General features: G+C 34.0%; 1 pseudogene; it reads right to left on the bottom strand.

The window, feature by feature from the left end:
- Positions 1 to 31753: 31753 nt before the first annotated feature.
- On the bottom strand, positions 31754 to 66620 carry LOC132305067 (uncharacterized; annotated as a pseudogene).
- Positions 66621 to 72089: the final 5469 nt, after the last annotated feature.

Below are 72089 nucleotides of genomic sequence, written 5' to 3'. Positions count from 1 at the left end.
AATTAAATTTTCATAAAAGAAAATAATTAAAAAAAAAAATTCTCAATACTTATTCAAATGTCCTCAAATTAATATATGTTAATAAACATGTCAAGGCATAACTTAATAGCATGCCATAATTTGATTCCATCACATATACAACCATGTGAATTAATTTTACACAAACAAAATAATTAAATTAAATTCTATATCATGAACAAAAGCATGCATACAAGTTGTATAAGCAACAATAGCATGCAAGACAATAAAAATATAAACCTATACATCCCCTACCTCCATTTGAGATAAAAAATCTCAAATCCCTACCGAAATGACACCGTTCCGAATCCTATGAACTTCGGGGTTTTGTTGGGGACAACACGGTGAACATTAAACCCCAAGGAGGTCACACCAAAATCCAAACTTGGCTTCAAACCCAAACTCGAAAAATGGCCAAGACGGGATTCTAATCGGTTGGAATCGAAGGCTTTGTCAAGGCGGACATTAAACACTAAGGCACGATAGGATTTTACTAAAGGTAAGTGACCGAAAAAAAAGAGAGAAGGGTGGCAGCCCTTGGCTACCATGGCTGCAGGCCAAAAGAGGGGAAAGAGATGAAAATATCTGATTTTTCATCTTAAGTCACCCTATTTATAGAAAAACCCTAAAAGTGCCCCGAACAGGTCCGGAAAAGTGAAATTTGAACAGAAGCGTTTAAACGGCAAAACACCGTGAACAAAAAAGAACCAAAATGAGATAAAATGAATAACGAAAGAAACGACATTAAAAACTGGGTCTGGAGCAGAAAGATATGCCCTGAACAAGTTCGGCGGCAACCGGAGTCAGAAACCTGAAAACTGGAAAGATAGACCACAAGACAATTATAAGAGCACGTGACTCAACGAAAAGTGAAATGAATCCTATACGAGGATCCAGACTCAAAATGAGGTATTTTGCAATAACTTTCATTAATTGCACAATAGCCCCTACAAAAAGTGATAACTGCAAAACTGGCCCAAAATGAAAATATCTTCTAAAAGATATTTTCTTAAAAACCCCTAATATAAATATCTTCAAAAGATATTTATGAAAAACACCCCCAGAGACATCAATGTTTCTAAAGAAACTATGCATCCATGCCCCTATGGACACGGGAAGCAACCTGAGTACCTTTTTACAAAAGCAAAGATACGTATTTCATAGAAACCACTTAGAATGAAGGTACGTCAAGTTGGAAACCAACTTCAAGCACAAAAAGTGAGGTTGTTCCAAAAAAGTGACAAACGTGGAAAAGACGAAAAATAAATAGTGTCAAAAAAGTGAAAATGTGGAAATGACTCAGTTCTTAAAGGAAGTCGTCAATCCAAAAGAAAGAGTCTCAGAAACTATTTCTAAGCACTCAAGACGACACTAAGTGACGAGAAACCAAACTCAGAAAAGAAAAGACAACGGAAAAAGAAAAAAATGTATATTCGTAAAAATCTGAGAAAAATGAAAGGAAGGAAAATGACCGGGTCATTACACATATGTAATTATTTTACTTAATTCAACCAAAGTGAAAATGAACTTTTAAAATAGATCATTTTGTTATTTAAAGCTACTAACTCTATTTAAGTGTAATTTTCCTAATAATATACACATGGATAAGACTTGCCTATTCACCACTGAACAGGTTATCGTACCCTAATGTGTATTCTATCTTACTGCAAAAATAATAATGTGGTCAAATCATAATTGCATAAATAATTTGTAATTACAAAATCTGAAAAGTAATAAATAAAGACAATAATTTTTTTGAAATAAATTTAGTCACCCTCTCTGATTTTCTTATTTATCAATGGACCACATTAGGGGTAAGTAGGGGTGACATACTCACAAATCTTGTCCTATATACACTATATACATGAGTAAATCGAGCAATTGTATAACCATAAAGTAAAATATATATATAAGAATAATTTTAACATTGATAGAATTTTTAGGAGCTTGTATGACTAGAAAGAAAAAAAAATATAAAGAATAAAAAATATAAATAAGAATAATTTTATGAATTGATAGAATTCTCAGGTATAAGTGATAGAATTTAGGATTCTATTAGTAGTTAATATAGAATTTTTAGAAGTATAGAATTGTTTTTACATATTTATTGAAATAAATAATTTTACAAAAATTTTAAAAATATATTATAAAATTAAATATAAGAATAATTGTATATAAAATTCTTAGGGGTAATGGAGCTTATGGCTTTATTAGTAGATGATATGGAATTTTTTTTAAGTCTATTAGTAAGATAATTGTTTTTATATACTTATTAAAATAAATATTGTTAAAAAATTAAATAATAATAAATAACATTTGCTACAATAATAATTAAGAAACAGAATATAATAGAAAACATTAATTTTTATGATTAAAAATTTATTATAATTAAAAAATGGGTAAATTACCCTGTCTTCCCTTGAGGTTTGGTTTTATTACTCATAGATTAAACTAGTGAAAAATATATTCATCAACCTTCCCTCAAGTTTTGTTGACTTTAACTCTTTTTTTTTTTTTGGCAATAAAAAACAACCATACGACATCTACAAAGCATAACCAAAGAAAACAACCCTACGCAAAGGCATAAGACAAACACCAAACAAAACAAAACACCACCAAGTATAGAAAGCAGCAGAAAATCTATGCACCAAATGATTTCCAGCCTCACAGATCTTTTCGGTGACAACCAACCACGACCCACAGTCAATGGTGATCAGAGGAGAGGCAGCGCTGATCAAAGTAAGAGAAAGGAGCAGCAAACCTGCTGCAAGAACTCATCTAACGCGCAACGACCCTAAACATGGGGCTTGTGGACGTGAGAGAAACATAGGCACGTAACACTAAGAAAATGAAGCACCACAAGAAATGAAAAATCTGATGTGTCAGTTTATTACTACTCGTAATAGCACGAATCTTTGTAGGATAATACTATATAGAGGATGTCGATCCGACAGGGAGATGAGTGTTCTTTGCTTTATTCTTAACTAATCTAATTTATTTCTTAGTTTACAGGTAATTGGTTGAATTGATTGATTGATTGGTTGTCACAAACATAAAATAAAATTAAACTGAATTTAAACTAAAGAGATCAGAGAGAAAAAAGTTTTAGGGCTTTGACTTCACCACAACCTTCAGACTATGGTTAACTGTTCAACTCTAAGGATTTAACAATTTATATTTCAAATGAATTGAACTCAATAACATTCGTTTAATTTGGTTTTAAAGAAAGATGTTTTATAAGTTTCAGTTACCTATAACCTATCTGCGGTTAGCATGGACTATCTACCAACCTACTTTAACTACTTTAACTAATTTTGCAAACAATCCATCTTTCCTAAGCATAGACTATGAAAACATTCATTTATAAAAATATTAGAACACCATTACATGATCTCCATTCTTATGTCCGACGGGGCTCCGCCAAATACCGTCCAATAAGAATGGGTTGCGAATAGTCTAAGAGCAGTTATGTCTAAGACAAGGTAATAACTTTTCAGAAACTATTTAAAACTTTGAAATCCAATTGAGTTGTCTCAATTGCTCATAGTCATGTAATCAAAAATATATATATTAAAAATATAACAGAGTTAAAATAATCAAACCATAGTATTTAGATCAGGTTACATCAGTGCCCTGAGAGAGGAATTAGCTACTCATAACGATGCAGAATATCATCTATGTTGTTGTCGTCTTCATCGTCACGGATGGCACATCTCTTCTCAGGATCTTCACCTTCTAAGGTTCTGAAAACCCTAAAAGCCGTCACCACAATACCAAACTTCTAAATAATATGAGAAAAATGAACATCTTCTACTAAGGCCTGTGCCTTCTTTTATAGAAGAAATAAGGGTTTGGTGGGCTTTTAGGTCTTCTGGGATGATTTAAGACGTTAAAAAGAATAATCCCCGTAACTTATAAATTCAATCTATCATGGAAGGCACGAGCTTAAGGAGTAGAGCTCGAGCTATTTGGCTCAGGCTCGAGCTTTGGGAACAAAACTCGAGCTTTCTTGAAATATGGCTCGAGCTTCAAAAGATGGTGCTCGATCTTTACTTTTATACTCAGTCAAATTTCTTCAACTATTTTCCGAAGCGTCTTTTCCATCAACACTTGGAATATTTTGGGGTCTTCTTCTTTTAACATTGCTTGATCCTAGCTTCATAGGGCTCGAGCTTTAGGTACAAAGCTCGAGCTTTTAAGGCTCAGGGCTCGAGCTCTAAATGACAATGTTCGATCCTTGAGGTCTGGCATGAGGCCCTGAGAGCTTGGCTTTCGTGAAATCAACTCCTCAAATTCCGACGCCTTATGCTTAAGCTTATAGGCAAAGACTCGAGCATCCTTGGGTAAGGCTCGAGCACCACTGTGTAAGGCTCGAGCTCTAGAGGTATAAGGCTCGAGCTTTAATGCCTTGTTGACTTTTCTTCTTTTTCTTACAGAGCTCGAGCCTCGGAACTTGGGTTTGAGCCTTGGTACTTAGATTCTTCTAAACTTCACTATTTAAGCTCTCAACTTGCTTTAAATGACCGACAACGACTCTGTAAGCTTCGATATCAGTCTTTTCATTATAAAGTCTCGGTTTTAACCGTTTCTCTGGGAAAATACCTATAAACACACAATAAACATAAATTAGTCTAACAATTGGTAGAAGTATTACTTTAGGTCTTAACATACGTATATTTAGGGGCTCAAATATGCAATATTCAGTGCTCATCAAAATCCACTCCCAAATAGCATACCCGTCGATAGATAAACACTTGCAACAACTAACCATAACCCAGAAGCCATGGCCACAGACGAAAACTCAGCGCTTACAAGTGATTGGCCAAAAAAAGTTAAAACTGAGATAGAAACCAATAGAACCAACCCAATACTTGGATCAAATGGGAAAAATAGTGGAGATTGTCCAATAAGCCATCCACCATTCAATACGCTCGAACCAGTAACCCATAGGACACAAAATTCCATCTAATCCAACCGTCCACATGAACGTTTTCCTGAATTGAGTAGGGAATCCTTCATATAGAAACACACCAACTTGGAGAAACTCAAACTTTGATGAACAGAGCACCTCTACTAAGAGAGGAACGCCGAACTCCGATGAACAGATAGAGGCGTCAATAGTGTCACTAGAGAGAGAAGAGAGATAAAAAAGATCTATATACCAAGTTCCATTTTTTTTGCTTAAGTCTTACCACCCCTACTATTAGTGACTGTTAGTCCAATTAAATTAGTTATAATAATAAAATGAAAAAAAAGCCCTCATGCCCAACAAATTAAATAATCCTAATGTTTTTGCTAAACCAAAATCCAATTATTGAAATTAACACACAAATTCATTCTCTTGTATATTAATATATATAGTATATACACACAAAATACGATTTATGCCACACTAACCCCTACCGTCACCACCTACACCGTCGGTTAGCCCTCCGTCGTTGCCACCTTTACCATAATACCACTACCTAGTGCCTACCGCCACTAGATTTAGAATTATTTGTCACAGAGAAGAAGAAGTTTTATGTGACCTTGTGCATCTTTCTATAGAAGCAACTGACTTCTATCAATAATTGGATAGGCTTTAGGTCTTCTGGGGTTATCTAGGACTTAACAGGACTTAATTAGAATTAATCCTGCAATTAAAAAGTCTGATTGAAGAGAAAAGGCTCCAATAGAAAACATTGTGCTCAAGTTTTTTAGGAAAGGCTCGAGCAGGAATTCCATATTTAGCCAAAATTCTTCAATTAATTTCCAAAACATCTTTTTCATCAACACTTATAATATTTTTGGATATTTTCTTTACGGTGCTCGATTACCCTTGCTGGAGTGCTCAAGCAGAGAAGCTTCTGCTCGAGCTTTTTGGATTATGCCCGAGCTTTTTGGATTCTACTTGAGCTTTGGCAACTGGAATTTTTGAAGTGTCTTTTCATCTTCCCAAGGGAGTTTAAGCTTAAGCCCTTTGGAAAAAGCTCGAGCACCTTAGACTTTTGCTCGAGCTTTTCTGCCTTAGTTGCTTTTCTTACTTCATTCCACTTTGTGCTCGAGCTTTTGCACTTAAACTTCTCCAGAATCACCTTTTAGACTCCAAACTTGCTTCAAATGGTTTGGGACAACTCCGTTAGACTCGATAACAGTCTTTAAGTCTCTAGAATCACAATTTTATCATTTTCTTTGGGAAAGTACCTACAAAAGAAAATAAACTAAAATCAATCTAAATTGGATAAAAGTATCACTTAGGGTCTTAACATATGCACGTTTAGGGGCTTGGATATGCAATATTCAACGCTCATCAAGTGAGCCCCCTACAAACTTACAGTAGCAAAGCCTCAATACCAAGACCATTTACCTTCTGAAAACTAATTGACTAAAAGAAAGATAAACAAATTAAAGATATTGTTCCATCTATCCAATTTCAGAGATATCATTCTATCTATTGGTCTTGCTGATTAATTGCCTCCCATTAGGGCTAATAGAGAGGACAAGGCCAAATGGATGCTTTTTATTACATCGCACTTCAGTCTTAAACACACTTATAATGCCCTTCTTCCCCATTCTCCTCTTTTTGGTTGGTATCAAATGATCTTACTCAAAAATCACATTCCTAGGCATACATTCATCTCATGGCTTGTTCAACAGTAGAGGCTCCAAACAACCGATATATACTTCCCTTCTAATGCTAATAATCATACCTTATTCCCTTTTTGTTCAATGGACATTGGGACTTATGCACATTTGTTTTTCAAATGCCTTTTTTCATCTAGAATTTGGGATCATGTCTAACATAAGTGCGGAATTTATTATGGGGATCAGATTTTAAGCTTCACTGGTAATTGGGTACTTACAATCTGGAATTCCAATCTATGTGACTGCCATAAAAGTTAAGCTTCGTTTTATATAGAAAGAAAGGAATGCTAATATCTACACAAGGAAACAATCCACCTTTGATATGGTTTGGAAGATTATTGAAGACATTGTTCGTCTTCGACTTATGTCATTCAAGATGAAGAACTCTAAGAGCTCTCGACTTATTGCTGTTGAATGGAGACTCACCAGCACCGTAGTTATGGATTTGTCGGGTTGACTGTCTGTGATGTGTTGCCTCTAAAGCTATTGTTGCTATTATAACAGTTGCAATTGCTATTAAAACAACAGATGGCTGTTATGAGGGCTTGTATTTGGGATGCCTTTGTGGCTTATAGGCCTTGTGCTTTAGCTTTGTTCCCTTGTTTTTTGCTTGTACAGTTTTCATTTCTTAATATATTTGATTTACAGGGAAAAAAATAAATTAAAGCCTTGAAGTCTTTCTTTCAAGTAAAATCATCTCCCTTCTTTGTGGACCTAAAAGTTTTTGAAGCAGAAAGTCATGAATCCATTTCTGTTAGAATAAATTAGTAAAATTACTACAAACATACAAGAGTTAAAGGAGTTCTAATTGCATTTTCATAGAACCCCTAATGGTCATATCATAAATTGGACATCTGGGCTTCGTTTGTTTAAGTAAAACATTTTTCAGAAAATGTTTTCACTATTTTTTGGTGTTTGGTTGCCCTAAAAACAAGAAAATTATTTTCTTTGTAAAATATTTTATTAAATACTAAGAAAAATAACTTACATACAAAATTTCAGAAAATTATTTTCCAATTAGAAAAATTACACGGACCTGCCCTATGGTTTGGGAAATTACTCGGACCTCTCCTAAAAATGAAACTAACCTACACGGACCTCGCTACCTCGTGACGGACTGTCAAATAAATTAACGTACTTATCTAAATCACTAAAATACCCTTAAATTATTGACCTCAATATATATATATATATATATATATATATATATGTATATATATATATATATATATGTATGAATATTTAAAGTTATCTTTACTCTCTTTCATCTCTTGCTCTTTTTAACTTATGTCTGCAAACCCAAAGCTCAACTTCATGTGTTACAGTTCATCACGGCAATGAACACACATATATTTTCGGTGAGCTTTAATGATCATATGAGTTCAAAGTCAGAAGCTTTTCAGTTTGAGTATGTCTAAGAAACTTGTTAGAGCTTTTGGATCTCTATAGCTTGTCGAGCAGGTATATAACCAATGGAAGCAAAGATGGCGCGTCTGGGTCTATCACTAGTCGAAAATAGGGATGAAGTTTTTGGTCTTGAATAGAGCTCACCGTTTGGTGTTCAATGCAACTCCGACTAAGATAGGTTTTCAATGGAGTTATTTTCTCATTTTCGGTTTGGTCTATGATGCTCTAAATTCTAAGAATTGGTGCATCAACCAAAAGATTAAAATCTGACTCGATATCGAGTCCGAAATGCAGAAGCTAAGGTAAAAAAACGGACAAAATATGAAGTTAGGGGCAAAATGGTTATTTACCCAATGGTGAGGAAATTTAACTCTCAACAAGTCAAACAAAGTGTACTTAATCCAATCTAATCAATTCATAACAACCCAAGATGTTCTAATACCTTTAGTCATGGTTTCCCACAAATACCCCCTCCCGGTCAAGTGATATCCCAATACTGTCCCACTAAAACATGTATATCTCTCGGTAGGTTTAGAATCTGAAAATGGTATTAATAGCATTTGAAAGCTGACACAAAATCCTTGAATTTAGACTTAAGAATGACCTACTTGAGATCTAAAATGCTGGAGTTATGATAGTTGCAAGATCATGTGAAAAATCTGTCCAGAGCATGAACAATAGCAGTGGTTGGATGCACATTTTGCTCAACAAATGAAAATAGACTTCCAAAAATGTTTCCCAAGGTCCCATTCAAATATTCAGTGTCCAAATACACCCAAATGACCCCGAAAATTCCTGGAATGGTCAGTTTGGTTATAAAAAAAAAAAATGGATGAGTAGTTACAATGACCAAAATTGCAAAAAAGAAAACCCAATTTTTTATACACTGCTCCCCTATGCCCAAAAATGATCCCTAAGGCCTCTAAGGTCAATCCCAAGTGAAATTAAGCATGGAATGGTATAAAAACACATCAAGGTGCATGAAAGTATCACAAATAAACATTTAAGATACAAATAGGTTCTTTAAACATATATTGAAATGAAATGGCCTTTGGCCTTATTACATGTCATTATAAGTATTCAAAAGAAGGTACTCGGGTGGAAATGACTCGAGGACTTATAAAAGAGATCAACAAGTTCTTGGTCCATTTACTCCTTTCAAAGGAAAATAAACAAAGCCCCATTTACAACATGTTACGAGGTTACATGAAGTCTACCAATATGTTATATATAAGTTATCCTAAAAGAAGTTCAAAAGAATACATAAGACATTCTCTAAAAAAAAGGTATATCTAAGTAGAGCACATCTTTACTTCAAAAATATTTGATGGCTTCTAAACTATCAATGAATATAGATGTGTAAAATGTGACAATTGAGAAACACTAACTTTTAAATTTATAAGCCACTACATAACTATATGTGAGTATAACGAGTAGGGATGAAACACAGGGACTATAAGCTTGGATTAAACTTAGTATTAATGAACGTGAGATTGAAAAGATGATGATTGGTTTAATTAAACTATTGTTGAAATGTAATTACGTAAAGATTTCAAATGATATTGTATGAAAAGTAAATTAGAGTAATGAAATGGTGAGAGGGCCTTAGGGTATGGATTTCACCACTAAACTAATGTAATTGCATCAAATGCCTTCAATCAATAGGGAAAACAAGTTGTAATAGAAGTGTGGCTACAAGCACACATCAATGATCAAGTAGATACTACAATTGCAGTGAATAAGCATGAATGATCAAATTCAAGTGTAAATTGTCTACCTAACTACAACTATTCTGAGATGTAAAATAACTCATCAAGATTAAGCATAATCCATCAAATTAAGAGAAATTGTATCTAATAAGAACAATGCATGGCCATCATTGAGCACAATTATAAAAAGCACTCAATTTAGAGATCAATCAACAATCAACCATATATAAGATAACATATAATCAATTGAAAGATTAATTGAAAGAATTATCAATATAAATCTTGGAACAACCAAGTTTGAATCGACAAGACCAAACAAAAATATATACAACTTATAATTCCCCAAAATTGAAAGACAAGAGATATAATTACACAAGCTTAGGGCTCATCCAAGCCTTAAGTGAAGATCTAGCAGGACATAGAGGTGGTGGATGTAATCTTCATGGCCTCAATTCCCATCTCTAAGCTTGGCTTCATCTTCTTCTTCAACCTTAAAAGCAAACCCTAGAGAGAGAAAGTGTAAAGAGAATACCCAAATTATAGATCTAGAAAATTTCCCAATTCAATCCTAAGAAGCCCTCTAAAAAATGGGCTTCATTTTCTATTTATAGGTGATTGTAAGGCTCTCATTATGGTCAGACCCCATACACAAGGATACCTGATGGATTGCACCTCGAGCTCCCTTGAATCAAGGCTTAAAATTTGAATTTCACAACTACCAGGACCACTCGATGGATCGAGGAAAAACTCGATCCATCGAGCTCGATCGTTTGAGCTTAAGGGCAGATCACTTTTATAGCCTCTTTCCCTTTTTGCCCCTTATCTCTTGCTGAGACTTCATACAAGCTGTAATATCTTGGAATAAGCTTTAGTTAACCCTAATCACCTGAAATTAGTCATAAAACAAATTATCACTAAGACGAAAAAATAAAGATAAATCAGTGTTCTATTATACCCAAGGTTAAGGGCTGGAATATGCATATTTCAACACTTATCAACATTTATCAACGGGAGTGAGTAATTTTCATTACTCTGTAGGAAAATGCATTATAAGGATAACCTAAGGTTTCATTGGCCTCACAAGAATAATATAAGATAAACAAGTGTGATATATGACTCATATGTGTCTAAGTCATGGTTGGATCTAAGGAAGTATCCTAAGACTAGCAATTGATATATAAATGGCAATCTCAACAAAATGTATCCAAATACAAGATATTGCAATGAAACTAAAATATACCAAGCTACTTCTACTTCATAGATTGTTAACTTGGAAGCAAAATACAAACACATGATAGGGATGACTTGGACTCTTGTACCCGATCACACATATTACGTGCAATGAAAAATTAGCTATTGCCGGGGGACCGTGGGAATTACCCAAGTGACCACTTTAAGATTGGGGAAAACTTATATCTCCCTCACTAGAGCTGTACTCTAGCATTCTTAATGTCTTTTGTCCCAAGTGTCTCCCAAAATCAACAATTATTCTACAAAGCAATTTATATATATTCAATGCATACATTCACCTTGCAAGTGCACATAAGTGATGGAAAAACACACAAGTCATGCCCTATAGTCCTTTCTACTACAATCATGACATGAACATAAGATTGAATTGATTTTAATATTAATGAGCGTGAGATTGAAAAGATGATGATTGGTTTGTTTAAACTAATTATGTAATTAAACTAATTAGAAATGCAAATGAGATTATATGAAAGCTAAAGTGGATTAAAGTAAGAATGAGAAGGATATGGGCTGGAATGGAATGGCCATTCCACTTTCTGATTCCATTTCTCTTATTTGGTGTGTTACATTAAAAGTGAAATGGCCATTCCAAGGCATTCCCAGGGAATGCCCATTCCATAAAAAAAGGTGGAGGGGCTATTCTTCTTCTTGAGATGTAGAATGACCATTCCATTCCCACTAATAATAATAATAATAATAATTCAAAGACAAAAAATACCCTTTGGCTTCATTTTAGGCAGATCTACCACCAAGGTGTTTCTCTCTCTATGGTACAAAAACCCTTTTGGATTTGTTTCAGACAAATCTACCAACAGGGTCGCTCTCTCTCTAGGACACCTCCGCTCTCTCTCTTTCTCGGTGATGGTACATTCTCTCTTTCCCTCTCTTTTCAGCACTAACCTGGATCTCTTTCTCTTTATACATATAATGAATAATATATAAATATATATAATATGTATGTAAATAGATAGTTCTCTCTCTCTAGGTCTTTTATATGATGTGTTTCTCTGGTTTATGCTCTATCTCTGTCCAGATTACAACGACCCATGTGTGTGTGTGTGTGTGGGGGGGGGGGGGGGGGGGGACAACAAGTGTATAATATGGATATTATATAACCTTAGTCATACTACTAAAATTGTTGAATGCTACACCCTAAATTTGATATCTCATAAATCTATTAACATTTTGGATAATAAAATGATTATAATACGAATATAGTAAAATGCAATATATGAAATAACAAACATGTTTTTGAATCATTTTTTTCAAGATATTAACTTGTTACACTGCTAAAAAATGAAAATCACATCCACATCTTTTAATTTACAGACAAAAGTAAAGATTTTGTTATTCTTTTTTTATTATTTTTCAGTTGGCACCATTTACTTGCATTCATATGCTATATATCATACACCGTTAGAGCCATTAACTTCAAAGTAGTATAATTTCATAATTATAGTGAATACTACCATGATACTTTAATCCTTTTATGCATTCAAATTTTGTTAGATATTATCTTGAAATAATTATAATTTAACTGTTATCTAAAAAGTTTACAAGTTATACAACTTATTTTAATGCAGCAATGACATGACTCAATTCGGCAACAAATAAGCTCACAAGAAACAAGAAAGTACGTTATGGCACTAGTAAAAATATGGTCAAACATAAAGTATTGCTTAATGGCATTTTATATCCAAAAGCGTTCTCTACGTAGGAGATACATAATGGATTTTTACTTAAAAAGAAAATATATTTTTCAACTAGTTTACGAGAGTGATAGAAATTGCATAGAGTAACTTAAAATGGGTAGGCATACCTTTACCAATTTGTGCTCCTTGCTTCAAAATTTAGGTGGGTTAAAGAAAACACAAAATATGATGATAGATGAATAAGTTGCAATGTTTCTACATATTCTTGCACATTATGTCAAGTATCGAGTCATAAAGTTTCATTTTGGGCGTTCAATGGAAACTATTAGTAGACATTTCAATAGTGTATTAAATGCCATCATTCGTCTGCATGGAGTTTTGTTGAAAAAACCGAAGCCAATTCCTTTAAATTCAACAGATGAAAGGTGGAAATGGTTTAAGGTAATGGTCTTTTAGATTCTCGACAAAGACATCTCCTAATTATTATGAACTTGAATGACATATTTTTGTTTTTTGTAATATTCTAGAATTGTCTTTGAGCTTAGATGGGCATATATAAAGGTGAAAATGCTTACTCAAGATAAGTCTAGGTATAGAACACGAAAAGGTAAAATTACAACAAATATGTTAGGAGTGTGTTCAAAAGACATGCTATTTATATATGTGCTACCTAGTTAGGAAGGGTCAGCTGCAGATTCTAGAGTGCTTCGAGAGACAATGAATAAAAGATATGGATTCAATGTCCCTCAAGGTAAGGAACTTGTTTATACAACAATATTTTACACTTTAGTTTATGCTTAAGTACAGAAAATTATCACGAAAACTTATGTTATTATAAAGGTTACTACTATTTTGTTGATGCTGGATATGCAAATTGTCAAGGATTTCTTACACCATATAGAGGACAACAGTATCACTTAAATGATTAGAGGGAGGGATACCAACCTACTAACCCTCTTGAATTTTTCAACATGAAGCATTCAACAGCTAGAAATGTGATAGACAGATGTTTTGGACTTCTCAAGTTACGTTGGGCAATTCTAAGGAGTCCCTCATTTTATCCAATTAAGATACAAGTTTGGGTTATTTTAGCTTGTTGTCTTTTACATAATCTTATAATACAAGAGATACCAATAAACCCATTCAAAGAAAGTTTATAAGCTTAGGAACAAGTGGTAACTGAAGCACATAGCGATTCAATTACGACGATCGAAACATCAAATGAATGGAGTACCATTGGATAAATAACGATTCATAGTGGTTCATAGCGGTTCAATTACCATTGGAGAGGTAACTTAGTTACTCATATGTTTCATGAATGAAGGACGAGGAGACAAGGGAGATGACATTTTTCTAAATAAATAAAAAAAAACTTGTTTTTCTTATCTCATTTTACATTTTAAGTTGCACTTTAAGAAATGTAATGTTACTTGAAATGTAAGTATGTTTTTGTGTTTTATGTACTTATTTCTAGTTCCATAAATACTACTTAGACGTTCAGATATAGTTCTTGGATGAACCAAGTAGTTCTATGGTGTTAAGTAACTATGGTTCCCTATTTCGGATTCATGCTTGTTGTGTTTGGCAGCGCTACACTTTTGAATCTAAAAATGCCATCTGCTTAGCCTTGTGTTCTAAACAATGTACCAACTTGTCAAGACTTGATCTCTAGCCCAGGCTTGAATCTAGTGTTTGATGCATGCTTGTGGTGTTTGACAATTTGTGCAATATTGAATTGCCAGAAGGAAATTTTGTTTAACAACTTTTTAAAAATATTTTCAACTCGGCTTATGCATTTAGTTATTAGTGATATATGTATTGTTTAAGGTTGTTCTACTAAATTTTTTATTGTTAAAAACAACCAGAATTTCTATTTTCTAATGAGTACTGCTGCTGAACATTTTGTATCAACACTCACATTTTTAAGTGCAATTGTAGAGTATTTTGCTATTGATATGTTTTTTTACTTTAATATAATGTTTATAGAATATTAGTTATGTTTGGAGTACAAAATTTTAGTATTGTGTTTCATCATTGCCCAAGCTATTTCTTTACAAGAAAAAAAAGAAAAAGTAATTGCTCTTTCAAAGCCTTTCAAAATTGCTACAAACTTCATTACTCATAAAAAAATAATTATTTTTTAGGGCTAATATGATGGGTTCACAATAAATAATCGCAATTATTTATGAGGTCTTAGGTTCACAACAAATTGTTAGTCTTTTCTTAATTTTTTAATAGACTTTCTTAAACTCAAGATTTTGGTATATTTTTCTTACATTTTGTAAGATAATTATATTTTTCATAGATTTTATAAAAATGCATTAGTTGGTATAAGCTAGTTATATTTTATTCCCTTTTAGTCATTTCGTTAATATAATTGATATATTATAAGTAAGGGTATTTTGGAGAAACTAATTTAAAAGTTATTCAATTCTAGCTTATTAATTGGTCTAACCAAACAGGGGAATGAGAATGGTCATTCCAATATTGCATCATTCTTTGTTTGCAGCCAAACAATGGAATGAGAATCATTATTCCATTCATACATCATTCCCATTCCATTCCTAATTGCATTCCTTTCCTGCGCACCAAACATACCCTTAGGGCATGGACTTCACCAATAAGCCCAAGTAATTGCACCAAATGCCTTCAATTAATGGGGAAAACAAGTTGTAATGAGGATGTGGCTACAAGCACACATTAATAAGCAAGTATATACTACAATTGTAATGAATAAGCAAGAACTATCAAACTCAAGCATGAATTGTGTACCTAACTACAAAAATTCTAATGGTGTAGCACAATCCATCAAGACTAAGCATAATTCATTAAATTAAGAACAATTGTATCCAATGTAAATCATGTATGGCCATCATGGAATACAATTACAAAATGTATTCAATGTAGAGATCAATAAAGCATCAATCACATATAAGACAACATATAGTCAATTTAAAGATTAATTGGAAGAATTCAGGAATACAAAGCTTGGTACAACCAAGAATGAATCCACAAGACCAAATAACTTATACAACTTAGAAATCTCCAAAAATAAAAGACAAAATATATAATTACACAAGTTTAGGGCTCATCCAAGCCCAAAGTGAAGATTTAGCCGATCATAGAGAGGATGGATGTCATCTTCACGACTTCAATTGCCATCTCCATGGTCAGCTTCACATTCTTCTTCAACCTTTAGAGCAAACCTAAGAGAGAAAATAAAGAGAGATAGTCCTCAATGTTGATCCAAAATCTTCTATATCCCAAAAAGAGTCTTCAATTCCTCTTTATGGTTTACTATAAGGAGTCAAAATAAGTCATACCTCGTACACCAATTTTTGCAATCTCGTGCACCATAGTTCTCCTCAAATGGAAAGCAAGGGGTTGCATTTAAATATCTTCAACTTGTTATATGATTGATCGCAAATATGCCATGATTGATCACGTGTGATCAATCGTAGATACTTGTGATCGATCATAAATAGTGACTTTTGACTTTTTTTATCCCTTCAGCTATTCCTTCATTGTTATAGTTTGGTTGACTTCCAAACGGGTTTTAATGTGCTGGAATGACCCCTTTTTTCGCTATAGTAACCTGAAAATAACAATAAAGCAGATAAGTATTAACAAATGAATAAAGATAGGACTAAAGTGCTAACAATAGTAAGATTCAGGGCCGAAATGTGCATATTTCGGCACTTATCAGCCTAGCTCATAAGAGGTGCTCTCAGAGAGCGGACCCACCTCAATAGGCTAGCCATCATGACCCTGCTAGATATAGTAGGGCTATCGTGGTCACTCACCTCAAAGAGATGCTCTGTTGCATTAAATACACATCCCTTCAAAAGCGGTGGTAATTGAGAATACTAAATGTGATAATAAGTGTTGCAGTCGAGGCACGTGGTTTCATTATCTTATTGGTTCGACCTACTAGGTTAGGCGAGCTCTAACTTCTTATTCTCTAAACTAAAGGTCCTTTTAGGTTCCCAAACAAAAGATATGGACCTTTGAGACCCCCATACTTTTGGTATCGAGATGGATATATGTCTTGTAGCAGAAGACCTTGAGCGATTCCGCGTGAGTAATATTGTAGAGGTGTATTCGGTGCGTCCTCGGACTTGGCCTGCTACGACCCCATGGGCTTGTGGGCCATGGCACTTGGGCTTGTTGGGCCATGGCACATAGGCCCGTGGGATACATTCCCTACAAAGTTCTCAAATATAACTTATAAATTGTACCAAATAGTTAATTTTATTAGGCAATTAACACAAAAATTACACTAAGGACGTTGTAGCCTAGTAATACTTCATTACCTTCTAAAGTAGAAGGTCGAGGGGCAAAAGTGGGTGTGTGTGTGTTTTTACCATAAGGAAAACAAAATTTACCCACCAACGGTGACCTTCATGTCTAATGGTATAACCTCCCCATCCTAAAGAAGATGAGAGGGGTTTGAGCCCTGGTGTAAGCAAAAACGAGTGTGTAAGTGTATTTCCTGCCAATAAAAATAAATAAATAAAAAGAATAAAAAAAGGCAACCTTCAACATCAAGTAGAACTTTCAATGGATCGGATCCTGATCCGATCCGATTAAAATTATATATATATATATTATTACATTACATTATACTATATATGAATGTTATATATATATTAGTTATCTACTAGCATTAAATTTAAATATATATATTAAATCATTATATTCATTTAGTTGCATAGTTATATTATGCACCCTCCTATATATTAACAATTCTCCACTCCATCTAACCTTATAGCTATACATATCATTTTAATCTTTGTAAAAATAAAATAAAATCCGAATCTGAATTTGAACTAAATAGGATATAGATTGGGACATTCAATCCGATAACTCATTAATGATCTGAATCCTATAATCCGTTAGCTTAACAAATTGGAAATGAAACAATCTTTATACAAATTTACGCAATACATTATTAAAATTTAAAAATAAAAAATAAAAAAAAAAAATAAGCATTAACAAAGTTTCATTCAAAATGAAATAGCATTTCCTCTCATTTTCTTCCATTCAACTTATCAAAGTATCCCTCCATTTCCTTTCTTTTCCTTCCAAAATTTTAAACCAAACATATAAAAAGCCACTATCTCCCTTCATTTCGTTTCTCTTCCATCGGTACATTATCTTCTCTAAAGGATTTCTCATTCTTCTCTCCTTCTCTCCCTCTCTCCCTTTCTCCCTACCATCCAATTTTCTTCCATCCTACCAAATGAAGGATAAGTATCCTAGACATGATTTTACTCATAACAATACTTCATTAAGGTTCTAGAAAAAAGTTTCTTGATAAATACTGAAATTATGTATTTAAGGCAACTTAGAACTTGATAATCAAGGTCATGAAAAAATAAGTTGGTAAACTTTAGAAACTTAACAATTACTTGTTGTAAAAAAAAAAAAAAAAGTCCACAACAATTACCCTCTCCTCTCATACTAGAAATATAATATAATTTTTAATTTTTTAATCTTATTTATACCCACTGTTGGGTTATATCACTTGTCATTAACTAACAAAAGAAAAAAAATATTATATTTTGGAAAGAAAAAAAAAAAAAGAAAAAAAGAAAAGAAAGGAAACAATTTTTATAGGAATTTACACAATACATTTTTCAATAGATTTTCCTCTCATTTTCTTCCATTCAACAGTTTCTACTTATCAAAGTATCCCTCCATTTCCTTCCAAAATTTTAAACCAAACATTAAAAAAATAAACACCACCTCCCTCCATTTCGTTTCTCTTCCATCTACTATTTCCATCCAAAATTCGGCCTTAGATTGGACTATGTATACAAAACCTTAAGGCTATGTTTGGTACAGTGGGAAAGAAAAGAAAGGATAATATTAGTTACGAGGGAAAGGAAAGGGTAATTTAAACCCCCTATTGTATTTGATTGATTAACGAAGGAAAAGAAAAGAGAGGATAATAATAATCTTGTTTGGGACAAAAAAGAAAATGAAACTATTTTAATAAATTTACTATTATACCTTTTTATATTTTAAAAGATAAATCTATTTTTCTTGAAGGGCTAATATTGTCTTTTTGGTACCCAATGTTACACTACCTAGGTTACTTAAACACAGTTTTTGGTTTTTTGTAACTCCCAGAACATAAACTATTTTAGGAGTTCCAAACTAAGCAAGGCCTTCAGTTTTTCGAGTTCTTAAGAACTGTTTTAAGAAAATTGAACCAAAGCAAGCCTATAGCTTTCAATACCGAAAAAGAAAAAAAAAATGGAAATCTTTTTAACTACATAACTTGTCTTTACGAAAAAAGCACATAATATATTATGAAAAACATCCTTAAATCTTCTTTCCTTCCTTCCATCTGCAAACTTTATTACATTCCCAACTACTACCTGAAGAGTGCTCAAATGTGACGCATTTTAGCACCTAAGCTAAGGTATTTTAGTCCATTCATCTATCTTACTTTCATGTCTTAAGTACTTATTTGTGTTATGGCCTATTTCAGGTGAATAAAGTTCAAACAGGCTAACAAGAGCCATTTAGCCCAATTTTGGAGCTAAGGAGCAAAGTTTGAAAGAAGTCAAGGAAATGGTCTGTGAGGAACTTCGATCGATCGAAGGGAGCCTCGATGGATCGAAGTTAGGCGGTGCCAACTCAGCCAAGTGGATAAGGCCAAAGAAGATATTTTCGAGCCACGTCACCTTCGATCGATCGAAGTTAAGTGTTTGATCGATCGAATTGCCTGCTGGCAGTATGCTGTCTAATCCCTGAGCGCGCCGAATTCTACCTAATTTGTATAGTTGCGAATTTCCTCCAATCATAAGCTATTTTTCTAACTTGGAGGCTACTCAAAAGAGGATTGGAATGAATTAATTGAATAAATCTACCAATTATTATTGTTATATTCACAGAGTAGATATTTTTACATAGTTTTCTCTCTAGAACTAGGGTTTTTGTGAAGAAAGCAAGGATGAAAATGATGATGCCAACCTCCAACCTAGCCCTTGAGGCTTCTATGACCACTATAATGAGTGGCTAAATCCTTCACTTGGGGCTAGAGATAGCTCCTAAGTTTGCTTCCTAGACCTAGTCTTTTGTACATTTTTGGGGATTTAAGTTGTAATAGATGTTTTGATCTTGAATAAATATATATCTTGTGGTTCTACTTGATGTGTATGGATTAATACTTTCAATTGATCATTTATTTCTATCCATATGTCTATGTATGTTAGAATGAATGTTCATGTGTTTTTCTCTAGATTTAATGGAATTAATGCATGTCTATGTGTATTAATATTGTTAATCTAGTGATGGTCAAAACATAGTGCTTAACTGAATATTCTTTTGATTTATTTGATAGTTCACACTTGTTTCTTGATGGATTGTGCCACACTTTAATTTAATTAGTTTAATTTTCGTGTCTCTAGCCTAAATGTAGTGTAGTTGCTTTAAATTCCTAGTTAGGTAGATAATTCATTCTTGTTTCTTGATGTTCCATACTTATGAATGCAAAGAGTACATTTCTCTATAATATGGTATGTGTTCTAATTGTGGTTGAATTGAATGAGTTATGGTCTCATTTAACAAGTTGTGCTACTCACTAGATTGACTAGACAATCTATGCTTATTTGCCATCATGCTTAGTTTTCAATTAGTGACACACACACACACATATTTTACAACTTAAATGTCCCCATTAATTTATAATTGCTAGTGTTTGGTGAAGTAAAGCTTAGTGGTGAATTCTAAGTCCCAAGACCTCTCTCTCATTTATTTTTCCTTTAATTTCTAGATTGTCAATTGCATGTTTTAATTGAACTTTAGTTTATGTTTTAATTGAACTTTAGTTTAATCAAATCAACCCCTCTTTGATCATTCGACCTACTACTCTATAATTGATTTCAAAGTACGACTCCTTTTCCTTGGGACGATTTCTACTCACTCTTGCTATGTTTTAGTCAAAAGTGGCAGTGGCATTCTATATATTTAAATTTGACCACACCTACACTTTTGTGCAACTCGGTCCCATCGACACCACTACCCAAGTCCATCATCAATCCTAAGAGAATCAAAATATAGCACGTAACAAAGATAAAAGGTGACATTATTATACAGAAACAAAGGCAATATAATTCTAGGCTCTAGGTAAATTTACTGCTAGAGGATGAGAATTCAATACCAGCTTTAGCAGTTGCAATGTAATTAGACTAATTATACTTCCACAAACCACAGATAATAAAGCTAACAACTCTAATGTCCAGTAATATGTCTATAACTAACAACGTCGAGTGAGATAATACAGGCAGAGCAACTTGTAGTCATCACGGCCAGAATCATAACCAAACCCATGAAGCATAAATGGCCCAATTTGTGGTCTGTGCGGGAACTCGATTGGTGCGACCGCTAACTTGTGGTGTTTTCGGGTCGAAAAGTTCAGCAAGAAGACAATTTTGTTGTGAAAGTCAGATAAACAGAGCAAGCCATTGCAGGAGCCCAATACATATACTTGGGACTTCAAGGGGTGGTCAAGCTTCACGGCACCATAGAGCGAGTCCAAGTCTATGGAGTAGAGACCACCATCATCAAATACGAAGCTGAGATTGGAATTGGTTTTGACGGATCGATTCAGATGCAATTGGAGGGAATGTGGGCTGTCGATCTGAGCACATCATGGTTTTGATACGCACCTGAACCGCAGAAGGCGTTTCACCGGTAATCTTGATAGTATGTCGGCGATTACGTCTCCAGGAAGGTTTGACATCCTATTTGTAGGGTTTATGAGTGTGAATGGATCCGGAAAAGAGGAGGGTTTTGGATAAATAACAAAAATTAGGATACAAATTTGTACCTTGAGAATTTTTCTCAGGACTGCAAAAGAGAGGAACTAAATCCTGTTACCTTCTAACCCAAAATCAGAGAAAGCATAATTTAAAAAAATTGACTGAAACTTGCATAAATAAATAAAAAATTAGGAAATACCCAAACGATTACTATATGAAATTAAAATTACTTAACGGTTAGATTACAAATTTACCATTTAACTACTATTTAGATTTATTGCATATTATAAATTACATATATGATTACACCTACCATATTATTATTTATAGGTTAATTGTTCATAACTTATCTACCCAAAGTTGTTCATATTATTATACCGTTTCTCTATTCTCTCTTCTTTCTCTATTCTCTCTTCTTTCTAACATAGTATCAGGTCTTTTCCGGTAATAATCTACCATCTTTGGGAAAAATTCAATCAGACATGCTTTTAGCAAGGTATTATGGTCCCATTTAAGGTGTTAGAACGGATTGGTCTTGTAGCCTACAAGCTGGATTTGCCTATGGAAACCCATATTCATAATGTATTTTATGAATCTTGCCTCAAAAAGAAAATTGGGGAGCTCAGGTGAATATAAACCTCCCTTCAATTAATGAAGATACTTTTAAAAAAAATATATGTTTCATATGACATTAAGATATAACAAATCTTATACTAATATACAATGAGATAATTAATAATATGTTAAATATAATTAATTAAATATGCAATGCAATATTTTATTAACACATACGCGTAGGGTACTAGTGACGGACTTTATGGCGCTTGTCTCACATGATACAACAGTTTATATCCACCAATACCAGTACTATAAACTCATGGATACGGTGAACCTTTTCTGTGTAATACTCTCTCAAAATTAAAAATACATCTATACTATAAAAAAAAAAAACATTAATTGGGTTCGATCTAAACCATTTAGTTCGGACTAATTGCAATATGGCTCAATGTTATGGATGTTTGGGTGTAGTAGCTCGAAGCACTTGACCATGACTTGAATCCTCTTCGATTAATAAGATAGGGAAAGAAGAATTCGGATAATTATAATTGAATTTTCTATTTGGGTTAAATGGCTGAACTGGCAACCTGGGGTATTTATACACTTATAAGAGTATCTCCAATGGACATTCTAAATTAGGCTCTCCGAATTTGGCACATCAGCATTTTTCAATAAGCACGTCACCATTTTCCATAATCATGTCAGCGTCTCAGAGTCTTCAAATTTTAGTTATCGCATGTACTTCAATGGTGTATTTTCACTCTCCAAAAATAGTAAATTTTTTATAAATTATTTTTTTCAATTTGTTAGAAAAAAAAATTGTTTGATTAGCCAATATAACTGTTTTAAAACTTTTTTTTGCCCAAAAAAAGTTATTTCAATTTTTTAAAACTTTTTTTAACCCAAAAAAATCTTTAAGGCACTGTTTGTGTCAGCCAAATAGTGGCTTAATGTCTTTAGTTCAATTATGTTGAGGGGAAAAAAAAAGGTAAACAAATGCAAAAAAAAAAAAAAAAAAAAAAAAAAAAAAAAAAAAAAACCTAATTTTTGAAAAAAATTTCACTGCCAAACACGCCCTGCGCTTTAGTGTTTCTGGGTTACAGTATTGCTGGCCCACAAAAGTTAGAAATCCAAAAAATGGGCGGGCCTGCACGTCAGAAGCCTGCAATAGTTAACTGGGTCACCAAAAATGGTGACCCATTCCACGACCCAAAACATGAGCCCCATTTTTTGAAGACTTTTTTGGATTAGTCCGATAGTTAAAAAAGGGCCAAAAATTCTAAATTCTGGGCCTTTGAACAGCTCTAAGTGTCTGTTCATGACCAGACACACCACTTCACAACCATTAGACGCAATGGTCCAATGAGTTACAACTATTCATACTTAATAATGACTAGACTTTACACAAGGCCCACTAATAAGACATTACACTTCAATTCCAGAGAATCAAAACATATAGGAGGATTAATGGATTGTATGATATTAATCAATTTTTATCACATGGCTCGTTTTGGTAGTACAAAGTACAAACCATTATTCTTAAGTAGCATAGCTCATGTTGGTAGTACAAAGAGCAAAACATAAGTTTTGAGAAAACATAAGTTTTGAGGGGATGTACTGCATACTTATAATAGTACATATGATCATCTAAGAGACATTTATTTATTTATTTATTAACAGAGTCTTGTGAGCTTGTCAAGTATCTATTTAAAGAGACGATTAATTGGTATGGGGATAGAAATCTCAATTTTTTTCCCTTGTATATTGATGATACACAAATAGTAGTAACTCCTCCTACGTCATGAATGAAGTCTTGTTGAGACAAAGGACCGTGCTCGTTCCGTTGATTACTGTAAGTGTATATGAAAAGACCAAAAATGCATGCACTAAGTTTTTTACTTAATTTGTTGCTCTGTTTTTAGCTCATTTTCCGCCTTTGTTGGGGACTATTTTAATTTTTATTTAGGATTACCTCAATTTTGGACAAGTATTTTTTTTTTTTTTCTTTTTTTTTTTTAATTTTTAATTCGTAGGGGTAGATATGTAAATTACCACTTCGGCAATAAATAATGAACACAGAGGTGGAGTTGTTGGTGAGGTTCATACACTTAATGAATTGATAGCACTAGGGCATCTAGCACATCAGAGTAGTAGTTCCAAATTCCTATATACAATCACTCAAAAACAATCAAATTTGGTGCTAACAGGTTTAAAATCAGATCTTTATAGACTAAAATAATATAGTAAATAATGTACCACACTTAGGGTTAAAAGATTTCAAACTGTATTGCTTAACAATATCGAAAGAGGATTTGTCTAACGAAAGTGAAAGAGGGTTTGTCTAAAGAATTGAATCTTTATGAATTAAAATAATTCAGTAAATGATGGGCCTCAGTTAAAAATAAAAGATAAAGTCTATGGCATAGGAATAAAATAAAAACTCATGTCTCTTTCATTAGTATAAAATGAAAATTAAAATAAAAGATTATAATATCAGATATTTCAACTTTCCCATTGTATGTGACCTCTTTTTTTCTTTTTTCTTTTTGGTTTTCTGTTCAATGTCACAAAAGTGTATAATTTTTGTATACGTGCTACGAATGATAAGAGTTCGGCTTGCCAAGAACTTAATATAACTTGTCCTTTTTTCTAAGTGCTTTGGGTGGGCCTCAGAAAACATTGCTCTTAGTTGGCCGGTCGGCCGGCCGACTGACAGTGACTAGCATTTTTTTATTTTTTATCTATAAATTATTTATAGGTAAATTGTACTCACACCCTCTAAGGCTTGGATCAATGTCATTCAGGAGACAATCAACACACTAATTTACATTGACATTCTCTAAGATTTCAAAAGTCATATTTACCCCTGAACCGGTTAATTGATCAAAATAACCCTAACCCTGTAATCCCTCACACCCTGCCACACCCACACACTGCCACACCCACCGCCAGCTACAACCACCTCTGCAACCACACCGCCACAACCAATAAACAATTTGCAACCACATAACGCCACACCCACCGCCGCAACCAACCACCGCTGCAATATCAAATAATTCACACCCATAATGCCACACCCACCATTGCAAGCACACATTGCCAACGCGTCGAAGAGAAGCCGTTGCCCATGGATGAGCCACCGTCGCTACTGATTCTCTCAACCCAGTTGCCGGAAAACATTTGGGCGAGTTCAACTTTAAGCGAGAATGAGTTCGGCTTGGTGGTGTGTGTGGGTACGGCTATGGCAGTGGTTGTGGTGGGTTCATCTTGGGTTTGGCTTAGTGGTGTGTGTAGGTGTGGGGGTGATTATAGTGGTGTGTGGCGGTGGTGGTTGTGGGTGCCAGTGTGGTTGTGGCGGTGGTTGTGGTGGGTACGGCTTGGTGGCCGGTGTGTGCGTGCGCAGAGGTGGTTGTAATGGTGTGTGTGTGCGGCGATAGTTGTGGTGGTGGTGGTTCTGATTGTTGGTGGTAATGGTGGGTTTATTTGGTTCGCAATGGTAGGTGGTGTATGGTGATAGAAAGGGTATGGGATGAAGGGGGCGGCGATGGTGAGTGGTGTAGTGACAAAGGGTACATAGTTAGAGAGAGATTGAAAATTGAAGGTTATTTTGGTCTTTCAAAACTTAGTTTTCAGGGTTATATTAGCAATTTACTATTTGTTGACCAAGTCAAAGGTTTAAATAGTCATTTTCTTGGGTAGAGGGGTATGTACGTAAACTTTTGAAACCTCAAGGGGTGTCAATGTAAATAAATGCGTTGACCGTCCACTGAGTGACATTGACCCAAACTTCAGAGGGGTGTGAGTGCAATTTACCCTTTATTTATTCTTCTTTTTCTTATTTTTGAAGTGGTGAATTAAATTTTTAGAAATAACGTTACAATAGTACAAAATTCTTTTAAATTGTCTTAGACCTCTTAATATTTCCGGTCATGAGCTCTGGGTCATAAAACATAGTTTGGGGAAAAAACTACATCTTATTCATTAGTTCCTTGGGAGAGTATATTTCTTTTTTTATTTTTTATTATTATTATTTTTAAAAAGAAATTAAAGCAAACACATATGAGATCCATGTTCAACTCAGAAGGGAGAAAAAAAAAACCAAAAACAAACAAAACAAAACAAAGAGAACTGATTCCAATGTCCATCAATAACGGGAGGGTCACTTCAAGGAATATATAAGCATGTTTTTTATGGGGTAAGCTGACATTATTGAAAGTTGTTATATTTTAATATTGGGCCCTAAACCCTAATTTATTTTAATATTGAAAGTTGTTCATGTGTCTTGAGCTTATTTGAGTGCTGTTAGTATAAATTTATTAACATTTTTATTCTTTTTATTTTTTAAGTCGTCAAATAAAATGAACTATCTTTGGAATTTCTTTACACCTATTACTACTCACCAATTTTTTTTTTTTTTTTTTACTAATAGCTATTGCACCTGTTGAAGCAGCTATTGAATCAGCTTTTGTTTTGTCAATTTTTTGGCAAAAATTCTGGTATGTAAATTTTAGTGGCACCCAAATTCTTAGTTGTTTATTATTATTATTATTATTATCATCATGGGTAAACTAAAAAAAAAAAAAAAAAATTTAAAATTGCCGGTATAAAAAATGTGTAAAGTACACCATAGTATTTAATATGTGTATAAAATTCAGAACATTTAAAAATATGTACAAAGTGTCCCTTTGAATGTCAATTTTGACAACGACAAAAATTTCATCCAAGACGGTAAAATGAGAGTGATTGTCCGGCACCAAGATCTGACCCACACCACCCTCGAGGAAGTGAGGGGGGTTGAGATCGTCTCACTTGATGCACACTCTCCATTCGGTGTTATGGTAGCTATAGACGTGGGGTTAGTGGTTGGCTGTGAAGCCTGTGATCTATAAAATTGATAGTGATATAGGTGGAGCAGTGTCTGTGTGTGGGTGTGTGTGGGTGTGCAATGGTTTGGGGGCAGAGCGGGTCCTCGGCTTTAGTGAGTGAGAGGGCTAAATTGGTCGATTAAAATGATTCGAAAGATAACAAAGGTAATTCTATGATTTAAATAGACTACTAATTCAAAAGTTAAATAACAATAATGTCATTTTAGCTTATGTAATGGGTGTGTTTATTAACTTTATCAGGGAGTGTTATTGTTTAAAAATAAGTTAATTTGTATATTGTTGTAATTATGACAAACCTCATAGAGTGTAAGTATAATTTATCCTTAATTATTTAATATTCGGGCGAAAGAAGGTCAACTGATATAGAAATAGGAGGAATACATATACGAGGGCACTTACCTTGGGTACAAAAGTCTTCTTAATCTCAAAAGACGCAACTAAAGGGACCACACACTCTAGTGGAACAAACATATCAATTCAGGTAGCTAAGCAACAACTTAATATAAAATCATATACTCAATTGTCACTATATAATTTTATACTCGGTTGTTGCTTAACTGCATGAATTGAAATGTTTGCTCCACTTGAGCGTGTGGTTCCTTTGGCTACGCTTTTTGAGATTGAGAGGACTTTGTTATAAATTAAAATTCAATTTTTATAATAAAAAGTATTCACATTTGAATAGATCTCTAAAAGTCTTAAAAAAATTTACATTAAAGTTGATGAAATCCAAATCACCTTTTTTTCCATGGATTTGATAATGAGTCAAGGATATAATATGGTTTTTAAGCCAAATTTTATATTAATCTCCCGTAGAATTCGAATGGGTTAAAATTGTCGGTGGTCGACAACCAACAACAATTCAAATTCATTTGCTCTTACTTGTGTGGAATGGATGAATGAATGAATGAATGAATGTCTACATCAACCGTTCAGAAGCAAGAGAAATGAAAGCTACCAAACATTCCACTGTATTATTGCAAAAATTAGGCATGCCCTAAATCTGTCATGTGGCTCATGTGGCCTAATATTGAAACCTAGTACTTAGTTGACACTCACATTCATTGCACTTTGATTTCCAGTGGAATCGAAATCATGACATGAATTCATCTTTGGTCTAAAGGTTTTAGGCCATCAATGTAAAGCACAATCACGTCATTCCTTGCCCTAAAATTATTGCCCTAAATCTGTCATCCGCCTAATATTGAAATCTGCTCTGTTTATCTCATAAAAAAAATAAATCACTTTAAAGAACCGTGAAAATATAACAATTTTTATAGGATGGAGGGAATAGTAATTAGCGGATGCTCACATTGATTTCATCTTTGGTCTAAACGTTTTAGGCCATCAATGTGAAGCACAATCATGTCATTCATTCCTTGCCCTACAACTATTACAAAAAAATAAAATAAAAAAATGTCATGAATCATGATAAAGGGACTTGGGAACACATGTTCATTAATTCAGTTGTTTATATCACGTGAGAACGCAAACTCACTGTAAAAAAAGCTCCAACCATAATATTGTTCAATTATTACTATAATCTATTTGGAGTAGCTTCAATTCGATTTGTGGTTTAGTGTATCTTCAAATGATAACCAATTACAACACAAACAATCAATCAAAGGGTCTTTGAGTTAGTGGAATAAACACCTTGTCTTTAAGAGTAGGGGAAGGGTTCAAATAATTTTTAAGTTTTAATTTAATATTAAATAATAAGGTGACATTTCATAACTAATTTAATGAGTTGGTCACAAGTTTGGAGGCAATGTGATCACTTTTTAAAGTATAGGAATTTTTAAAAAATAGATTAAGAGTTTATGATAAAAAAATTAAAAGTAACGAGAGTTTAATAAAATTAGTCCTAATAATATCAGCAATAATTTTGAGATATTTCAAGAGTAATGGTATACTAGTAATTTTGAGATAAGAGATTGTTTTTTTTTTTTTTTTTGGCACTTTCCACCTTTACATATGCATTAAAGGTGAAAAGTGCGAAAAAAAGAAACACTCCTATCTCAATTTACACAACACATGAATTAAAGGTAAGGTGAAGTCCCATCTCAACTTGTAGCCTAGCAATATTCCAAAAAAAAAAAAAAAAAGAAACACTCAATTATAATCGAAATAATTACATGTTTATAATTATTACTTTGACTTGGTATGGGTTTATTTCGGTGGGTTGACTTGGTATGGGTTTATTTCGGTGGGTGTGTAAGTCCGAAAAAAGTCTTGGACAACTGAAGAAACAGCCTTGCTCCCCATAGATTCCACCGTACGTGAGTCCACCAGAGTTGGAGCAGTTTTGCATGTGCTACTTACATTCATGGGACCAAAATAAACAGTGAGGTGGTAGGTACGAAAAATTATTAGTTATAATGATTGTGTAACCAATCATGCATATGCATAGAATCAAAATAAACCCATACCAAGTCAAAGTAATAATTATGATCATGTATTGTTGAATTTGTTAGGTGTAAGACATTACCAAAATACTTGGTAAAACATTTAGTTCCCTAAATAAGGGTGTGTTCAGTAACTCAAAATATTTTTTGTTTTTTGTTGTCAATTCTTAAAAAAAAAAATAAATAAACACAAAAATCATGTTTAGTAATTTGTTTTTGTTTCCTCTTAATGAAAACATTTCTATGAAAGAAAGCGAAAACATCAAAATGATGTTTCCTATGTTTTTTCACTGTAACAGAGGAAACATTTTTACCATTATTTCTCTCGTTTTTTACGCAACAACTGACATTACTCTTCCATTAATACACAACCACTAACATTACTCTATTAGTATTTTTATAGTCTATATATACATTAAACAAATTTTATTTTTATATTCTATATATATACATTATACAACTGTACGTTGGTATTTTTTTTTTTTTTTTTTTATCTTTTTCTGATTGTTATACATGTATTGGTTGTGGTTTGTTTTCAGATTTTTTGTTAATATATATGTATATATATATAATCTATTTTTATATTCTATATATATACATTATACAATTGTATGCTTATCTTGCCATATATATATATATATATATATATATATATATATATATATATATTTACTTTTTAGATTATATCTTTTATTGTGATTGAAAGTTAGATTTTGATAGATGAATGAAAAAATAAATTAAAAAAATGTTCCAAAAAAAAAAAAAAATTTGTAACAAATGTTTTACTAAATATTACTTTTTGTTTTTTGTTATTAAAATTGTGGCAACAGCAAAATTTACTAAACGTTATTTTTACTTTTTATTTTTACTTCAAAAAACAAAATTATGTTTATGTTTATTTGCGACTGCAAAAAACAAAAAATGAAAACGCCACTGAACGCATGTAAGTGTAGCCGTGTTCAAATTTCCATTCTTAGCCCTTCATTCATTCAATATATTTTTTCCCAGATTTTTCTTTTCTTTTTGACTGGTCATATTCTGTTTTGCTTTATTGATTGATTACAAGTGCCATTATCAGAGTGAAGATGGGTAGGGTTGTCCGCAGAGTGGGTCAGAGTTCGTTTAAAATATATGTTTATAATGAATCATATTCTGTAGATAAATTAATAATTAATTATTTAAGTGGACAAAAATAAAATTGAAAACAACATCAAAAATGGTCCAAGACAAGATGAGTGGAATTAATTAAATTTAGATCTTTCCAAATAAAAAATTTTCCTTTATAGTCCTCTAATAAATAGACGACAAATTTTTCTAGTTAGCCCACTAAACTCATTTTAGATTGACTAAATTGTGTTCTAAAAATCATTATGCAAAAAAATCAACACGCCAATTTTATAAGCGAGACTATAAAGTATTTATATAAACTATTGAGTGAAAGCAAAATTTATGTCGGCAATGATAATTTTAACATTACTTTATGAAATATCTTTCAAAACTATTTTTATTTTATATTTTTGTTGTTAAATTCATTAAAAAAAAAAAAAAAAGTTGAAATAAAAATCGCATTCATATTTGGTAATTTAAATCTAAAAGTAGAATATATATATATATATATATATATGAAACATTGTACAACAAATTTAGTTATCAAATAAAGCATATGGATCGTGTCTACACTTTGATACACTCATAACTTAAGCATCTATAATGACTTTTAAAGAACTGTATTTCAGGAAAATAAATTGTTGCCACGAACTGGTCGTGTTCCACACAATCGATTGTGCTCGGTTGTTTTTAAATTTGTCTTTTTAATAATAACTCTCTACCAATGCTGAGCCTGTCGCCAAATCGGCTAAGCGGAACTGGTTGCACTCAACGCAACCGATTGCGCTCTTGTTGACCAAAAAGTTAATTTGAATCATTTTTCTGTTTGGTTTCTCTTTTTGGCTAGAGCTTAAAGTCGAGAGCTGTTGGAGGAGTAGCAAAGGCTGAGAGACCTTCAGCAAATTGGATCTTGGTAGAGTGAAAAGGTGTGAGTCTAAATCGAACTTATATATAGTTGATTGCTTCGGTTGAAACACGTGAAGATTCTTGAGGTTTTTTTAAATTAGTTTTTCTCACTAAAATCCAGTATCTTCTTAACTCTACTTAACTTATTATATTTTTATGTGATTGCTTTAATTTAATAAATATCTCATTAAGCAACAATTTGGATAAAATAAGCATGTGACATTAATTTATCACAACTCACAAATAATACAATAATCTTCAACACATTAAATAATTATTGATACCCTTGTAGAAATTTGATACAAAGAAATACATACTAAAAACATCCATGACATGAATCAACAACATTTGAAAGAAAGCCTCGCAACAAATATGGACATATATATATATATATGTATGCACGTTATCCTTATTTTCCTTATGAAATATAAGTTCAATGAGTCAATTGTGAGGAACTCAACAAGGATTCAAGTGACGTGGGGGCCGTCTCATACTCGTTTTTGTGGTGGTCCCATTCTTCAAAATTAGCACTGCATCCATACCCCAGCTGGCATGTCTTTCCAAGTGGCAGTGCATGAACCACACCCCTGCATCATTTTAACAATATATATCCGTCATTATATATATATATATATATAAAAATTAATTGACTAACTGACTAGTGGAGCGTATAAAATCGGTGGTTGGCAATATCAGTTACGTTGCAATATCGATCGCGGTGTAACGTACTGTGACAAAACTAGTGTTAATTGACTGATACGAATCATGTATCAGATTTGAAAAATGATGATGTATCGATCGATACGTCGCGTATCGGAAGATACGAGGAATACAAATATGATAACTTGTAATGTAATTAAGTACCTGGATTATCAGCTATGAATCTGATGGCGGTCCATCCATTTCTAGGGACACCAACGGTATTCATTTCAGGTGGATCAACCAAATTATATCCTGCTGGGTCATTCTCATTGTCGAAATTTCCAAACCCCATTCCAACTACATAAAAGCTATACCCATGCAGATGCATTGGATGATTCTCAGCTACCCCCATCACATTAGTCCCCTGGAACACTATCTCCACACTGGTATTATATTCCAAAACTTTCACCTTCGTGCCCGTGTCCGGCGTCGTATAATTATCCGGCACAGAATCCGCCGTATAATTGAAAACATAAGGCGGCTCACCCGGAAAATCCATGGTAAACACCCCTCCTATCTGTCTGTAGTAAGCTTGCAATATATCCATGGCTGGTTCCTGAAAACTAACATTGTTCAAACTCGACGCGAGCCTGTTAGCACCGGTACATGTACTCTCGTTACACGGCAGTGTGTTCATAGAAATAGTTATAATGAGACGTTTGTCGATTGATTGTGGGACGTCGACTGGGTGGGCACTGCTGGTCAGAACCTTGATTTGATTCGTAAAATTAGTTACAGCATCAATGTCTTCGAATTCCGGAAGGTCCGGGAATGGAAGCGTTGATGGAACTGTATAGTTGCCTTTGTATTGAAGTATGGCAGTGGTGGTGGTGTTGTCATAAGCTGTTTCTCCGTAGGCTCTCGACGCCATGTAATATTGGTTTGGGGTCTTATTTGCTTTGATCAGAATGTCCATGGTCTGTCCCGGAGTTATCATGATATAGTCTGTAACTATGGGTTTGACATAAGCTCCATCAATCCCAACAACAGTGAGGGTGTGATTCGCAAGCATCAAGAACATTTCCTCATTCAATATTGAATTCACCATGCGAAGAAGATAGGTCTTGCCGTACTCCACTATTATTTTGAATATCCCTGCAATGATTTTAATTGATGTGTTGATGAGATAAATTAAAGGGATTATTACATATAAATGGGGTTAGGGCTCCATATTTACTAAGAGGCTGAGTCAAAATTTCATATTTTTCTAAAATGAGTTTGACCCAAGAGCTGAGGTGGCACATGAAAAAATACTGTTTCATATTTCTGTTGCCTAAAATACCCTTCTTCCTATTTTATGTGTTGCCTAAAATACCCTTTCCTACAATGACCTAATTGCAAGCCCTAATATCATAACCATTCGTTCAGTGCAGCAGCCCTCTCTCTCTGCCTCTCTGTAAAACAGCGCCCTAGCCATATGATGACTTTCGTGCGACGAAGAAGACGATGAACAGCGAGCAGCGATCAGAGGGGAGTGACGAAGGCTAGCGACCAGTCACTATTGTTCAATTCTACCAGCGAGTGAGCAAGGACGAAGGTACCTTGTTATAATCGCCTTCTGTGATTTTAATCGTTATGATTTCTGTTTCTGTCCAGTGAATTCCCCTCTTCTCTTCACCTATAGTATAGTCGGAGTGATGAATCCTTTAGGACTTCCATGATGAAAGTTAGTTTCCTCAAGAAAATGGGCATAATTGGGCTGGAGTAGTGAATGTCTTGGAGATTGGTTTGGTGTTGCACCAAACAATACGTGCTATTTTCATAGATTGCAGTTTCTATGTAGTAGTTGTCATCCGTGGCCTCTCTCTGGTGTAGCTTTGGTTGTGCAATGTGCGAGGCAATTACCCTAAAAGCTTAAGCATGTTGGTTCAACTTGTTTAACAAAGATGATCAGCACCTACTCCTTGGGTCTCTGAAATCCAGTTAGCAAAATCTACCTTGCATTTCGTTTTTCTTTATTTGTTTCATATTATTTTTTCATTTATTCTTTGCCAGATTTGATTAACATGGTATTTTTATTTTGCTTGCAGTTGAATTTCCCTTTTTATTCTTTTGTCTGCATATATTGTTGATAAAAAAAACATTATTTGTTTGCATGAGGAAATAGATAGCATGTTGATGTTGTGACGAAATTGGTTTTCTGATTTAGTGCTTCCCTGCTTGTTTAAATATATTTATGCTTTAGTTGTTAATTGAGTTCAATATTTATCGTCTTACCTTTTTATAGTTACTCATGTATTCAAATGTGTAGGTTATTGTGAATCTCTAATTATACTATTTTTTTCCCCCCACAATACGAAAAATTTGTGAATCATTCATGAACTAAGAAGCTATAATTTGTGTTTAGCCAAAGCAAAAGTGGTGTGGTTATTCATGGTATAAGGTTGAGGGACTTAGTTGTTATAAACTGGTGTTGCCATTGGTTGGTTCGGGGTGTGAAATTATAGTGGCAGTCAAGTGTGGAGTGGTGGAGGTATTGAATACTTGAAGACTAGATCTATAACGTGTTTAAATAGAATATACAAGAATTCTACTGCATTGTCGTATTGTTGCTTTCTATCAAAGAACTTGAGGCTTAATTGTCTGATTTCAAACTTAGGCACATGAACTGTGGTTACCATGCTAATACTAACCTTCTGTGTTCTTCAATTAACCTGGGTTTTCAGACATCTAGATTAACGAACCCTCCCTTGACTAGTAACATTCCACTAGTTTGAATTTGACCCATGAATTAGATTGTTCTGTTCACTAATTGTTTTATTTATTTTCTTAAATATGTCATATTCCTGGCGCAACGATATGACTTTTCACTGATCCTTTTTTTTTTAACCAGAAATTCACTAAAAAAATTGCCAAAAAGACTTAATGATATTGTTTTTAGGAAGTGATGGAAGAAAATACAGGTGCTTGATTGTTCCCATTTTTTTTTTTTTCGACTCTGAAATTGAGAGTATATGATTGTTTTTCTAAAATATCAAATCCGGTTTTTTAATTTGAAATCTTTGATTTGAGACAGCATTTGGCAGGACATGATCTTGGTGAGGCTTCAAGCGGTGTAGACCAGGTCTAAACAAATCCACAGTACACAAGAACGATTACCTTAGCAGCAAAGTGGAAAATGCAAAAGGTATAAGTTGACTTGCCTTTTGATCCTTGTCTTTACTGGTTTTTAGCATTGCGAATTGGACAATTTTGTTTCGTAGCTGGCATTATGGCTGTCTTTTAACGTTTCTCTTCAGTCATCACCTTGTTGCACTTAGGCTTGCTTTGTGGTTCCTTTCTTCAATAAGTGCTTATTTACAAAAGTAATAGGAGTTAAGGTGGTTAACATCATAAATTTTCACTATGACCTCAAAATCAGTTGTCAATCTAATACTAGAAAATTACTAACATCAAATGTTATTTTTCCACTCGGGAAGCCTCATACTCGCAATAATTGCTGAAGACTTCCCCTTTTAGTAGTATTCCCTCATGGTCTCTTTAACTAACTTCCATTTAATTTGTTTATAGCGATCTGCTGTTAAGGTTCACATGTTTATTCTTTTTCCTGACTCACTATTCTAGTCATAAAGAGTTGATGTCACGGGTTTAATTACTATTAATTAGGTCCAGGGGAGGAGAGACAAGCCTTCCATGTAGTGGTTGGTTAGATACTCAGGTCCTATAATCCATTTTATTTACCAAAAATTATATACAATCCATTTTATTTACCAAAAATTATATACAATCCATTATAAATTTCTATGATCAGTATGACACATGGTATAGTTTTTACTCAAAGAGTTGTTTATTGTTTTGCTTGCTAATGACACTACAGATGAGCTGGTCTCTTGGCATCTTAATATCCCATTTCCTTTATAGTTTTTTTTGGTAGCTAGGTCATTTCTTTAATAGTTTTAAATAGCCAATTGTTCATCATTCTCTTCAATTCAGTTTATTAGCTTGATTATCAAGATAATGATGAAACCAAGTTTTGGCTTCATTGACAAAATTAACGATGTCCTATTGAAATTAGCTAGGTCATTTCTTTAATAGTTAAACTTTTTTTGTGCTTGATAAATAAAGTGAGCAAAGAACACCTAAGAGGAGTTAGAATCTTTTTGGATGTTGCATTTGACAATATAGGCATAGTCAAGATGATATTGTGCCCATGTGTTACGTTTTGCAATTGCTTGTGGAAGTGCCGTCAAGATGCATTAGATGATATTATTGTTGACGGGTTTCTTAAAATTTACACACATTGGGTGCTTCATGGGGAGAGAATCTTATGGTGTTACTAATCAAACGGTAGAGAATGAGGACATAGACGAACAGGATGGCGTGCATGAGATGTTGCATGACGCATTTGGAGTAAGAAGCCCTGAAGATGATATAGATGATTCGATGCATGAAACTAGATAAATGCCTAATATTGATGCATGAGATGTTGCATGACGCGTTTAACATTTCCTTAAATTATGTGGTGGGCATGAATTAAAACAATATACTTTTTATGTTTCCTAAAACAAAAATGTTTCCTTTATTTCTAATTAATATAGGATTAATATTAAGCTAATGGCTTAATTATGGTGATTATTTGGATCTATAAAATTATTATAATAATAAGTTTTACCTGGGATGGGTTTTTAACATAGTAGAGTGAATGAAACAGTTGGGGGGGGAGGGGGGGTGAAGTGCATTCTGGGCAAAGTGACCTTTCATTTCCTTGTAACTTGTTATCCTTGTAACTTAAAATGGACTAAATATCATCACTCACTTGTTATCCTTGTAACTTAAAATGAATTTTCTTGTTCGGACATTAAAACATTTTACTGACTTTAAAAGTACTTTGAATAAGGTTATTTTTAACTCAAAAGTCTCAATTTCATAATCTAGTGAAATTAAAGATTTTGTGCAATTTAAATCCGAAAAACAATATCCTAAATTGAAGACACAATGTCCATGCAAAATCGGTATTACATTCGTGAATACATTTACTTTAAGGATGCAACACTCATTCAACATATCGTATTTAATTTAGAAATTTTTTGTCGTTTCATATTAGATTTCATAGTGTTACATCCTTGATTTAATTGTATAGTAAAGTACACAGAAGCCTTCTTTGCCCTTCACCTAAACTACGCAAGAAAGCCTGTACTAGCGAGTATCCAAATTTGTGTGTTACCTACAAATATAAATATATACGTGTGTGTGTATGTGTGTGTGTGTGTGTGTGTGTATCAAAAGGGACATAAAAAGTGGGACACTTAAACTAAATACAATAAGAGATTGCAAACTTGAAAAATAATAATCTCTCACACACATACACACGAGGCTGGTTTATATTTGAGCCTATTTCATCACTAGCAACATAAAAGGCAATGTAACCTTGTTCTATTTATTTAAATTCTGTCCATATATGTGCTCTATCCTTCCTTATTGTATCTAATGTCCCTCTGTTGGTAATTTATTTGTAGATGTTCAATACCCGGTTTTCTCCAAATAAATTCAAGGAAACGGTTTGCAATTTAAGTGAAGTCAAAAAGGTGTTGTACAAGAGATTGGGTTTGGGTCCTTTTTAGACATCGAGTGTACCATTTTGTAGCGTAACCTATGCTTATGGTTGGTAGAACACTTTGATCCTAGAACATCCCATCTCACCCTTGAATCTGGCGCTCAGATCCGTGTTACGCCAAGTGATGTGGGATATAGGACATTTGTAATGTTGAACAGTGTCATTTTTTTGGCATGTATTTTGCAATCTGTTGGTGTTAGCTATTTTTTAAGTTTTAAAGAAGAGTAGCTTTGCAACTTTTGATTGTGGATTAAGTTGGTATGTTTTTGCAACTATTGTATGGCTTATTATACTAGCATCTACCTTAGATGGAATCAAATGAAGTTGCTCTTTTGGTTTTTCATGAATTAGTATTGTATGGCTTATTATATTAGGGTCTCACTGAATTTTCTTTCACTATAATATTAATGTACTAATTTCAAATTTGATGGAGTTTAAAATTGAAGCAGTTTAATGAATGGAAAATTGGCCTGTTGTTTCCTTGGTTCCATGGTGTCGATAAATGGATATTTTAATCTCAATAGTTGTCAAAGAAATAGCACACTATCTCAATAAACATATATGTGTAATGTGATTAAGTTGCATATTACATTCATAAACAGCTCCATTAGCACCATGATGAACACAAAATATTCTCCAAGCTAGCTAAGCGAGTGTTTAGAAAACATGGTACCTTGACGCCAAAAAGTGGTACCTTCAGTTCAACCACGTGGTACCTTTGGGAAAAGAGTGGTACCCTCGTAAAAGGGACTTATTTTTGTAATTGAAAATGGCATTACAACCCACACCGCTAATTAATTTGCACATTACATCCATAAATAGCTCCATTAGCACCATGAATAACACAAAATATTCTTCAAGCTAGCTAAGCGAGTGTTTAGAAAACGTAGTACCTTGACGCCAAAAAGTGGTACCTTCAGTTCAAAAATGTGGTACCCTTGGGAAAAAAGTGGTACCCTCGCAAAAGGGACTTATTTTTGCAATTGAAAATGGTATTACACCCCACACCGGTAATTAAGTTGCACATTACATCCATAAACAGCTCCATTAGTACCATGAATAAATGTTTAGAGAAAACGTAGTACCTTGACGCCAAAAAGTGGTACCTTCAGTTAAAAAACGTGGTACCCTTAGGAAAAAAGTAATACCCTCGTAAAAGGGACTTATTTTTGCAATTGAAAATGGTATTACACCCCACACCGGTAATTAAGTTGTACATTACATCCATAAGCAGCTCCATTAGCACCATGAATAAGTGTTTAGAGAAAACGTGGTACCTTGACGCTAAAAAGTGGTACCTTCAGTTCAAAAACATGGTACCTTTGGGAAAAAAAGTGGTACCCTTGCAAAAGGGACTTATTTTTGCAATTGAAAATGGTATTACACCCCACAACGGTAATTAAGTTACACATTACATCCATAAACAGCTCCATTAGCACCATGAATAAGTGTTAAGAGAAAACGTGATACATTGACGCCAAAAAGTGGTACCTTCAGTTCAAAAACGTGGTACCTTTGGGAAAAAAGTGGTACCCTCGCAAAAGGGACTTATTTTTTCCAAATACATTTCTAAGTGCACTTTGATTATCCAATGTCTTTATTTTGATTCTATTTAATTAAAGTTATTATAATTTTTTTAAAAAAAATAGATTTCTAACTGCATTTTGATTATGTAATGTAATTATTTATAAGTGCACTTAGAAATCTATGTGACACAAATAACAATTATGTAATGTCTGTATTTTGATAATGTTAATTTTTTGTAGATAGCTGATGGGAGGACGAAAATACTATGTTGTTTTCATTAGCCGAAATGTTGGAATATACACAAACTGGGATGAGTGTAAGGCACAGACACTTTATTTTCCGAATGGCACGTATTATGTCTACAATAGCAAAATAAATACATGGTACATTTGTAGAAACACAATCACTTATTTTATTGAAGGAAAAATAAATACACACTTGAACACATTGAAAAATAAATACACACCAAATCCCGATAGAAGGGACGATGATTATATGCCAGGTTAGTGTTACATAAAAAAAAAATGAACCATCGATGTGAGGAGTTAAAAATGGAATAGTTTTAAGAACGATTGAGAATGTAAAACAACTACTTTCAATCCACGCATCTCTTAACGAGTACTTTCGCTCTATATACTTTCGGTCCATACATCAACAACTGAGATTTACTAGTGCTAATGTTATAGTTTTGTGCATATGCCATATGTCTATTTATAGAGCCTAATTTACAGACATGTGAATGAATTTTACCTATATCATGATTTGACAAAAAGGACTAGCCATGTGATTGAACAAAAAGCCAAATAATGTAAATAAGCCTTGGACCATGGCAGATAAAGAGGTATGGTCACATCATCAAGAAAAAGCTTTAGTGTTTGAAAAAGTTATAAACAGTGGCATTGTTGTCCTAAGGCAGAGTATTGGCATCCCTATTTGTAAGTGCAATTTACTCATCTAATGTTTTTATTTTAATAAAACTATTATAATGTTAATTTCTTTTTCAAATAGATTTCCTCCTATAAATTATTTATATCATTTGAATAATGTTTAAATTATTTCATCCATCACTTTTTCAAGTTGTGCATGAATGGTGTCTGCCTATCACTAGAACAAAAAATTCATTCTACAATTAAAAAATTCATCGTTTACTAATGTTCCAAAACAATTTAGCATTCATCAATGTTCCAAAATAGGAACTAAATCCATTTGTCAAGAATATCATCAATTTCCTAGCACTCCTGTTTAGCATGTTTATAAACCATTTCTCTTATTGAGTTTCAGTCTGCACTTGTCAAAAAACCACCTCATTGTCTATGGTACAAAATCCAAGCAAGTAGCTGCATCACACAAGTCTCAAATTCAGTATGCTAATCATAAAAGGGAAAGAACAAGATTGTCATTTATGAATCAAAGAGATATCATCAGTTATTCAAACAAAATGTAGCGAAGAAACTATTACCAAAATGTACGAACAAAATAACATACAGAAATAAACAAAACCAAGACAAGAGAAACTATTGCAAGGATCAACTGATTTAAATATATTATTACATTGGCAAGCACAACACAAACCATTTATAGTTCCATGAGGGAATTCTCATGTTCTCAACTTCATACATGGTACATTTTTAGAAACACAATCACTTATTTTATTGAAGGAAAAATAAATACACACTTGAACACATTGAAAAATAAATACACCTAGCACCACTATTTTTAGCCATGTGATGATTTGACAACACCTCACATATCTCTCTATGGCATCATATGTTCTCTTATATGGAGCCCAATTCACAGAAATCATATGAATTGTAGCCATGTGATGATTTGACAACATCTAGACAAAAGAGCCAAAAATTAAATAAATAAATAATTTAGAAATACAGTGATAGCCAGAGGGATATAGAAATCAGAAAAGACAAATTGAGGACTTAATAAGGAAAATAAATTAACCTTCAGAGTCTGAGATTGGGTACTTCTTTCAAATGATCATATCTATTTTAGTGTATGCCATAGACTCATGCTATATAAGTTTTAAACAAGCTTCATATTCACAGCCAAACATATTCTCTTATGAACAGCATAAACTACAATTTTTCCACCATTCTAATTACATATTATGGCCTTTTCAGTTATTTGTTGTTTGGAATCCATATTGTTCACAAGCATGGGCGAGGGACTTGAGGACTTAGGACCGGTTCGGACCTTGTCACTACAAGAAAAATGACTTTTTATCACGATGGAAAAGGGTTTCTACCACGGTTTTGAACCGTGATAGAAACAGCCGTGGTAAAAAGTCGACTTTCTACCACGGTTCAGCACCGTGATAGAAAGTCTATTTTCTACCACGGTGTATAACCGTGGTAGAAAGTTGTTCTAGTGAACATATGAAACAACACAGTCTGATATTACTCTTACATGCTTGCATGTGGATCATATTTGAAGTGCAAATGATTGAAAATAAAAAAAGATAACTAAATTAGAAAGGCATAATTGTTATACACATGATTGTTAAGAATATCCAACATTACTCAAGCTCTAGATAATATGAGTTGCAGAAGGAAGAAGTAGGTGTCGCACAAAACCTTGCATCTACAAGTATATAACCATATGCTGTACAAGAAATAATGAACACAACATTTAAAACCCAAATATCAAGGGCTAAACACTCTCCCTGCTTCAATCAAACGACTGGTCAAGTCTTCTCTTTTTTCATTTAAGGAATATAAGTACATTGCAAGAAAGGGCTGTATCATGAATTCCCATTAGACACAACTTTTTGTTTCCTTCCTATACACCATGTTGGTGTATGTTGACTGATTGAGGAATGTCAAAATTTTAAAATTTTATTGTTGTCCTGCCTACGTAGGGTGCTCGGAGAGGAAGACTGGACACATTATTTTGCAATGACTAGCTGCTCTCAAGACTTGAACTAGCGTTTCACGCTTGTCAATCTGAGCTTTTACCATTGCACCATAGTAAAAAAAAAAAAAAAAAAATCAAAATACAGAAACAACATTCACAGTTAAAGTGACCATAAAACTGCTTGCAATTTAATCCACATTAATGATAATGATAAGTAGAGTTTTGACCACAACATTGTCTAATAAATTAAAGTTGCAACAGATTCCATATGGACACTTGGCTCAGTCTATGCCCATGCTCCTCATTTTACATTAACCACCTCCATTTTTTCACTTATTTTCAGTTACCTTTAAAATTTAGATGGAAATGCCAACTAATCTAACAGGAGTGATGGAAGAGTTGGCAAAGTTGACATTTCTACAACTATTGTTCTACACCTTTCCCTTTTAACAAAGAAAAAGTGGCATGATGATTTTAGTAAGTCATATTGCACATCCATAAGGAGGGTTGGTTTCATAGCATAATCTAGAATAGAAAATCAAAATATGAAGCCAAAACTGCCTTGAGGATGATTCTGAAGTAATGACAAAACTCATAGGCCAACAGTTGGCCACAAAACAACGTAAGATAATAACATCAACAATAGATTATGTCTTAAGATGCCACAAAATTAATTGAAAATATTACCTTCTTTATGTGGATTAATAAGTTAAAATGTGCATCGTCAAATTTTGAAGGTTTCTTAGCACACAAAAGCATAAAATGCTTGATTCAATTGTAATTTTGGGAATTGATGTAAAATTGAGGATTTCATGTGGTTATCCATGTATCTAAATTACCCTATGGATATCTAGAGACTTCTTGTTGATGTTTCTTGTGGGTTTGAATGATGGAATTGATGATGGGGAATCAGAAATTGTTTTGTTGTACAGGAAATTCAGTTTTCTTTCAATTTTGCTGAAACTCAAAATTTTCTCCAAGGAGCTGTATTGATCCAAATGCTTTTAAACTTTTACCACAACTTCCTTTATATATCTAGTATTTCTCCATAAAATTTCGTAATTTTTGGATCAGCAGATATTTTTCTAAAAATTCGAGAGTACCAGCTGTCCGAAGTTTACATATGCTGGAAATCAGATTTTACTTGAATTATTTGACCAACTTTTCGAGATCGGATCTTTATAAAAATTTCCAGTTTTATACTTCCCTAAGTCTACTTTCTAAAAATGAATTTAGTGGAATTTTCTTAGCTCCGGATATTTTTCTAATGAATGAAGTTTTCTGAAACACTTTATTTTCAGCTCATTCTTAGTCAGCCATTTTCCTTCCAAAAACTGATTTTATTGGCAAAGCTTAAGTTGCTGGGAATTACAGTGTCACATAACCCTTTGAGTCTACTTTTCAAATCATTTTCGTTTGCTCCATTTCAATTTAAAATGAATTTTCTACGAATTTCTAAACTAGTGGCAGCGCAGATTTTGTTTTGAGGTTGTTTGTGACATGTTTAAGTTGTTAATTATCCGCTGTAGCGAATTGGAAGTGTATTGAGGTTGTTTAAGTATAATTGGGACAATGAATGGACTATGAATTTTTTATTGGATGATTTTTGGAGAATTTATCCGGACGGTTTCCGAATCATGTTTTGTTTGTGCCCCTAATTTCGGGTCATTACAGATTAAGTACATGGAGAAGAAGATAAGGGATCTCTTGTGGGGATCTAATTCTGAGAATAGAAAATTACATGCTTTAGGTTGGAATAGAGTGACAAGTCCAAAGTCCGAATGTTGTTTTGGGGTGAGGAAGATTGTAGACATCAATGGAGCAAGTCCAAAGTCCAAATATTTATTCTAACTTTTCAATTCTTTATGCAAGCCCATAACATCTCAATGTCATTAGTTGATAGTTTTTTCATCCTACTAATGTAATTGGAACTCTAAAACCATCTCCCTCACTAGAACTCCTACATAAGAAGTAAACTTAGATCCATTCTCTCCAATTGGTTGTCCTATCTCGCTAATGTAAGTGAAAGGGTCGTTCATTGGTAAAAATAAATAAATAAATAAATTTAAATTTGCCTTGCCCCTCCCTTTTTGTGTCCAAGGATTCGTTGTGTTTTCATCAGGTGAAGGGCTACCTCTATTTACAGCGAAACACTACGAATTCCCTCAATAGGGATAGGCGGTGTCAAGATTAAACTTTTCCTAAATACACACTACAGACCTTTTCAAATCAAAATAAATAAATAAATTTAAATTTGTCTTGTCCCTCCCCTTTTGCTTCCAAGGATTCGTTGTGTTTTCATCAGGTGAAGGGCTACCTCTATTTACAGCGAAACACTACCAATTCCCTCAATAGGGATAGGCGGTGTCAAGATTAAACTTTTCCTAAACACACACTACAGACCTTTTTCAAATTAAAATACAACCACAAAATCAATGCCATTGATTACTAGATAATTGTATCACTATGTGTACAACAAACATATTTACAAGATGAGGGAGATTATGAGATGAATTAAGAGTTAAATAGGACAATATAAATTGAAAATAAAAAATTGAGAGTTAAATAACGAGAGAGCAGAGTGTTGAATATTTTTCACACACATAATTTATATGTGTAAGTCTTGAAAATGGGGGAGACAAGTACAAGGAAATGTTGGAATAATAAATTAATACTAAATACATTTTTTTGATAAATTAATACTAAATACGTATATTAAAAAAGCCTCATTTATAGAGTTTGCTAGCTTTTGCATCAACCCTATCATGTGCGTAGATGCCTAAAGATACATTACACAAAGGTATACTCTACATGCCATTTGAGAAAGAGGCAACAATCTTGAATAATTCTTGATCCAAATTGACTTATAATAATTAATTATAAGTAAAAACTAATTGGACTACCTATGTGTTGGTTGCTTTGAATTTTAACTCCTAAATTCCTAGTTAAAGATTTAAGACTATGGAATGAAGAAATAGAATATGTGTGTGTATATATATATGTATGTAATGTGTATAAAATTCCTAGTTAAAGATTTACACACATAACACTAGATCAAACTTAGAAGAAGTAATTTAAATATATAAAGAATGCTATCATTAACAAAGGTTGGAATTTGAATAACTGACCAACAAATGATTTTCACACATCACCCATTATGACAAAGAAATATTAATTAATGTAAAACACCCATCTATTACGTTGGATTATGATTTATAAACGTATTTAAATGAACACTTGCTGCTCATTGTTATCTTTGGAGTCTAGGAGATAAAAGAAAGCTTTTTAAGATTATCCTTTCCAACTTTTCTTTTTCTTATACACTTTGTTTTCTTCTGCTTAACGAAGTATGTCTCCAAGATCACATGTTTTTGAGTCATTTTGACTAATCCATTAAGAGAATAATAATCCACATCAATGGAGCACTGTTTATTTAATCTGCTTTAAAACTGAAGCCCACATTCCACAATGATGAGCAGCAAATTAAGATAAATGGGATGATGAAACATATATGCTACACACTTAGTTCAGTAGGAAATTATTGAACTATTGCCTACTTTGGTGTCCAGGGCAGGCTAAGAGGTCTCTATCTAATTTAATTTTTTTAAAATTGCTAAAATTTGAAGAAATTTTAGTATAGTATTGGTTATCTAATTTTAAATGATTTAGCGACCTTAAATAAATAAAATCTAAAGGTCCTAATCCACCAAAATCCAAACTTGATCTCAAATGTTTTATAAGCATTTGATATCAAATTTTTTGGATTTCTATGTTGAGACTAATCCTAAAAGGCTCGTAAACTGATCCAACAAGTCCACCATCAAATACTTATATATGTTTTTTCTTTTTCTCAAAAGCAGAGGAGCATAGATTAATGACGAAAAGAAATAAAATCAATTGCAATATGTTCAATATATACACACAGATACATATACATATGTGTGTGTTAGCGAGTCTGTGTGAAAAAGGAATCAAGAGGAAGGAATTAAATAGAAAAAGTTACGATTTGCTTACTGATCAGACAAAGGAATTTGAGCCGTGTGTTATCATTTAAGGCTTAAGACTTGCTTCGATTGATGGCGAACTGGAGGAGGTTTGATCGAAAGTGTATCAGTCTTTAATGAACAATACCACAAATATAAATATGCATATATTTCAGATTCATCAACACAAACAGTACCTATTTCAAGAGTTAGAACGTGACCAGAGGCTGAGATGACGGTAAAAAACCCCAATTGTTTCCAACCGTCCAGTTATTGCCACTACACCAGAAATTAGGAAGAGAAAGGTTAGGGTTTCATCAAAGAGGGAAAGAGGAACCGTTGATCCTGAGTATTTGATTTCCCTTCAACAGATCAAAGATTGTTCGTGCCATGGCAGATTGTATCTGTATCGCAGGAAACAAGTGAGGGAGAAAGAGTCGTGGGAGAGGGCTACACCGAATGGAATATGAAAGGCATTAGGGCTTGAAATTAGGCAAGTGTAAAAAAGGGCATTTTAGGCAACACATAAAATAGGAAAAAGGGTATTTTAGGCAACATAAATATCAAACAGTATTTTTTCATGTGTCACCTCAGCTTTTGGGTCAAACCCATTTTAAAGAAATTATGGGACTTTGACTCAGTCTCTTAGTAAATATGGTACCCTAAGTTCATTTATATGTAATAATCCTTAAATTAAATTAAGGATAAAGTGTTAAAAAACATTCTAATTATTTAGTATATGAATATAAATCCTTAATATTTGAAAATATGTATAAATTGTTCCCTAAAATCAGTTGAATGTCAATTTTTTTTTTTTTTTTGTATTTATAAAAACTCCAAAATACTTTTAATATACCTTTAAAAAAGGAAATCTGTGTTTTTTATTTTTAATATACACATATATATACCATCTGTCGAACAATTGAATAGATCTTTGTATAGATCTCCAGGTAAGCCATTGATGGTGAAAGCATCAGACTTATTGGGATCGCCTCCAGATGCTACTGCTGATTCAATTACCTCCATCACATCTCCCTTGTACCAAGATGCTACATATATACAATAAAAACCAACCAAATTAAGCCTTAAGATATATACATATATAATTGATTCATGATATATTTATGCATGATTACTTATATATATATATATATATATATATATATAAGATATCTCCTTACATAGAACAATGGGAATTTCTGCATGAGGGTTGGGAAATGGGTAAGTGGTTCCATTTTTAGGGTGAACAATGATGGGACCATGGACGGTGGCTCGTGTCCAGTCACTATGAGCATGCCACCACAGGGTTCCTTCCTCTGTTGAGAAAATGAGCTCATAACTGAAATTTGCTCCTGGTCTGATGGGGCACTGGGTCACAAAATTCGGACCATCTGACCATGGATTCCTCGGTTGCTTCACTCCATGCCTGCAATTTCACCATAATTGGGACCCCCAGTCAACAACAAATTGTGCTACAGAAGGCGACCGGTCGGCTTGAACAACAATAAAATTAAATTAAATTTTCCAACCACCATAATTGGGACCCCCAGCTTTACCAATAATTCAATGGGTGCATCATTGGAATTTTAGCAAAACTCTAGGTGTTTGGCAACCATGCAAATATATGTACATTTCAAAGATGTGATTTTTCTTTAAAATCTTTTTATCATTATTATTTTAGTAGAATTACGGTTTTTTTTTTGTTAACTCAATTTTGCTAGTATTAAAACACACACACCCATTTTGTTTTTTTGGAAACTCAAACTCTCATCATTCATTTCAAGAAATAAATGAAATACCATTAGAATATAAGGCCCTTAGTACCTAATATTAACAACTTTTGACTTATCATATCTCATGGAATTATGATCATCTTCGGTGTACTAGACGATAAAGTGCACACAAGAATTTGCATATATATCCTCCATATGAGAAAACCTATAATACTCCTAAGTACTTATATTTGATACCTCCAACCAATAGACGGACATACAAACTTTCAATTTATTGTGTATTAAAAAAAATAATCAAGAGTTTTCATGTCTGTCCATTAACTGGGTACCACATATACAATGCCCTTAGTACCGTGGACTTTCTATACTGTTCCATTCTGCCTGTGGGGAACACAAGGGCAATTGGCGACAGGCAGTGCAAGGCAAATTGGATTTCAAATATTCTGAATAGTGATAGGTAAAGCTGGGATGAAAATGAAGTTTTATAGGTTAACATTGGATGAAAATGAAGTTTTCATTTTATTTTTTCCCAATAAATGTAAACATGCTTAGTCTTCAAAACTTCCTAGTTAAAAACACTTAAAAAGATAAACAAGAAGGAGAAGAAGAAAAGGATACGTATTCCTTTCTCTCTTGATAGAGAGAGAGAGAGAGAGAGAGAGAGAGAGATATATATATATATATATATATATATATATATATATATATTAAAGTAGATGGAGGAGGCTTGCAGCGGAAATTTCAGAGAGACACAGAGAGAGAGAGAGCCATATATACATACCAGTGCAGGGTGACATTGTAGGTCCCTTGATTTTGAACATTGACTATCAACCTCTGACCTTTCTGGACATGCAGGGGCGGTCCTGGAAATTGGCTATTTATAGTCAAGATCGACTTGGTGCTACACAACCGTGTGTAATTCGCTTCTTGAAGCTATAAATCCAACTCACATACATTAGAAATTTATCATAAATTCCACTAAATAAATAAAAGCACAAATATATGCAGGATATATATATATATATATATATATATATACGAGGAAGCGAAACAAAAGCATGAGGATGTACGTTAGTCGTCGGATAGCTTAAATCATATATTCTATGAAGAGTGCCCTTCTTGCCCACTTTTTAATGAAAAAATGGTGTTTCGACCGAATCGGCTAGGCTTTCAGGCTTGGGTAATTTGATTGTTGGGTTTGGAATTGATCCACATCTGAAAGATTGTGGGATTAGGCATCAAGATTGTCAGCCTATATCTTTCCTAGCCAAAATCTCTAGAAGAGGTATTTACGTAGATAGATCGTTTTCGAAGTAATGAACAAAATGAAAGCTAAAAAAAGTCTTCTCGCCTCCCGGTGAGTGAAATTAAGAATCTCAGTTCAAAAGAGGAGATTCACTTTCTCCATCTTCGTCCATCTACCTATAAAAGGGTGGATTGTAGAAAAAGCGCGCTAAACTGGAAAGAAGAGGCTGCTGATCTATTCTAAGTGGGTGACAACGCAATAAGGAAGTCTAAACAGTTTCAAAGCTTTTTTCGAAGACTCATAATGCCCCTTCTGGGTTACGATCCTGAACCACCTGCGCCATAGTATCCATTCATAATATATACTGTATACACCAACCCAAACCCCATAAACAAACTTAATTTGGGTACGTCATCGCTAGTTATGAACTTAAACCATTAAAAACAAAAAAACACACGCTCACACAGTGAACAAAAAAGACATAACATTAATTATAAATCTTAAATACTTACAACCCAGTTGATGGTAGTGATGTTCTTCTTTGCCATGCAAGTAACTATGGGGATTAATGAAAGTTATGGCTGAGTGGTTCATATGTTCATCCTTCAATAGGCCTTTTATAAGAGTGCTGATTTTCAATTTAATGATTAAATACTACTGTTACCATTTTTTACACGTTTCCATTATTTTTCTTTTTTTCCCGCCAATTAATCATGCTGTTTACAAGGACATATGTCCCTTTTTCTTTTTCTTTTTTCATTGAATATGCACGTCTTGTAAAATAGTAATACAGTATGTGGGTAGAAACAAAAAGTGACCCAATGCACCAATGTATTTTTTATTTATTATTATTATTATTTTTTTTTTCTGGCAAACGAAAAAGCCGTACACTAAAATAATATTACAGAGTTCATCCGGTGTGAACACTAGGATGTGACCATACAAACAGAGGCATCATTGTAGGTGAATACAAAAACTCTGCAATCATAAAGGCATTCCAAGCCTTTCTTACATATAGCTTGTGGAGTACTGCACAAAGACTAATAGTGGTACCCAAGGCGAAAGTTTTTGAGCCTGCCATATAAAAACCCACAACACATACCGGACCACGTGACATCCCCATCGCCAGCCTTATGATGGAAGACATCCTTATCAGAATAGACAATTGAGGCACCAATGTATCGCTAGATTAGTGTTTCCTGGTACTTAGACCGTCACAAACCGCCAAAAGTAAAAGAAACAAAGAATAAATAAATAAACACAAAAGAAAAATAGTTACTTAAATTATGATATAGCCACTATAGTTACATTCTTAAGCTTTTTGGGTTGGGACGTGAATGTGACGCAGAACAAATAGTTGAAGATTTTAGAACTCGTTTGAATGGTCAGAAGGTTAAACTCGTTTGGATTGTTAAAAGGTTAAACGGGCAGATAGATTCGAATTGGTTTACTTTTTGGTATTTAGTAATTTTTAATAATTAGAATTATTTTCTTATTTTTATAGAATTTTCAGAACAAGTTTATTTTTGAGTAATAAATTGCTAGAGTTACTTTTTTAATTAACTAATTATATAACAAATAAAAAATAATAATAAATAAGAAAGTGAAACCTTCAACTTAATTGTATTTAATATAAATAATTAATTAAAAATTATTTAGTTAGGTAATTTTATTTTATTTTTAAATAATAAATAAAAGAAGAATAAGAAGGACAATGAAACTTCCACGAACCCGAATCAGTCAGAAATCACATGCCATTATTTCCTGATCGACTTGTATTATTGTACTAAAGGAATCTATAGACTCTTGCCCATATTCAAGCCCCATTATTACGAGGGTACCTCTAACATGAGCCAAAAGTAGTTTATAATCCTTACTTATGAATTGATCAAAAAATTATTATTTTAACTTTAATAGACCAAAATAACCCTCCCTCTATCTCTAACGTCACATCTCCTCCATCACTAGGTGAGACCTCTGCAACCTTGCTCTGCTGAGTGCGAATAACAAAATCAGAGTTATAGACAATAAACAACAATTTAATCAATGAATACATTGAATAGACTCATAAAATAAGTAAATTTCACATTAATGTATAAGAATTGAACAGAACTTGATTGGCTCGTTTAACTAGCAAAAAAAAATTGATTGAACAATGTAGAATCATAAAATTGTAATTAGTTTTGAAATCCACAAATAAATAACTTCCAAATTTCCATATATGTTTTATATAGGTAATACAAGGTCTATATGGTTTTTTTTTTGGAGAGAGAGAGGAAAAAAAAAAAAAAGGATCTTCTATGCTTTGATGGCAGTCAGTTGAGTGGAGGCTGTCATTTTCTCAGTACTAAACATGAAGAGAAGAAAAGATTAGAACCCAATTCCTTGCAAATCTAATCCAATATAAATAATAATAATAATAATAATAATAATAATAAATAAATAAAGAAGAAGAAGAAGAAGAAGAAGAAGATTATACAAACTGCAAAAACTGATCCAAAGAAAAATTTAAGTACAATTTGGTAGCTACACCCTTAAGAAACTTGTTTCCGAAATACCTAATTTTCACTCTTCAAGCACCAATTATTTCCTCTTATTTGTTTAATCAAATTCCAAACACAAAATAAAACTCTAATTCCTGCACCAGCAACACAAAATTGACCGCCAAAATCTGAAATTTTAGTTACCAGATCCCCAAACAAAACAAACCCCATTACTCACTTCAAGAAGTGAATTTTTATTTATTTATTTTGCATCCAAAGTCAATGCCTTCCACCCGAACCACTGTCCCTAACCAGGACGGCGAGATGTGCTCAAGAGGATGAACCGCACGGCGGCGACGATGCATGGAGTGAACGTCAATGATTATTCATTTATTCAAAAAAAAAATTTACTCTTAATTACTTGTTTATTACCTAATTATTTTTATTTTCACAATTTTTGAGTGTCAACCTAATCAACCCATGCTAGGAAATTAGGAGGTATCACATAATACCCTCGGGATCTTAACTTTAGCATCGATGAGGGTTTAAGGGATGTGTTGTGAGGGATGTGTCGAGATGCTCTTTTCTGTAAGGCATTTGTCCACTTTCAAGTTTCCCCTCAACTAATTTTTACTTTGGGTGCCTTTAGTCTTAAAATTGGGTCAAGTGCAAAAAACACCCCTATAGTATGCATATAGTGCATATTGCACCCCTTTCGTGCAAAAAACACCCATAAACTATAACATTTGTGCAAATAAGTCCTATTTATAAAAGTTGGACTAAAATACCCTTAGCAACACATTTTATAATATATATAAAAATATATATTTTGTGAGACTAAAAAGGGCTTGGCCCTTCTTCTTCTTCATCTTGGTGGTTGCCAGGAACTGGGGAAGATACATATATATAGAGACATATATATACAGATATATATACACATATACACAGGCATAAATATACAGATATATATATATATACAAATATATATATATATATATATATATATATATATATATTGTAAATTTACATATTACACATATATACACAGACATATATATGCATATACACGTCGCCGGGGAGGGAGTGAGAGGTTGATGTCGACGTCGCCGGGAGGGGATAAAGACGGAGGCGTCTCTGGGGAGGGAGATAAAGACGGAGGCGTCACATGCTCACGGCCGAACCCAGTTGTCACCGGTGGCGAAGGATAGACCGGATTGTGACTGTAAGGGGGTCCGAGGAGTCCTCTACTTCTGGGTTCATCGCCGGTGATCTTTAACCTAGCCACCTGTCCAGCCGCTGCGTTAATTAGACTCCAAGCGTCGTCGACGGCGACAGACCTGAGAAGGACCGTTTGGGCTTCCATTGCTAGACTCCGATTCCACTGAGAGTCGATTGAGGCGATCTGGACAAGACCCATGTCTTCTGAGTTAACACAAACATCGAATCTGAACACATTCTCATGAAATTCATGACAAAAACAAGCAAAATCAAAGATTATAGCATCATACCTCGATATTTTGGGGACGAGGAGTGTTTTTCTGAGTTTCTTGCAGAGCGGCCCGAGTCGACTGGTGAGTCAGCGCGACGAGGAAGTCCTCGTTACTCTTAGTCTCCGTCGAGCTAACCACAGACTAACCGACGGATAGCGACGACGAGTCAGGATTCCTATATGGTGAACGGCTGCGGTAGACTATGGTGATGTAGGGTTTGCGAATGGGTCTTGTAGCTTTTGGTGGTTGGCTCTGTAGGCTAGATTTTGGTGTTTGAGGAATTTGGTTTGGTTAGCAATGGCTATGGTTGGAAGTGGCTATGTGTATATATATAATTTGTAAATTTACAATAAATACATATATCTATCTGTATATTTATGTCTATGTATACGTGTATATATATTTGTATATATATGTGTGTATCTTCTCTGGCCTTCCCTTCCCTAGGCGACCACTAAGCTGAAGAAGAAGAAGGGCAGAGCCCTTTTTAGTCATTTCACAATATATATATATATATATATATATTTATATATATTATATAAAATGTGTTGCTAAGGGCATTTTAGTCCAATTTTTATAAATAGGACATATTTGCACAAATGTCATAGTATAGGGGTGTTTTTCGCACACCTTTTTAAATAAGGGATAAAAGTGCTATAAAAAATATACTTTACGGATATTTCTTGCACTTTCCCCCTTAAAATTACCCCCCTCATGTTAATCCCAACTTCTTTAGAATCTTATCCTGCCTTTTGGGTCTGAACCAGACTAAAAGGCTTACCTTTAAACTTGTTGACCTTCTTACCTATTACTCAATCAATTTGATCAAGGACGAGGAGGGTAGATACCACTTTCACCCTCGTCGTGGGAAAGCCATGGTCTCTAGCTTGAGTTCTTCTAATAAGTATTGGAAGGAGAGGATCATTCAAGTTGGAGGTATGTGGCGCACCTTTGCCTCTCGGGAGTTTATCATGCCAACCAGTTTTCATACCCTATTTATTCATGAGTTTAATGACTCTAGTGAGTCCTATTGTTTTGTTTGTGAAGTTAAGCTTTTTCACTTTATTTATAGAATATTTACTTGACCTAATATGGGACTGAGGTAGTATTTGTATATTGGTGCGTGTCGAGGACAACAAGCTAAATGAGATGAGTGTGGCCAAGTTTGAATTTGTAAAGTGCCACTACTACTTCTAGCTACTTAATATAGTTAGGGTGAGTAGGGATCATCCCAAGGAAAAAAAACAGTATTGAAATGGAAACAACATTGGATTAGTAGGTCGGGTGATCAAAATGTGATTGTTGGTTTAGTTAAACTACAAATTAAAGTAAACAAGTTCAATATAAAACAAGCAAAGTAAGTAAAATGTAGAGAATAAGAGAGAGAGGTCTTGGGTCATAGAGTTCACCACTAAGCACCACCTTCCTAGACATTCAACTTTTGATAGATTAAGGGGGAAATTGGGTTGCAAGTGAGGGTGTGTGCCATTGATTGAAACATTAGCATAAATGGCCAAGTAAGTATACATTGTCTAACTAATCTAATGAATAGTACAACATATCAGATTAAGCCATTAACCCTTCCATAAGCCCACAATCAATGTACATCATTAAAGTAGAGAAATATACTACTTGCATTCATAAGCATGGAACATCAAACAACAAGAATAGATTATCTATCTATCTAAGAAAGTAAAGCAACTACACTATAACTAAACTAATGACATGAAAACTAAACTAATTAAAACTAAGGTTGTGGCACAATCCATCAAGAAATGAGTATGAACCATCAAACAAACCACAAGAGTATTCCATTTAAGCACCATGCCTTGACCATCACTAGATCCAAAATATTAACACACATAGACATGCATCAATGTAACATAATCTAGAGATAAACACATGAACATCTATTCTAGCATACATAGACATATGAATATAATTCAATAATCAATTGGAAGTATTAAACTACACAAATCAAGATAGAAACAAGATTTATATATATATCAAAAGTCAAGATAATAATTACAACACTAATCCCCATTAATTACAAAACATTAAGGTCTAGGAGACATGCTTAGGACTAACTCTAGCCCCAAGAAGATGTTTAGCCACTCATTGATGTAGTCATCCAACCCTCAAGGGTCATCTTTATGGTAGGAATGATCTTCTTCTCTTTGATAGAAACCCTAGATGAGTGGAAGAACTCCCAAAATGGCGTGTGTGTCTCTCTAATCTCTAGACTCCTCCAACCTCCCTTTTTAATGGTTCCTTTCTCTATGATTGTATATGTATAAAATGGCCCAAAATCCTTATATAGGTAGCTCAAGTGTCACACCCAATGGTCAGACCTCGTGCACTAGGACCTCTAAATGATTGCACCATGAGCACACCTTTTAAGTGGCTGGAACTCTGTTTTTCTCGCACTTAAGGAGGTTCGATTGATCACAAGGGTGGTTCGATCGATCGAACCTTGGCGGGCCCTTTTTGGAATAAGACAAATCTGAGATATTTTCGGGATATTTTAGGAAAAGGACAAAAGTGGTAGGTGGGGATAAGATCAAAGAAGTTCGATCGATCGAAGAAATGTTGGATCGATCGAAGATGGAAATTTCCTGAGGATAGAATAAGAGGCTCAATCCATCTTGGTATGGCTGGATCAATCATTATGAGATTGACCTGAGCTTGGTATGATCGATCGAAGATTGCTGTTTTCTACCATTTTGCTTCCACTTTGCTCCTTTATTCCATTCAGCTTGAGATTGTTTCTTTTATGCTCTAATTTGGCTGAATTAACTTATTTTGGGGATACGTGCCTGAAAAGGGAGATAACATGAAGTTAGACTAAAATGGGAAAATAAGATAGGATAAGGTACTAGAATGTTCAAGCTTAAAGGGTTTAAATGGGCACTTTTCAGTGCTCATCACACCCCCAAACTTAAATATTACTAGTCCCTAGCAATAAACTATGAAGTAAAGGAATAAAATGAACAAATAAACAACTATGAACTAGAAAGTAATAAATGGATAACACCATTTTCATAGGGAATACGATTGTATTTAGCGCATGCAACAAGCCTTTTAAACCCCTAGGTTACCCCTAGTGGACGAGTGAAGTCTCGTAAGGGTTTCCAGAAATGATACCCACAAACATTAAGCTCTTTTTCACTAAAGAGGCACCAATATTGCAAACAGGCATTGAGAGCAAACTACCTCAAGTATGCAATTTTTCAATCATTTCCAAGCAATCTCCCAAAATTTCAACATCAAGCAAGCAAGTATAGTCCTCCAGATATCAAGAAAATGATCATGCAAATCAAAACAACTTTAGAATCCTTTTTGAGTGGACCGGCATCAAGTATGTTGCTATCTAAGCTAACTAAAGAAATGATCACATCCTTACCCTCAAACTAGCACACAAATCTAGTACCTATCATCAAGACAAAGAGTGGACCTTTTATTAAAACTTTATTCATCTAGGTGCGTTTATTCTTTTCACTCGATTTTTTTTTTTTTTTTATCCATCTATCCCTAAGGATCAAAGATAGAAGCATAGTGCAATGTGTTGATCTTTAAAGTTTTTTAGCGATCCATGAGGTCGAGCGTTAGGTCAATGACTCCCAAACCGGACGGCTTTAGGGCATTAGGTGTTTAAACACCCCTAAGGACTTACATGCTCAAATCAACTAAGTTACAAATCAAAACAACCTCCATCTAATCATTTCTCACTTTTCACCTTTTGGGAGAAGTACTTACCTTTTTTTTATTTTTTTATTTTTTATTTTTCAAGTTATTAACCTAGAGTTAGGGCTTTCTACCTTTCGGCACGAGAAATTTAGTGCTTGATGAGGCTAGAATCCTGACTACTTAGTGAAAAGGGTTTGTTATCCACCTTTATCAAGAATGAAAGCTTTCAATGTACTACTAGCTCAATTTGGATATAACCAAATCAATAATCAACAAAGCATGTACCCCACAAATGAATGCTAGTGTGCGCTTATGCTAGTGTAGAATCCTAGAGTGAATCTCAAAATAATCACAAAATCAAGATGATGTGGACCACAAGTGCAAGCATGATATCAATCTTTCAAAAAAAAATTACTCTTAAATGGCATCCACAAGGCATACAAGGAGTATTGGACTCTCAAGTCAAGTAATTTTTAAATTTTAAGCAATATAGTCCTTAAAAGATCAAAATCATAACTAGTCATGGACCAATCATACAAAATCCCTCAAATACACAAATCATGCTTAAAATTTTGAATTGAAATGCAAGCAAAGAACACCCATTACCCCCAAACTTAAATGGCACATTATCCTCAATGTGAAAAGAGAACAAAAGAAAATAGTATACCAGTGCAGCTATGGCAAAGAATGGCAGGGACACAAGTATCTGAAGTGGGTGGTACAACCCCCCCAAACCTGGATTAACTATGGTCCTAAAAAGATAGCACTAGGATAAAAGCTCATCAGATAACAAAGGGGATAATAATAGTACACAGTGGACATGCAAATGTAAGTGGGATAGTAAATGAACTAAGGAGAGAGGAGTAAGGGTGGTCTTGAAAAATTTGGGTAGCACCCTCTCACTAAAGTCACTCGGATGTACTTAATAATGGAGTCAATCACAAATAGATATATCAATACATAAACTGACATCCAAAATACTATGCATAAAATATAGGAGAATAAAAACAGTATAAAGTACATCACAGTATCAGGCTAACAGACTGACCGCAAAAATATAGGAACAGTATCAAAGTAATAGTCAAATAACACAAATATATAATAATGAGAGAGAGAGATCAAACAGAGGAGGTTGGTCTAGCGGGGCGTGAACCACGAATGTCTCCGGAAATACCCTGCAGCGCAGTCAGTACATCAGTGGGAGGCCACATCTACTCGGAGAAAGACTACCGCATCCTCTAAGGTCTGGATACGCTCTCATAGGCTGGGTGTCTGAGCTGGAGCGTTAGGAATAACTGGATCAGGAAACTGATGTACGTCCTGACTCTACTCCTGAGAATGTAATGGTACCCCCGCCGGAGAGTGATGTGGTAACTTTTTTGGAAGCTCTTGCTCTAGGTCTATCTCCATATGTGCACCTGCAGCGGCCGATGCGTCTGCTGGATCATCTGCTGCTGCTGATGCCTTTACCTTGGCCATCTCTGCCTCCTATGCCGCCAAGACGGCCTCATCCTCTAGACTCTTAATAAGAGTATTATAGCTCTTATTCCAGTCCTTCTTGCCATAATGGCAAGCCCCTGTCTCAGGATGCTCCTCCGGGTGAAAAAGATAATGCTGGTCCCGGAGGATCCAAGTAATCAGATGTGCAAAGGGCCACTGGGCTTGGTCTTGCTAATGAAAGAGTCATAAAACTTCATCGTCACAGTCCAAATAAATGCAGGGACTAAAAACCAGTGGCCTGTATAAAAGGCATATAATGCTGCAAGAACCTCATACATGATTATAGAATCCTATGAAAAAGAAAGAGTGGAATTCCCATGCCCAATGTAAAAGTTATGAAGAAAAGACTTGTGAATTTTCAATGTTTTCATAATAACTTTGAAAGTAAAGTGCATAGAATACATAATACATGTTATTGGCCACCGGCCTCATCTTATACATGTTGAATACAATGAAAAGAGTGTACTTATGCATACTTTACATATATAGAATCAAAGAATACAAGTTTTGTCATGAGAAGCTACAAATCATCTAAGGCAATGAAACCTTCAAGTCTTGAGTCCTGTACTTGAAATATGCCCCAGTAACGTAGGGGTGAGCAACATAAAGCTACTCGTAAGAGATGAGCATGTATCGACCTAGAATTTTACAATTTTATCACCTTAAGGTGAAACATGTCAGAGGGGTTCATGCCACCTAACGTCTATGTCACAATGAGACTCATGGAGCATCCTAAGCTACCCTAGAGTAATAATTAACAAGAATCATGATACTTAAAACACATATGAAACGAATTAAGATTTGGATAATTCAAAGAACATGACAAGAAGGATGCTTGAATACAAGTTAACAAGAATTACATTATCAATGCAATTAGGCAAAGTTTGGAATAATCCATACAACACGACAAGGAGTTACTAGAATACAAGTTCACATTGTCAAGGCACTTTACATGATTGAAACATACTATTTAACATGACAAGAAGTATATTCGGATATAAGTTAGCAAGAATTACATTATAAATGCAATTGGCATGATTTGAGCATTTCACATACACGAAAAGTTTAAATCTTCGAAGAATAGCAACTTGAAATTTAAAGAGTGAAATCAAATAATGTGGAAACTTGGATATCGCCCGGATTAAAACCGTACTCTTGGGATCACTTTAGGGTTACTAACCTAAGGGTACCTTCCCCTATTCTTGGGATCACTTTAGGGATTATCAACCCAAGGGTACCTTCCCCTATTCTTGGGATCACTTTAGGGATTATCAACCCAATGGTAGCTTCCCCTATTCTTGATTGATATCCCAAGTTCCAAAATCAACAAGTTGTGCAAGTCAAAATTGTATCAAATACAATAAATACATTAACCACGTTTCATGCACAACCAAGATTTTGGAACACGCAAGTCATGCCCCTAGTTCATCAACTATCATGGCATGTGAGATGACAAGAAATCATAGTATGCAACTATATAGACAACATCCAAGATATATAGCACATGGAGTTCATTGAAGTAAATATACCACAAGTATAAGATACATAATTCAATTTCTTTCTAAGCAACATATGAGTAATTAAATCATTCCAAGACAAGTGTGCATGTTCATTAAGTATATTAATGAAACCTAGATACAAGGGGTCATGATTAAACCGATGGAAGCATAAAAAAGAAAATTTAATCAACCTAAGGGATTAAATTATCACGATTATGAGGCAAGTCCAAATGTTCTATGAACAAGGTGTGTCAAGGATCATATCAAGGTCAAGTTCAATGTCAAGTTACAAGTCCATTTCATGCAAGACATAACCATGTGAATTAAGTTCCATACAAAGGAAGTGAATGAATATAAGTTTCAAACTTATCCGATTATTCTCAATTTGATACATGTGAAGGAATTTGTCACGAAAAACATGAATTCTAAGTTAGAAACTTAATCAAGACCAATGAGCTATTGAATGGATTTTAATTATTACACTTAATTAAAATCTCTAAGTTTTGAAATTCATCCAAATGATCTCAAATTTAAAAACATACCATGCAATGAATGGCCATGAGCATTAAACTTTAATACTAGAAAAATAATAAATGATAGATTTCAAAACCTAACCAAATATTCTAAATTTAAAATATGTGAAACCATATAGCATGCATATCAAGAATGTCAAGTCGGAATTCCAATGGGGTGAATAGTACACCCGGAATAAATTAATTAATCTAATTAATTAAATACTACTAGATTTCAAAACTTCTCCGATTACTCTCAATTTAATCTATATTGAAGAGCATGTTAGGGCCTAATATAATATGCTAACACACATCGATTTCAAGCTAGTTAAGGCCACATAAATTAAAATTTTATTCTAGTAAAATATAAAATAAAATCTTCGTTACTTGTTCAATTTCTCTCAATTTAATATATGTTAATTAACATATCAAGGGGTAATATTCTATCATGCCACATGATTAAACAAAGGTATGGACAATCAGAAAAGTTAAATCCTTCACAAGAAAATTAAATAATAAAATCTCTAGATTTCATATTTAAGCATGTAAACAAGTTGTATAAGCATCAATAGCATGTTATATAACAATAATTAAACCTATAACACACTCCCTATCTCAATTTGAGATGAAAACCTCAAAGGCCCACCGAAAAAAAAGTGTTCCGAATCCGTCGAAACCAAAGGGTTTTGTCGGGGACAATACGATCTCCATGAATCTGAAGGAAGCCCCATGAAAATCACAACTTGACCTCAAATCCAAACTCAAGAAATGGTCAAAAATGAATTCTAATAAGGGGGAACGATAGAACACGTCGAGGGGAACAAAAACCGTGAAGACCGAAGACTTTTTACTTAGGAAAAGTAAATCAAAGGAGGAGAGAGAAGGTGGCAGCTCCATGGGCATCCATGGTTGCTTCAGGTCATGGAAGGATAGTAGGGAAGATGAAAAATAAAATAATTCACCCCCCTTTTATAGAAATCCCAAAAAGTGCCCCGAATAGGGCCCCACCGGGTCCGGAAAAGTGAAATTTAAACAAACGCCCTCAAATGGCAAAACTCCGTGAACAAAAAAGATTCAAAATGAGAAAATATGAACAACGGAAGAAACAGCATTGAAAACCGAGTCCCGAGCAGAAAGTTATGCCCCGAACAAGTTCGGCGGCAATTGGGTCCAAAAACTCTGAAACTGGAGAAAAACGACCAGAAGAAAATTTTATGAATTTACGAGTCAACGAAAAGTGAAAATGAATCCCGTACGAGGATCCAGGCTCCAAACGAGATATTTTGTAATAACTTTTGTTAATTGCACAATAGCCCCTACAAAAAGGTTAACTGCTAAACTGCCCCAGAATAAAAATATATTCCAAAAGATATTTCTTAGATACCCCTGAAATAAAATATCTTCAAAAGATATTTACGAAAAACACCCCAAGAAAAGAAAAAGATTATGAAGAATTGTACATCCACGCCCCTATGGATACCGGGAGCAACCAGAGTACTTTCTTACAAAAGTGAAGATATGTATTTCAAGAAAACCACTCAAGATGAAGGCACGTGAAGTCAAGAACCAACTCCAAGCATGAGAAGTGAGGTTGTGCCAACAATGTGACAAACAGGGAAAAGACATAATAGGAAAAAAGACAAAACAAGGAAAGGACGAAAGACGCATAGTATCTGAAAAGTTAAAATGTGAAAATGACTCGATCCTCAAAGGAAGTTGTCAATTCACATGAAAGAGTCTCAGAAACCAATTTCGAGCACTCGAGATGACACTAAGCGACACGGAACAGAGCTTAGAAAAGAAAATTAAACGAAAAAAATTCATTCGTAAAATTTTAAGAAAAAGGCAAGGGAGGCAAATGACCGGGTCGTTACAGAAGGAATGTGAGCCTGAGTCGAAGTTATACATAGTTAATCGTTTTGCTTGAAACAACGTGAAAATTCTCAAGGTTTTTCTAATTGATTTTTCTCGCTAAAATTTGGTATCTTCCAAAGTCCACTTTACTTATTATATTATTGTGTGATTGCTTTAATTTAGTAAATATATCATCCAGCAACAATTTGGATAAAATAAGCACGTGATACCGATTTATCCCTCTAAAGTGTTTTTCGAATTAAAATTTACAACTTATTCCGTTGTACAACTCACAAATAATACAATGATCTTGAACACATTAATTAATTATTGATACCCTTGTAGAAATTTGATACAAAGAAATACTAAAAACATCCATGACATGAATCAACAACATTTGAAGGAAAGCCTCGCAACAAGTTTGGGCGCGCGCACACACACACACACATGTTATCCTTATTTTGCTTCTTTTTCAACCACATTGAAATATAAGATCTCCCAGCTGTATGAATCAATTCTGAGAAAGTCAACAAGGATTCAAGTGACGTGGGGGAGGTCGCATACTCGTTTCTGTGGTGTTCCCGTTCTTCACAATTAGGACTGTATCCATACCCCAGCTAGCATGTCTTTCCAAGTGGCAGTGCATAAACCACACCCCTGCATCATTATAACAATATATATCAATCTATATATATATATATATATATATATATATAATTGACTAATGTGTCGTTGCGGTTGCAGTCGCAGTATTGATCGTGGTCACAATGCAACGAATTTTAACAAAATTAGTATAAATTGGTTGATATTACTCGCATGTCAGATTTGAAAAAGGTTGGACGATACGGCCAACCATGGTACACAGATTCTTAAATTTCGTGACTCCTAGCCAGATAGTAATTTGAAAATATAGTTAGGTACCTGGATTATCAGCTATGAATCTGATGGCGGTCCATCCATTTCTAGGGACACCAATGGTATTCATTTCAGGTGGATCAACCAAATTATATCCTGCCGGGTCAGTCTCATTGTCGAAATTTCCAAATCCCATTCCCACTACATAAAAGCTATACCCATGCAGATGCATTGGATGATTCTCAGCTACCCCCATCACATTAGTCCCCTGGAACACTATCTCCACACTCGTATTATATTCCAAAACTTTCACCTTCGTGCCCGTGTCCGGCGTCGTATAATTATCCGGCACAGAATCCGCAGTATAATTGAAAACATAAGGCGGCTCACTCGGAAAATCAGTGGTATACACCCCTCCTATCTGCCTGTAGTAAGCTTGCAATATATCCATGGCTGGTTCCTGAAAACTAACATTGTTCAAACTCGACGCAAGCCTGTTAGCACCGGTACACGTACTCTCAGTACACGGCAGTGTGTTCATAGAAATAGTTATAATGAGACGTTTGTCGATTGATTGTGGGACGTCTACCGGGTGCTCACTGCTGGCCAGAGCCTTGATTTGTTTCGTAAAATTAGTTACAGCATCAATGTCTTCGAATTCCGGAAGGTCCGGGAATGGAAGCGTTGATGGAACTGTGTAGTTGCCTTCGTATTCAAGTATGGCGGTGGTGGTGGTGTTGTCATAAGCTGTTTCGCCGTAGGCTCTCGACGCCATGTAATATTGGCTTGGGGTGCTATTTGCTGTGATCAGAATATCCATGGTCTGTCCCGGCGTTATCATGATGTAGTCTGTAACTATGGGTTTGACATAAGCTCCGTCAATCCCAACAACAGTGAGGGTGTGATTTGCAAGCATCAAGAACATTTCCTCATTCAGTATTGAATTCACCATGCGAAGGAGATAGGTCTTGCCGTACTCCACCATTATTTTGAATATCCCTGCAATCATTTTAAGCCAGTAACAGTAGACAGTTTAATTGATGTGTTGATGAGATAAATTAAATTAAGGATAAAGTGTTAAAAACATCCTTAATATTTGAAAACATGTATAAATTATCAGTTGAATGTTAAATTTGATTAATTTTTATTTTATTTTATTGTATTTATAAAAACTCTAAAATACTTATAATATAGCTATAAAAAAGGAATTCTGTGTTTTTTTTATTTTTAGTACACCCTTACAATTTACCCTTAAATTAAATTAATCTATATATATATATATATATATATATATATATATATATATATATATAATATGCATATATACCATCTGTTGAACAATTGAATAGATCTTTGTAAAGATCTCCAGGTAAGCCGTTGATGGTGAAAGCATCAGACTTATTGGGATCGCCTCCAGATGCAAGTGCTGATTCAATTACCTCCATCACATCTCCCTTGTACCAAGATGCTACATATATACAATAACAACCAACCAAATTAAGCCTTAAGAGAGAGAGATATATATATATATATATAATTAAGTAATCATACATAAATATATCATGAATAAATTATATATATATATATATATATGTATATATATAAAAGATATCTCCTTACATAGAATAATGGGAATTTCTGCTTCAGGGTTGGGAAATGGGTAAGTGGTTCCATTTTTAGGGTGAACAATGATCGGACCATGGACGGTGGCTCGAGTCCAGTCACTATGGGCATGCCACCACAGGGTTCCTTCCTCTGTTGAGAAAATGAGCTCATAACTGAAATTTGCTCCTGGTCTGATGGGGCACTGTGTCACATAATTCGGACCATCCGACCATGGATTCCTCGGTTGCTTCACTCCATGCCTGCAATTTCTCTCACCCAGTCAACAAATTGTGTTTTGAACAACAATAAAATAAAATAAAATTTTCCAATTACCATAATTGGGGCCCCAGCTTTACCAAGAATTCAATGGGTGCATCATTGGAATTTTAGCAAAATTCTACGTGTTTGGCAAACATGCAAATATATGTACATTTCAAAGATGTGATTTTTCTTTAATGTCTTTTTATCATTATTATTTTAGTAGAATTAAGGTCTTTTATTTGTTAACTCAATTTTGCTACTATTAAAACACATACACCCATTTTGTTCTTTTGGGAATTCAAACTCTCATAATTCATTTTAAGAGGTAGATGAGATACCACTTAGATTATAAGGCCCTTAGTACGTAGTATTAACAACTTTTGACTTATCATATCTCGTGGAATTAGGATCATCTTCGGTGTAGTACACAGTCAAGTGCACACAGGAATATGCGTATCCTCTATATGAAAAAATCTAAAATATTCCGATATACTTGATACCTTCGACCAATAGACAGATATACAAACTTTCAATTTATAATGTATTAAAAAAAAATCGAGAGTTTTCGTATCTATCAATTAGTTGGGTATCACATATACAATGCCCTTAGTACCGTGGACTTTCTATACCGATCCGTCTGCCTGTGGGGACCACAAGGGCAATTGGACCGGGCAATGCAAGGCGAATTGGATTCCAAATATTCTGAATAGTGATAGGTGAAGCTGGGATGAAAATGAAGTTTTATAGGTCAACATAAAATGAAGTTTTCATTTTATTTTTTTCCCAATAAATTTAAACATGCTGAGTCTTCAAAACTTCCTAGTTAAAAACACTTAAAAAGAGAAACGAGGAGGGGAAGAAGAAAAGGATACATATTTCTTTCACTCTCTTCAAAGATATATATATATATATATATATATATATATATATATATATTTGTTTTGCTACATTAACACAGACACAGAGAGGGAGAGCCATATATACCAGTGCAGGGTGACATTGTAGGTCCCTTGATTTTGAACATTGACTATCAACCTCTGACCTTTGTGGACATGCAGGGGTGGTCCTGGAAATAGGCCATTTATAGTCAAGATCGACTTGGTGCTACACAACCGTGTGTAATTCGCTTCTTGAAGCTATAAATCAAACTCACATACATTAGAAATTTATCATAAATTGCACTAAATAAATAAAAGCACAAATATATTCAGGATATATATATCTATATATATATATATATATGAGGAAGCCAAACAAAAGCATGAGGATGTACGTTAGTCTTCGGATAGCTTAAATCATATATTATATGAAGAGTGCCCTTCTTGCCCACTTTTCAATGAAAAAAATGGTGTTTCGACCGGATTGGCTAGGCTTTCAGGCTTGGGTGATTTGATTGTTGGGTTTGGAATTCCACATCTGAAAGATTGTGGGATTAGGCATCAAGGTTGGAGAGGTATTTCCGTAGATAGATCGTTTTCGAAGTAATGAACAAAATGAAAGCTAAAAAGAGTGTTTTCGCCTTCTGGTGAGTGAAAGAATCTCAGTTCAAAAGAGGAGATTCACTTTCTCCATCTTCGTCCATCTACCTATAATAGGGTGGATTGTAGAAAAAGCGCGCTAAACTGGAAAAACGAAACCCGGAGATGGATGATCAGTAGATAGGGAGTCGCCCTCATCTGAACAAGAAAGAAGAGCCTAGCTGCTGATCTCTTCTAAGTGGGGCAACGCAATAAAGAAAACAGTTTCAAAGCTTTTTTTGAAGACTTAATTTGGGTACGTCGTCGCTAGTTATGAACTTAAACCATTAAAAAAAAAAAAAAAACACACACACACACACACACACACTCACACAGTGAACAAAAAAGACCTAACATTAATTATAAATGTTAAATACTTACAACCCAGTTGATGGTAGTGATGTTCTCCTTTGCCATGCAAAGGAGAAACACATTGAACAACAAAAACCCTAAAAGCTCCAACTTGAAGCTTCTCCTCATCAACTCCATCTAGCTTCTTAGTTGTAAGTAACTATGGGGATGAATATATATATTAATGAAACTTATAGCTGAGTGGTTCATACGTTCATCCTTCAATAGGCCTTATATAAGAGAGCTGATTTTCAATTTAATGATTAAATACTACTGTTACCATAATTTACACGTTTCCATTATTTTTCTTTTTTCCCGCCAATTAATCATGCTGTTTACCAGGATATATGTATTTTATTTTATTTTTTTCCTTCTTTCATTGGATATGCACGTCTAATAAAATAGTAATACAGTAAGTGGGCAAAAGAATAAAAAAAAAATGTGATCATGGTGCATTTTAACTTTTGTTTGTTTGGACCTGGTACGTGTTGCAGTCATGAGGCCAGAGACGAACTTTTGTTTGTTTGGACCTGGTACGTGTTGCTGTCATGTGGCTAGAGACGGCTCAATCTAATTTGCCCCGTGGTCCAGGCCGCCCAATCTAATTTGGAGCTTTAGACGAAAAATAAAAAATAATTTTTTTAACAATATAAATAAAATTAATCACAACTCAAAAACAAAATATATAAATATATATACACATAAACTTATAATAACAAAAGTTAATAAAATTAAAAAATAATTAAAGAAAAAGAACCATTAAATCTGATTTAGAAAACCCAAATTCAATACTTCTACAAATTTTTCAATAGAATAAAAATGTGTTCATAATAACTGTAAACTTGTAATGAGAGTGGGAGGAGAAGACTTATTGAAAAGAATATGATAAAACATAAAAAATAAAAAAAGAATATGGAAAGTTTTCACCATTTTTCCAAACAACAACGTTAAATAGATATTTAATATTTTACTGTTGGTGTAACATACTCATAATTTTTTTTAGTACTAGTGTAAAAAACATGAATGAGAGAGAGAGATTGGAAAAAAAATATTTAATGATATAAATTTTTGGGCCTAATATTAAATTTCTATATTGGTTAGAATTTATTGTAAAACGTGAATGAGAGTACGTAGAAAAAGGGAGGGAAAAAAAGACATATAAGGATGTAAATCTTTGGGGGCCAATATTAAATTTATGTATCAATTAGAGTTCAACGAAACAAGGGAGGAGAGAGAAAAGAGAAATAAAAAGGAAGAAGTTATTTCAGGATATAAATATTTGATGCTTAATATTTAAATCAATAAGGAGAGAGGGAAAAAAAAAAAGAATATTATTTTAGGATATAAATATTTGAGGCTTATTATAAAATTGAAATGGGTGGGGGGAGGAAAAAAAAAAAAAAAGAAGAAGTTATTTTAGAATATAAATCTTTGATGTCTAATATAAATTTTTTATATTTATTAGATATTAACAATATTAGGAAATAGTTATAGTATAACTTAATATAAGGAAATTTTAAAATTTTGGAGCTTTCCTACTGGTTGGGGCCTTAGGCGACTGCCTAAGGCTCGAGTCAACCTTGATGCGGTCTTATATAAGAGGCAAACGAAAAAACACAATACCAAAATAATATTACGGAGTTCATCCGATGTGAACACCAGGATGGGATCATATAGACAACATACACAAATAAAGCCACCATTATAGGTGAACACAAAGACTTCGCAATCATAAAGGCATTCCAAGCCTTTCATATCAACCAAACACAAAGCAAAGCTTGTGGAGTACTGCACAAAGACCAATAGACTAATAACCCAAGTCCAAAGCTTTTGAGCCTACAATATATATTAAAAAAACCATTAGTACATACAGGACCATGTGACATCCCCATCGCCTCAGCCTTATGATGGAAAACATCCTTATCAGAATAGACAATTGAGGCACCAATGTATCGCTAGATTAGTGTTTCTTGCTACTAGACCGTCACAAACCGCCAAAAGTAAAAGAAAGAAAGAATAAATAAATAAATAAATACAAAAGAAAAATAGCTACGTAAATTATGATATAGCCACGATAACCACATTCTTAAGCTTTTTGGTGTTGGGATGTGAATGTGATGTAAAACAGATAGTTGAAGATTTTGGAACCCGTTTAGACCATCAAAAGGTTAAATGGGCAAGCTGATCAGTTAGCGTCAAAATTTGTTTTTGACCTATAAAGAGCCTAGTTTTATCAGAAACGGTCCAACACGCAAAAATTGGCATTTTCGCTGCCGAGGTAGGGCGCCTTTTGGTCGAATTCAATTGTTTAAGGCTCGGTAATTACGTTTTCCCAATTTTGAATATTTCAGAATTTTTGTTAGATGACTAAACAGATTTGATTTGCATTCCTTTTTGCTATTTAGCATTTTTTGTAATTAATTTTCTTTCCTTATTTTTACAGAATTTTCAGAGAAAGTTTGTTTTTGAGTAGTTTCCTTGCACTGCAAGTTTCCTTACGTTTTTAGGGTTTCCTTTATGTAGTAAGGGGTTTTATTTACAAATACATGTACTACATAACAGATCATTCATTCAATTATTAATATATTATCAGATTCCTCTGCGAACTACTCTTTTTTCCTTGCGGATTTAACGTACCACTTTGTGGATTCAAGGTAACCCTCGTTTCTTGTGAACGTTTATCGCTTCCGCTGATGTCAGGTTGTCTTGTGTGTACATTAAGATGTAACATCACTTCTTTTGGAACTAAAAATATATATAATAATAATAATAACAATTTATGATATTATATAGTTACTAGTGAGTAATAAAGATTTTGTTTGAGGGTGGTCATATTGTGTTAGTTGTGTAGCGGAATAGGTTGTGGAAAGTTTAGTTTGAAAAACAATTTTTTCGAGAGAGATTAATCACGTGTTTCTTTATTCAATTTACTCTACTAAAATTATCGGTTAATTAACAATCACATATAAAATAATGAGATGGTAAAGTTAAAGTAACACCGGATTTTAGCGAGGAAACTAATTGAAAAACCTCGAGATTTTGTGCGCTATCCCAAGAGTAAAACAATCCACTATGTATAAAGCAAAGTACACTGAACTTTGACTCAGACTCAAACCCCTTCACTCTACCAAGACTCAATCCGTTGAACGCCCCTAACTTTGCGACTTCCCATTCAACAACTCTCGACTTCAGACGTATACCTCTAACCTTGTAGAAAGATTACTGGTAGATCAACAACACTCTGCAAGCGCCTTGATCCCTTCAAAGTGTGATCAGAAATTCTTCTTCTATGAATGTGAATTTGTTATAGAAGAAATAAAATCTGATTTCTCTGAAAGTTGTAGATTTAATCTTCAATAGACTTGAACACGATTGGGATTCGATAAACAACCTAATTCACTCATATATATATGTTCTTAAAAATCTCTCAAAAAGGCTCTTAATGAAAATTAAAATTTTAATGCAAAAGGCTACACAACCCTAAGCGAGAAAATATGTTTTTATAGACTTTTGAAACGCTAATTACATGTACTTGGAAAATAAGTCAATTTCATTCATAAGTTTTTAGGAGAAATTCTATACTAAATAGGAAGAAAAAGTAGAGTAAGAAACAAAGTTACCAAAAACTGCTGTAGAACTTGAACAGGTTCAGCTACCCTTGAACCAATTCAAGTTGGTCAGACCTGAACGAAAAGGCTTTTACACTTTGAAAAATTTTGGCAATGCTTATTTTTGAGGACATGCAATGCATGTAAGTGTCTCTACCTTCTAACTAAACTTCTGAAAGTGTTGTTCTTATTCTTATCGAAGTCGTCAAACTATTGTGTTGCCCAGATTATGACTCTAGAGAGGGGTTGAATAGAGTCTTATCCAAACTATACCATATAATTTGATTGATCAATAAATAACATTCAACAGTGATTTAATTTACTAAAGCATGTAAATAATTTAAATGATCAAATCAATCACAAAATAAAGTAGAAAGAGATAGATAATTGCAAACACTTGACACGATGATTTTAGTGAGATTCAGTAACTCCTACTCCTTGGCTCAAGATCCCTCTTGAGACTTCCCAAAACCAATAAGGCACCTCCTTTTGGGTGGAGAGCAAACCGGTACAAGAAGCACTCCGCTTCTCTTCTTTTTACTAAGAAAACAAACCTCTATTAGTCTTCTACTGGGTTTATTCAACCCTTACAATTGATAGGATAAGGGAAAGTGATCTTTTCTAGTGGCGGCATGTAATTTGCAGTAATCAATGCATATACACTATGAATTGGTAGTACGCTTAGAAATTTCCTCACCTTCTGAATTTTCAACCACCGTAATCCCCGATTTCTTAGGAACTACTTGAGTTGGACTCACCCATTTGCTATCAGAGATTGGATAAATTATACCGGCATCCAAAAGTTTAACAACTTCCTTTTTAACCACTTCTTTCTTGTTTGGATTCAACCTCCTTTAGGCATCCCTAAAGGTTTTGCATCCTCTTCCATAAGTATGCGATGCATACAAATAAAAAGGTCAATTCCCTTTAGATTTGCTACACTCCATCCAATAGCTTCCTTATTTTCTTTAAGCTCATTTAAAAGATCATTCTCTTGGTCTTTTTCAAGACTTAGAGAGATGATGACCGTAAGAGTCTATTTTGGACCTAAAAAGGCATACTTAAGACTGGAAGGAAGAATTTTAAGCTCAAGAGTGGGTGGAGAGACTAAAGAGGGGACCAGTGGAGTATTAGAGAGTGGAGGAAGAAGTTCTTTTGGAGCTTTCCAAGGTGGAAAATCTAAACTTGCAACGGATTCCATTAAATTATTGACTTCATTTATTGATCCCTCATTATCAAACCCACAATTACCATACATTTCCAGGAGACAAGATGCAAGAGGATCCTCAGAGAGAATAGATGAAAGATTATCCTCGGTTGGTTTTTTCATAATCATGGAAGGATTGGACTCCTTAACAACTTCATCCAAGACATCTATAAGACAACACTCGTCTTTATCGATGGGATGTCGACTTGCATTGAAAACATTAAGCTTAACCATCATGTTACCAAAAGAAAGGTCCATAACCCCGGATCTACAATTAATAGTTGCATTTGAAGTGGTAAGAAATGGCCTTCCTAAAATGATTGGAATGTGGTTGGTAGGATTGGCAACCAATTCGGTATCAAGAATCACGAAATCAACCGGGAAATAGAGCTTGTCAACCTTGATGAGAATGTCCTCAACCATACCCCTAGGAGTTTTGATGGATCTATCGGCTAATTGAAGCACCATTGAGGTTGGCTTCAATTCATTCAATCCTAGTTGGACATACACAGAGTAAGGAATCAAATTAACACTTGTTCATAAGTCAAGAAGAGCTCTACGAACTTCATAGTTTCCAATCACACATGAGATGGTCAGAGCACTGGGATCTTTGAACTTAGGTGGAGTGTTATGTTGAATGTTGGAACTTACTTGCTCTGTGAGGAATATTTTTTTAGGGCTTTGTCCCTTGTTGTATAAAGATCTTTCAAAAATTTTGCATAAGGCGGAATTTGCCTAATTGCATCCAAGAGA

The sequence above is a fragment of the Cornus florida genome, unplaced genomic scaffold (assembly GCF_030987335.1).
Source record: "Cornus florida cultivar Cherokee Brave unplaced genomic scaffold, ASM3098733v1 CherokeeBrave_3.0.0_Hap2_Chr04, whole genome shotgun sequence".
NCBI lineage: Eukaryota > Viridiplantae > Streptophyta > Magnoliopsida > Cornales > Cornaceae > Cornus > Cornus florida.
The sequence above is the reverse complement of the archived record's forward strand: the minus strand, read 5'-3'. Positions and strand labels throughout refer to the sequence as shown.